This window comes from Spea bombifrons, chromosome 1 (assembly GCF_027358695.1).
Source record: "Spea bombifrons isolate aSpeBom1 chromosome 1, aSpeBom1.2.pri, whole genome shotgun sequence".
Classification (NCBI taxonomy): domain Eukaryota; kingdom Metazoa; phylum Chordata; class Amphibia; order Anura; family Pelobatidae; genus Spea; species Spea bombifrons.
The window spans coordinates 105,438,422-105,510,510 of NC_071087.1; the positions used below are offsets into that span (position 1 = coordinate 105,438,422).

General features: G+C 38.5%; 2 protein-coding genes across 2 annotated transcripts; both read right to left on the bottom strand.

The window, feature by feature from the left end:
• Positions 1 to 11,970: 11,970 nt before the first annotated feature.
• HSD17B3 (hydroxysteroid 17-beta dehydrogenase 3) lies at positions 11,971 to 36,136 on the bottom strand. Its single transcript, XM_053456730.1, has 11 exons — positions 35,958 to 36,136; positions 28,460 to 28,506; positions 24,219 to 24,294; positions 23,577 to 23,684; positions 22,769 to 22,836; positions 20,384 to 20,419; positions 16,876 to 16,910; positions 16,521 to 16,602; positions 13,589 to 13,654; positions 13,254 to 13,403; positions 11,971 to 12,105 (listed from the first exon to the last, which is right to left on the bottom strand). The coding sequence occupies exons 1-11, from the start codon at positions 36,109 to 36,111 to the stop codon at positions 12,013 to 12,015; spliced, it is 915 nt and encodes a 304-aa protein (XP_053312705.1). The 5' UTR covers positions 36,112 to 36,136; the 3' UTR covers positions 11,971 to 12,012.
• Positions 36,137 to 45,208: 9,072 nt separating this feature from the next.
• On the bottom strand, positions 45,209 to 67,770 carry SLC35D2 (solute carrier family 35 member D2). Its single transcript, XM_053467538.1, has 12 exons — positions 67,560 to 67,770; positions 62,278 to 62,311; positions 61,320 to 61,406; positions 60,405 to 60,472; positions 57,738 to 57,809; positions 56,983 to 57,051; positions 56,465 to 56,567; positions 55,620 to 55,712; positions 54,496 to 54,563; positions 50,980 to 51,058; positions 47,664 to 47,746; positions 45,209 to 45,390 (listed from the first exon to the last, which is right to left on the bottom strand). Exons 1-12 carry the CDS (start codon positions 67,676 to 67,678, stop codon positions 45,231 to 45,233), a joined length of 1,035 nt encoding a protein of 344 aa, XP_053323513.1. The 5' UTR covers positions 67,679 to 67,770; the 3' UTR covers positions 45,209 to 45,230.
• Positions 67,771 to 72,089: the final 4,319 nt, after the last annotated feature.

Here is a 72,089-nt window from a genome sequence, read left to right on the forward strand (position 1 = left end):
CTTTCTTTCATTTTCATCTGTTAAAATGGAAAAAAAATATTCATTGAGGCAGTCATCTAGACCTTTATCCTTATTGACGTACCTTCCTTCTTTTGTTTTTAATTTGACTAATCTTTGTCTTACTTTCCTTTTCTCATTTACTTTTTTTACTGACTGTTCTAGTTTCTCTTCTGCGTGTGCTTTGGTAGCTCTCAAATGTTTTGGCTCTTTATGTCTAATCTTATATCCATACCTGGGAACATCTGGGCTCTGGCTACCCGGAGCCTTCCCTTGCGGGACGCGACCAGGACTGCCCACTGACATCAGGGGGCGGTCCCGTGTCCCCGGTGGGAGTTCCCGGGGCGTTCTTGCTGAAGGTAGCGGGAAACAATTTAAAGGGAAAATGGGCGGGGAGTAAGGCGTGTCAAGACCCCGCTCCCGTGACCCCGGAGGATTCAGGTCTTGACCCGGAGAAACAGTGCTTCACCCGGCAATCTCCGGGTCAAACTCGAAGAGTTCACAAGTATGCTTATAGATTTATATATTTTTTTTTATTTACTAAATGCTAACTTTTAGTTGTTTTTTTTACTATTCTGCCCACTTCTGCGGGGTACCACAGTGGTTTCAATTTTTTGCTTTTACTGGCCAGCCTAATACAAGTTTCTGTTGCTTTCAATAATTCTATTTTTTAAATAATCCCAATTCTCCTGCACTCCATTTAAGTGGCCCAGGTCTGATAGTGACTCCTTTACACATATTGGAAAAGTTTTTTTTTTCTATAATCTAAAACTTTTGTTTTTGTGTGGTATGACTCACTAAAATTAGAATAAAAACATATATGGACAACTACAGTACCGCATGCTCTGTATTGAAGTGTCAATGTTTTATGTCCTCCCAAGTGCTAAAATATAAAAACATAGGAAGTCAATGCACAATTTAAAATCGTTATTTCATTCAGCAAAGTCTTAATAACATAAACAGAGTGAGAAACTATAATGAAGCCAAAAAATGTTTCCCATGATGTAATTTTGAGGTAATAAAGCATGTCATAATGAGATTTTGCTGGTGATTCAGCCTTTGCTGCTGACAAGAGATGCCAAAAAGGTTATTCCAAAAAACTGTGCGCAATAATAATTTTGAGGGAGCAAATAGTGTACAATGTCCAGAAAAGCTGACAACCCTTATCCTCCTTATCCTGACACAGGTCACGGTGTGTACATCTATGAAAAATGATCCTCATGTATAACCCTATTCACTAAAACATAGGATGCTCAGCTGAGTTAATGGCTAAATTCCAAATCGCAAAGCAATTCATATTCATTATTAGATACGTTTATGTGAATGCCTGCTACTTTAAATTAAAGTTGACTTCCAACTCTCTTGGTGGCAACCCGTAAAAGCCCATCAAAACAATACATTAAAAGTAAATAAATACATAATCCTAGAAAACCGACCCATTCCTATTCTATGAAGAATGGGGGTTAAACATAACTTTAAAAACATAGGTGAAGCGTCGAAACCTCCTATGCCTCTTCCTCACTCCTATCCCAAACCCAATGCTCAAAATGTAAGTTAATGACACCCAACCACATGAAATATGACCATATCTTGCATACGTGGCTAATTGGAGGAGAATCGCCTTTGAATCAATATAGACAAAATGGAGTAAATTCGCTGAGTTGCCCAGCTTCTCATCAGTGATGACTTTAGATCTGTCAGCTGCATAAACGAAGCCAGCGTTCAGGAAATATGAAACAAGCCAATGATTTAGCACCTGCTACAGTTTGGTAAAAACATCACCTGAGTGTTTGTGAAACACATACTAAAAAAAAGTGAAAAAGCTGTTCAACTAACACTGGAAAAAAAAACACTCCTCCCGATGTATAATAAATTCCACACATGCTACAGGGCAAGCTGTGCTGTATAAAACAGTCAAGAGTTCTTCAAGAATAAAAGGGTATGATGTTTTAATGCATTTGTGCTGCAGGCAAACACTGAAAAAGGCATGGAGATGACAGGAAAGGTCTCTTAAAATGACAGGGGTGTGAAGGACACCCAATGGGCAGTGACAGTCATGTAGTCCTAAATCTGGCCACTGCTCCACATATGTTTTGCCAAATGAATCTTCCACCCAAAGGATTTTGTGAACGGTGTGTCGATAGCATCAACCACCTGGTTATAAAATCTTGACATTATGCGTGCTCATACACATCAACACTTTGTGGTCTTATTGGACTCATGTCCAAACTTGCAAAGCATCACCAGTGGAAGGTCTCTATTGCTTTCTCCATCATCCTATAAGACCACCTTCCTTTCCCTGTAGCCTCCACCATTCACACTTTTTATGAACTTCATGTAAATTATGTGTTCACTTGTGTTTTAGAAATTGAGTTTATATAAAATGTTTCATTGTGGTAAAAGAAGCAGGCACTGGTGGTTGTGATAGTGATGGCAGCAGTACTGGTAACGATGACAGTGATTGTGATGATGATGATGAGGAGGAGGTAGCAGCTATCACAGCAGATACATTTTCTGGATTCTTCTTAGATTTTCTTCTCTGAAAACTAAACAAAACTCATGATGTTAAATGTAAAGTTATTGTTGCAACTTTGAAGCAGACATAGCATTTTCTCCACTGCTTAAATGTTGATGTAATAATAGCTTGGGAGTGGGGGCACACATTGTTTTCTCCTTGTAACAATGCACATGACTTTCCATACATGTGGGGTCCACTATTTTTGCTTCAGCAAGTTACGATTGCCAGTTTAAAAGGTGTACACATATGGTGGGCTTTTAATACATATACATATTGCTTTTTTTAATATGCACACACAATTTCATACGATCAGTTACTGTTACTAACTATAAAACGCTACATTCCTATATCAACTGGCTAAACTACTTCAGTGTGCAGTTGACAAGGTCCATTTGCTTGCCACTCACTAAAGTGCCCAATTGGTGCTTATGGTGTCCAAAGGCCAGTCTGGGTCTTCAGGGAAACTGTACGGGATCAGCCAAAGGTAAAGTGCAAGAATGAATAAGCAAACTATGGAGAACTGTCACAGCAGTCAGATCTCCGTCTTGAATTTAAAAAATAACCCAATGACTAAGTAGACGTGGGTCACACAAAAACGTATTGTCCATCAGTCACGCTTTAACACTTTTGTTAACCTAAAGAAAGCTTGGCATTTAACTATATGCTGTTTGCATTGAGGCAAAATTAATATAAAAGAAAAAATAATAGCAATAGCTTATAATAATTATATATCTTGACTCATTAGGTATCTTCAGATTATTCTTTATAAATGATTCTTATATTTCCTCGTATTTATCTTGTGCTACAGCCATCATCTTACAAATGCTTATTTATTATACTATGTTGTAAAACCATTTAATATTGGAGTTTTTAAATGATGTGTGTTTTCATATATGCTTTACTTTTAAAGGGTAGTAGAAGTATTATTAAACACTCATCCACAGACACCAGACAAGCCAGAAGGCTTGTTTTTCCCTCAGAAATCTCATGGTGTTTCCACAACCACAAGGGATTCTGGGTAGGCGCATGCAGATAAGGTTATCAATTATCACCTTTGCCTCTATATCCATTTTATACATGGATCCCTTGAAAGTTATTGCCCGCTGTACAAGACAGCCTTTAGACAAAACTCGGGAAGAGGTGCAGTGGCCAGATCACCACGGAGAGCAGTTTCATGCTTCATGGGACTCATCAGCATGAGGTTGCGATACTAGCTTAGTAGTTGAGGCTTGGGGTAGCTAAGAAATACCATTACATAAGTTATGGTGGGTAACAGGTGATGGAAACCCTTCCACTTAAATTTAAGGGGTAGTAGAAGTATTATTAAACACTCATCTACAGACACCAGACAAGCCAGAAGGCTTGTTTTTCCCTCAGAAATCTCATGGTGTTTCCACAACCACAAGGGATTCTGGGTAGGCGCATGCAGATAAGTATTACTTTTAAAGCAATCACACGTCTTCAGTAGGAATGTAGTATCCATAGGAACTCTACATTTTAATTCAAGAGACCATTTTTAAATTTAATGAACGCATGTCCTTGCAATTTTTATAGGATTGTAAATGACTCATTAATGATCGCTTCTGTCCGACAATATTTTAGTTTTTTTGACTGTGGTAGTAAAGAATGTCTCCCTTACTCCCCATTGAGATTCCTAATTGTTACACAAAGTGCCTGGGGGACAAAAAAGATATTGAAACAATCTTTTAAAGAAAAGCGAATGCTGTTTTTTCAAGTAGCTTGGAAAAAAAGGAGGCAAGAAGTGGGAATGTTCTAAAAGGGAATAGGAAAAGGTTATATGATCTAGCTCAGAGGAGGACTATTGATCGAAGAGTCCTTTTGTTTGATAAACACTTTATGGCTGCACAGCTTTCAACAAGTGGAATTTTAACAAGCAGCATTTCTTTGCAGAGTAGGAGAGTTGAGTTACCAGATTTCAATACAAATTAAACCTTATCTTAGACACTCTCTCTCGCTCTCTCTAATGGGTGGTATTGCAAATTAAATATCACACTGCCAACAGTCCTGACCCATCAAATTCGGGTCTGTCTTGGCCTATGCACTGTGCCTAAGACACACAGCCCAAACGCTTTTAAATGAGCTCCAAACTATCCAGTATCTGTACTCAGTAGCCTAAGAGCTCAATGCTGCCCCTTTGTCCTAGGCCCAGGAAGGAAATGTTTGTTTGCAAGGTAGATCATTAAGGGTTGGTTGTAACAACTACCGGTATATTGTTTACATTTACATATTTACTCAAACATGCTTATTGAAATTCTGAGGGAGTGTGAGTCTCTTTGCAGCAGGGGGTGCACAGTAGGCACCAGCATTAATGAGTTTGGTCATTACATGAACAAGATGTGTAATTTGTGCAAAATTTGCAAAGGGCATTTACCTGATGCCGTGGGCTGATATTTTAGCAAGATAACTCCAGGTGGACAATCTGGTTTCTTTTCGTAGCAACTGTGCATGAATTGCATGCTGAGCATCAAACCTTGGTATGATTGGGATATCACTGGAGAAGCTAGACCTGCACACTTATGAGTGACCATGTTAAGTCATGTAACCTGGTACATTTAGTTTTAGAAAATCCCCCTGTATGTTATTTGTGACTTCAAAGAACTATCTATACATTCTGAAAGCAAAGTGATATAACTTATAAACGTGCCAAAATAAAACACTTAGGCAATATTCGTTGTTGGAGCTAGAAGTGAACCCTTAAGGGGCAAATGAGCTCTGTAACCTTTGTAGCCCTCATTTCTTGAGTGCATAATTAAGGGAGCAGGAAGACTTCTCATCCCCCATTGCCCAATCTTTGTGCTATAGAAGTAGAAATTGCTTGCATACATTGCCTTAATTCATTTGTTTCTCTCAATTTAAAACACCAGGGATTGCATCCCTTTGCAATTGCATGCAGTGGGATCAGGGCAAGCGCTCTCTATAGGCAAGGTAGGTGCCAGCCTAGAGTGATTTCTTTAATACAGTGGCCTCTAGGTATTTTCAATTAATCAGCAAACATATCTGTGCTGGTTCAGTTTATTATTAAAAAAAGCTAGAGTCTAGTATTTTTGTAAATTATGCTACTAACCCTTCTACTGTTAGCTCCACACACACAGAGGCGTATATAGGGTATGGCAGCCATGGCACGTGCCATGGGCGCCATCTCAAGGGGGGCGCCAGTGAGCGGCTTTTAAATGCCGCTCATCGGTATTTTATTTTTTTGATGCGGAGGAGAGAGAGGGGCGCCTAGCAACCGCTCGGCGCCCCTCATTCTCCTCCACGAGCCCTCTACCCCCTTCCCGGCATTTCATGCAGAGCGCCGCAATATGCCGGCATATTGCGGCGCTCTGCATGAAATGCCGGCACCAGCGAGCGGCTTTTAAACACTGATGCGGAGGAGAGAGAGGGGCGCCTAGCAACCGCCCGGCGCCCCTCGTTCTCCCCCGCATCAAAAAAAGAAGACAACGTTTAAAAGCCGCTCGCTGGTGCCCGCTGCTTCACTGCTGGGCGCCAAAATATGACGTCATATTACGGCGCTCAGCAGTGAAGCAGCGGGCACCAGCGAGCGGTGCAGGAAGACAGAAGCATTGTCCTCCCGTCGCTGGACTTCAAGATGAGAGGGGGGAGGGGTTAGAAAGTGATGAGGAAGGGAGGGAGGGAGTTAAAAAGTGATGAGGGAGGAAGGGAGGGGGTTAAAAAGTGATGAGGGAGGGAGGGGGTTAAAAAGTGATGAAGGGGGGAGAGGGGGTAGATATAAGTAAAGAGTGTGCATTAATGTGTGGATGCATTGAGTGAATGAGGGAAAGCATGAGTTAATGTGTGGATGAATTGTCTGAATGAGGGAGAGCATGAGTTAATGTGTGGATGAATTGTCTGAATGAGGGAGAGCATGAGTTAATGTGTGGATGAATTGTCTGAATGAGGGAGAGCATGAGTTAATGTGTGGATGCATTGAGTGAATGAGGGAGAGCATGAGTTAATGTGTGGATGAATTGTCTGAATGAGGGAGAGCATGAGTTAATGTGTGGATGAGTTGTCTGAATTAAAGTGTGAATTAGTGAGTGACTGTAAAAGTGTTTGTGTATCATAGATGTATAATTGTGGAAGGGCAAAGATGGCACTAGCAGGAGGTTTGAGCCTTGGGGACCAAGATGGCACAGGCAGGGTGTATATGGGACAAAGATGGCACTGGCCGGACTGTTTGGGGACAAAGTTGACTTGTGCTGGGCTATTTGGGGACAAAGATTGCACATTTTATGTGTGTAATCTGGGTGCTGGTCAGGTTCTATGTGGGCAGTGTGGACGCCAGGGCTGGCTTTGGGGGGTGCAACCTGTGATCTATGCCTGTAATTTAGGGGGTTTTAAATATACCTTTAATGCCGTGTTTTTATGTGAATTCCAATTGATCTTTACCTGCAAAGCTGGGTTTTTGTGTTATTCTGTAGATCCATATCTGCTATGCTATGTTTCCATACATTATTTATGTGTACCTGCAAATACAGGGTTAATATGTCTTATTCAGTTGATCTATACCTGCGATGCTACGTTTCATATATTATTATTGTATACCTGCAAATACAGGACTTGTATGTCTGATTCTGTTTATTTGATATATACCTTCAGTGCTGAGATCACAAGTGAATTTCAAGTGATCTAGGTTTGTGTGTTGATCTATACCTGCTATCGGCAGCAGGGACTAATATTTATATATTTATATATATATATATATATATATATATATATATAGGCAGCAGGGGCTAGTAAATGGGTTTTAGATATTTGGACAGGGGCGCAATTTCAGTGCTTGCCATAGGCGCTATTTTCAGTAGATACGCCTCTGCACACACATATTAGCAATTATAAAGGCAAACAAACTTCTGGGTCCCTCAACATACATCAGATACTAGTCTGTACAGCATAGCAGCGTTAAGAACAACACAATTTAGACCAGGGCGCGTGGGAAGAACAAGCACAAAAAATGTTTATTACACTTCCTCCCTTGCATACCTGTCGCCAAAGCGTTGATGATCTGCTGAAAATCACATTTCAGTGGGAAAACACCAGAAATCATTACAGCTGCTCTTCCTTCAGTAAATATTTATGTTGGAGAATGTGATACACTTACTTATATCCCATGCTCCTGTGATGCTGTTCTCCATGATCTGATCTGCTTCTCTGTCCTTCTGACTAAAATCATTTATAGTTCTACCTGTACTTTTGTTGTTTTCATCCCTAGTGTATGATCTTGGCTTTGGCGTTTGTGGACCTGCTCATTTGATGTATTGGCTGCCACTATTGTGTATGGCCTTGGCTGTCTTTGACTATGACTATTCTTGAACCCTATGCTGCGTTCACAGTGCTCAGGGACCCATCTGTATGAATAAGTATGCATGAATGAGTGAAGGAATGAGTATTTGTGTATGAGTGCGTTTTGTGAATGAGTGAATTAATTATATGTGGGATAGCATGGATGTGTAAGAGGGGGGGGAATGGCACAGACTGGCTGTTTGGGCAAAGATGGCACAGGATGGCTGTTTGGGGGCAAATATGGCACAGGGATAATGTATGGGGACAATGAGGGCAAGTCATACAAATCTCATCCGCTTTGTGGTGTGTGACCTGTGATCTATGTCTGCAATTTAGGGTTTCCATGCATTATTTGATCTATTTAGTTGCTCTGCGCATGCAATGCTCTGTTTCATGTGTTATTTAGTAATACCTCCCAATACAGTGATTGTATGTCTTATTCAGCTGATCTATACCTGAAATGCTGTATTTCCGTCAAGTCACTCACCTGGCCCACACCATTCATTTGCTATTTCCCAGCATTCTAAAATGAAAATACACATTTCATCTTTCCCTTCTACGTGTCTCTGAATACCTCAGCAATAATGTGATACTGGTAACAATGCAAATCTAAAAAATAAAGACACTAGCTGCCAGTTCTGTAACTAAAAACTATACTAACAATAGTGCAATACCTAAAACATACGTTTTTACTTATTCTATCAGCTCTGTAAGCAGCTCATGGAAAGAAGCCATGTAAGTGCAACTCTATTTCATACTTAGATAAGCTAGTATTGGCTCACATTCAGTAGACTGGATAATATGCAAAACAATTCAACAAGTTAATCTTGGTATTAAGTTCAGTGGCTGGCCTTTAGTGCCCAGGTCTACTACTCAAGAATCTTATACATCTTGATGAAGGCAGGAATCTTTCCAACCTAAATATGACCAGCCGTTCAAGAGATTCTTCATCTTGGGAGTCCCAAAAATCTAAGGTGGCTTTCATATTATAAAAAGTGCAGCTACTAACCATAAAATGAGTTAAGCCCCCGTGGAGTCTCAAAAAATCTGCATCTAATTTAATGTTCAGAAATATGTCTTCTACTGCACTCGGATGGAATTAGGAAAGTGGGAAGCGTGTGTGTTTACATGAGTAACTGAAGACTACTGTTTCATATCTCAAAATCCACTTTATCCATGTATTATACTAAAAACTAGCCAATGCTCCCAGAATTTTTTTTATGAAAAATTATATTTCTTCAATGAGAACTAAAAGGTAGCATTGTAGCTAATTCAACCTTGAGACTTTTAATCTATTAATGTTGTCTCCAATAGTCTCGGAGGACTGCCTTGTCACAATTAACTTTATAATACATGATAGCTATTCAACCTAAAAACCCAACCGAGAACCCAAAAATTATACGTTCATCATGTTGCTTTTTATCCTAGTGCATTGTTTGTTAGGGTCATAGGGTGAAATCCAAGCAAATTGATTATCAACCTGAGGGGCTATTATACACATGCTTATGGAACTGTGTGTTTTAAATCCCCTTCGGACATATTATATCGCAAAAAGTGTTTATGCGTATCCTTCTGTAAACTAGAAAGTATAAATAGGCGATCAATTATGCTTTACAAAAAAAATAGCACCTCCACCCGGTTTGGAGATGGAGGCACACAACTCGCTAGATTTGTAGACAAGAGGTTAACATTCTTTTAGTGGTGTTGGCTGTTGCATACTAGCCTGGTAATATAAATTTGTGAAATAACATCATGTGAGAGGAAATATCACCAGTGACACCTATGTAATGATGTATTGGTCTAGGACGTTAACACACTATGCCAGAGACATGATATTACCATAAGGGAGTGGTCCAGCAGACCAATTAACTCTACAGATCAAGTCTCATTTTATTCTTCTATGTTACAGTGCTAACAAATGCTACAAACCACTCTGAAAATCTATTTCTGTTCAATATATATATATATGTACAAGCAATAATATTTTACAATGGGAAAATGATATATTTTGTTTAGACGAAGAAAATCAGAACCTTTTACTAGTAAATATTAACAGAATTTGCTGAATATTCAAATAGTATGATCAGAGGTATACGACAAGTTTTGAGAGCTTCTAGCGCAACTAACACATTTTTCCTAAAAGTAGATATATGATATAAGTAACAAATAAATAACAAATAAATAACACATTTCTGAGATTATTAAGTACTTAACTATGGCCTAAAAATGTAAAATGTGTAGAGCATTAATGTTACTAATAAAAGTAGGGACACATTTAGATAGCATGAGAGAGAGAGAGAGAGAGAGAGAGAGAGAGAGAGTTTTTTGCTTTGTTTTCCTCTGATTTCACTGGGGGGGGCAAGAATAAGGAAGACAGATTCACCAATAAATCTTTTCTGCACCTCTCTTTCTCTGTGAACCTATCTGCATTATTCTGGCCTCTCAGTGCACTTCCATGAAAGGGCGAAGCCACAAGGACAGCCTCTCCCACGTTCGACCAATCAAGGAAGGCCAGGTTTACAGACAAAGAAGACATGGGGAGTAGTGGACGAAGAAAGAAGACAGAAGAAAAAAAAGAGTCAAGAGGGGAGTAGTGGACGAAGAAAGAAGACAGAATAATCATGAGAAGAAGCAGAGCTGTTTGAAAGGAAACAGACATGGAAATGGTCATCTGAGAAAGTAGGGAGACATTGAGAGCATAAGAGAGCATGAGTAAGAGTGAAAACATTAATAAAAATCAGAACTCTTTGCTTTCCGTTTGTTTTGCTTGGGGTCTCTCCTTGTTTTCGGACATTCGTACAAATTGATGAAATGGGCAAGTTAAATTGAATTTAAAATGTTTATGAATCTGAATGCTCAAGTCTAATATATCTATATATCTATATATATATATATATATATATATATATATATATATATATATACACATATATATATATATATATATATATATATATATATATACACATATATGTCAGTGAATATGGTGTGTTATTGCCACCATGTGGTTAAACACATGATCTACAATGAAGTAGTTCTGTGTTCTATTTTTTAACCTATTTTAGGATACAGTGATATGCTTTCATTACATTATTTCAATAAATTAATTTTCCTGTGTGTGAGTGAGTATGATTTACTTTATATTTTAATAACCTAAACAAAGTATCTTTATGTTTGGGCACAATCCCCATGAACAGAAATCAATTTGGTGTAAGTCATCCTATTTAAGCCTATGCCACTGAGTTCATCAAAACCGTCATAAATATATGTCTACAGTATGCATAGTATAGTATGTCAATTTGGGTGTTTATGAGAAAAATAAATTGCATTAATGTGCTTTGGTGTTTTCATTGTTTAATAATAATTAAAAAAAACTAATTAGTCAGGTCTATCATATGATCACAAATCACAAGATAAATTAAAGGCATAATGATTTCATCTTTACAAAGTTTGCATATTAACAAAGTTCAAGTAGTTAAAAAAAAAAGACTTTGGTTCCAATTACCACTTGCTTAATGCCTTTCTTTATGCAACCAGACCCCAGTGGATTTCCACAAGGAATATCCCATAATGTTACAATCCAAGACACATCAGTAAATGCTAAACATACAGAACACATATAATTTTATATTAATAATGAATAGTATTTATTGATAAGTCTTTTGAATTTGCAGTGTGTGGGTACATGTACAGAACATATAATGTACACAGAAGTTTACAGATAGATGTTGATTTGCAAAGCTTTCATTATCCATGGTTTCCTAACAGTATTACTTTTAGAGTAATGCCACAGTATAATTTCACTGCACCGCGCACACAAGGTGTGACACTGAGCAAAAAAATATTGCTGAATATATTGGAAATAACCCGACACCAATAAAATGACATGCGCAATGTGCATGATCTCATGTAAATGTAAAGATATGTTAAAAAAAATGCTGAGTAGAAATAGAGCACACAAATTCACAGGATTCCCTGTTGTGTCTTCAGATTTCGTATGAATCTTTACATTACAGCTGCACACATCACAGACAGGATGTAACATATAGTTTTTTGGTGTGTTATCTCCCTTTAAAAAGTATTCAGAACCACTGTAAATAAATCCCATTCTACATTCTTGCATGGTTTCTCTCAAAATTTGACTTGATGCGTCTTTCATGATGTAAAAATATCCCCGTATGCTCCAGGCTCTTCTATTTGTGTGCATTACTAAATATTTTCAGGAACTGCTCTTGTACGGCAGTGCTATGGATGACACGCAATGGAATGCAATTGATGATGCACCCCTAGGAAAAAATAGAATGGATAATAAAGTAAATAACAAAATTATAGGTGTAGAAAGTACCAATATATATATATATATTGTACCATTAATAGAAATTCTCAATGTGTATTTTTTATAACCCGCCATAACACCTAGCAAGCGCTTGGAAACAGGGCCCTCATCAGATTTTTGTCCTGTGTACTTTAAATTATTTGCATCTATACTGTTTAGACCCCCCCCCCTGGAACTCACGAGCACTGCAGCACTGCAGCTGGCTGGCAGTGAGCATGCATGCAGTAGTGGATGACAGGCCCACTTTAGAAGAGCAGTCAATGCCAAACATTTTATGTATTGAGAAATCCAAGCAAATAAACATGAATTTTCCATGATTCTGCTTACTTTATATTGAAGCTCACGGAGGACAGAATGGGCTGAAGTTTTTTGGGTGGAATTTTTGGAGGTTATTTAAGGGCAGGTGTCATTAGGTTAGGAGCCATCTTGTGTGTCACCCTGCCTTGTGTAGTTTGTCCCACCTCCCTCCCTATTTTTTGTGGGTGGTTAATTTTGTCACAGTCAGAGGCAGAAGCTTACCAGGCATCTAGGTGGTGAATGCTCTGGGGCAGAGCATTTAGTAGCATTTCCCAGCTGGTTCGTAGCTGGTGGTGCTCAGGGCCTCGAGTCTGGGGTTGGGCATCTGGTTATGTCCTTCCCTTGTGTTGGTGGTACCTGGATAGCCTGGTAAGCTTAGGGGTACTTTCTGTTTTTGTTATTTATTCATGTTAATTATTTATGTTATTTATCGATGTTCGGTTTGGTTTTGGTCTAGGTTGAGTGGCAATGGCTTGGTTAAGTAAATCAGCTGTGGCCTTTTCAACCCCACTCTTGGTGTCATGTTAATTATTGAGTAGTTAAATTAGTTGGGTGGGCCTAGCCCGATCATCAAGGGGTCATCATTATTTATGTGATAATTGACATATTCACTCCAAGACATCATGTGACTCTGTTTTGTAGGCTTACATGATGCCTGCATGAGTACAATTCCTAAACTCAACCACAAAGACAAATGTATTGGGTACATATGTAGTACAGAGGTTTCATTTTCTTTTTAGAACTTACCCATGGGTAACAATTTATATCTGCAAAAAAAGACCCATTAGAAAGCAAATTTACCAAAACTTCATGTGCAAGGCAGCCAAAGGTCTCATCTCCAAATTTAACATAATTTAGGGACTGGCGTACAAAGTCAATGGGGGATTTGGTTACAATATCTGTGCTTGGGTTCTTTGTCATTGGAGTGGAAACACCATATGGGGTAATGGCCTGTACAGTGGAAATAAAAAAAATAAACAGATCACACGGCTTTGTATGGTACGAAACCATGATGTTTAAATTAAGAAGAATTAATTTTCAGATATTACATAACGATAAATGACTATACACTTTTGGTAACTAAAAAAACATTAGTGACACTACAAACATGGGCAAAATTTGTAAGATTGCCTTACCTGTATGATTATTCCTTTTGATTTATATTCGGCCTGAAGGGCTCTAGAAAATGTAGTAACAAATGCCTGAAATAATAAATAAAGGTAGGATATTAAAAATAGCCATGGCCAGCAACAAAAAGTTAATAATGGTGCCAGAATAAACATGGTTGATCCATAATACTAGAAAGTGAGCATGTGTTTTCCTCTTGTACTTTATCAGGCTCTTGAGGTCTTGAGATACCAAACTATAGCCTTGAGACATGTATGATCAGAAAAAGCCACATCCTAGCCTTGTGACAAGCATTTGACTTAGGCTCTATATAGGCTTCTATAGGCTATAGTGGTTTCAGAAGGTTCATGGACACCGGCACCTACATACTGCTCGAATGTCAAACATTGTTTTTGCTCTTGTATATTTTCCTTACAAAAGGGGACATCTTTCGTTATTGCTTGCTTAGCAAGCACAAGACCAAATTTAAACAGCTGCTCATAGGTTCTTTTCTTTAAAAGGGCAGTCAATGAACAGTGATGTGTTTATGGTCTCTGCCCTATTGCAGCTCCCCAGACTTACTGAGCAGAGGAGTACCTATTCTTCTGCTGCCAGTCTTTTTGTGTAGAACACAAAACGTGCTCTGCCTTAGTTCACTTGGAAAAAAACACATCAGAGATCTGCAAATGCCTCCATATTAGAACTCTGCTGGTTTCAATGGACAGACTGACCAGGAACAAGCTTAGGACAGAATGCCTCAGGCCTTTTATTCTTAACAAGGTGTGTGAGACCCCTAATATTGACGTTACTATTGCCCAATATATAGGAAAGGCTGGTAGAGATCTAAACATAATTGCCAGGGCATACTCCTGGATATCAGTGATCCTCTGGCAAAAACTGCCAAACTTAATAAGAGCACAGTTGACTCTGTGTTGTGAGAATGAACTAGAAGGGCAATTTGTCTTTTTGCTAATGCTAACACAGCTTTGGCCACTGAATCGTCCTGAGATCCTCAATTGACAAAGATGACTAGATAAGAGCCTGGTCCCTCTGCTCAGGGTGCTCTAGTTGTAGAATATTTTGTTAAAGACTTAGGCAAGTATGGTAACACAATCATGTCTCTTGACAAAGCAAAAACCTCTATGAAAAAGTCCCCCCTCTGGATTTTTCCAAAGGCCAGGAAAGGGAGGAGCTGCTTTTACAGCCATTCAGCCCATCAGACTTGTTGTTGTTGTTGTTGTTGTTGGCTTCTGATTTTTGCCACTTCTGTCTGGACAGTGGAATCACTATGCAGGCGGAATATATTCTATGTCTTTCCAACACAGTAGCTGACTGGAACTCCAGATACTTAGTGGACAACAGCAATTGTAATCTTAATGAAATTCAAATAGACATGTTTGTGTCCTGTATGAGATGTCAACTACCGAGGTTTCTCAGTTGGAAACCAGATCCGGAAGCATTAGTAGTAGATGCTTTCTTCCAAGATTGGACTTGGATGACAAATTACTCTTTTCCTATGTTTGCTATGATTCATTGGGTTCTATTGATAATTAGACTTCAAAGGGCAACAATTGTTTTGATGTCACCAATTTGCCCCCCCCCAGCCACGGTTCCTAAATCTTTTAGAGCTTTCCATAGATTATCCTTAATTATTTCTATCTTTTTCCAGAGATATTAATAAACCCAGTGGGAGAGATTTACCTGCTAATTGCCTCAAAGAATCTTCCTCTGATGGCTTAACTGTTATCAGTACCAACATCTTTCTTGAAAGATTTTCGAGGTCGGCTATGAACATCATCCAAAACATCTGAGCTCCAGGAATCGTTTCCAATTACAGCCTGGAAATTATGGTCTGGCTGGTGCACGGAACCGAATTTGGATCCCATAAACTCACCAGTCATTTTTTGGGGCCATTCCATCAATGAGGGTAACTCTTACTGATACATCAATATATATTGTTCTGCGATCTTCGCTTCTCATGCTTTTGTTGATGCCCTTCCGGTAGGCAAAACAATCTTTGATTTGTAGACTCATGGAAGAGATTCATCTAAAGAAACCCCCCCATTCCTGGATATTCTTTTACTTAGGATGTTAATAAAGTTCTTGATTTCCTTACCCTATGGCCTCATAACAATTCATGGTCTCTAAAGTCTTTCTTTCTTGAAGCAGGTTACGTTATATCTTTAGAGCAGCTGACTGGTCCAGTGAATCAACTTTCAGAAAGGTTTACTTTAAACCAATAGCTTGTGTCTCTACTTCTTTGCTTCTATATTTTTTTTTATGTCCACTATTCCACAAATATTATCACTCCCATTTCTATTTTCTATCAACCCTCCCATACATGTGTCTCTATTTTTTCCTAGGTTAATCAAGTTACTTTCGATTCTCCAAAACCTGGATGATGTTTCCTTTATTTATAATCTGTTTTCCTATGTGATTTGATAGATGGCTCCACTATGTTCACTCAAAGAAGTTTATTCATAACTTTGCTCTTGTTCTTCATTGTTGCATTTTACGTTCCAATAGACTTGCGCACATTTGTTTCATTTTTGGTCCATTCTTTTCAGACAACGGATTTAATTTCTTGCCCTTTCAGGTAGCATTGTTTAGCTCTTTAATTACCATGCCATTTTTGCTGCTGTAGGATACAGTAAAGAAAGTTTTTGTATATTATTGGCCTCCTGTCTTTAATAAAATCTTGAATTTACATCAATCCACTAAAAAATCATCAAATTTCATTTAAATGGGACACTTGGGAGGTATTGAGTTTATCCTATTTTAGGACAGATACCTTGCTTGTTAAACTTACTCTTCCTGGTCACTTATTTTTATGCGTTGGCCTGTCATTGAATTATAAAAGCTGTGAAAAATATGTGATATAATAACGTATTCTTTTTAAAATGTAACAATATATTATTATTATTATTACTACTACTACTACTTAAATAAGACAACACTTACTTTAGAAGCAGAATATATAGCATAGAGCGGACATGGAAAACGGCCAAAAGCGGAAGATATGTTCAAAATAAGACCTTTCTTCCTGAAATAAAACAGGGTAATGTTTATCAGATCAGTCTTCCCCAGTAAATTCATTTTAGTGCCAGTTTAAGATTCTGTAGAACCACTAGGAGTGCAGACACATGCATACGCACAAATACATACACGCAAAACAAACACAAGTCTTTTTATCATTATAGCTTAGGAGGCTACCAGTGCCTGATGGATAAAATGGCACTGCTAACTTTCAAGATTCTTTAGCAGTTTCCTTTTTTAAGTACAATTACAGTAACAATTAGTGCATCAGACACCTTACCGTTCTTCCATTTGCTTTAAAATAATTCTTGTCATCTAAAGATAAAATAAAAAACAGAAATATGTAATTATTCCTACAATAATATACATACAGTATCTCACATAAGTGAGTGAGTACACCCCTAACATTTTTGTAAATATTTTATTATGTCTTTTCATGTGACAACACTGAAGAAATGACACCCTGCTACAATGTAAAGTAGTGAGTGTACACCCTGTATAACAATGTAAATTTGTTAAATTTGGTGTTATCACTCTCCCATACTGGTCACTGGAAGTTCAACATGGCACCTCATGGCAAAGAACTCTCTGAGGATCTGAAAAAAAGAATTGTTACTCTACATAAAGCTTTTATTTACACAAACGTGAGGGGTTTACTCACTTTTGTGAGATACTGTAAATATATATATATCTATATATATATTTATATATTTTTATATATATATATATATATATATATATATATATATATACATATATTAGACTTGTGCACTGCTTTTCGTACAAACTTTATTTCTAACGAAAATTGCAAAATTACAAATCAATTTTGAAGTTTTGAAGACAAACAGTGGTCACACCAAATACCGATTAAGGATTCTCTTCACTCATTGAAAGAGAGTGAGACAGACTGAGATCCTAAACTTCACATACCTTATAATGAGAAACATTATTAATCAATAATGTTTAACTTAACTAAAAGTTATGCCCATGTAACACACTAATAATAGTAAATGTGGTGTATTTTTATATAATTGTTCTACAACTTTATTATATACATATTTTATATACATTTTATACACATCTTCCCACAGGCCCTCTCATTAACATTAGCATAAACAATGATGAGAGATGGTGTTATTCGGATGGAACAACTAATTCCACAGCATATTGGGCATTTTTGCATTAAAATTGGTGCAAAATATTACCATACCATAATTGTAATATGCTAAACAGCATTACAATTTATGTGCTGCTATGGTGATAAGGCCATATTTATACTGCAATTAGAAATCACAATAACAGATGTTAAAACACACTGGTACAAAAGGACAAGAGAGTCCTGCTCTCATGAGCTTACAGTTTATTTGCTGGTTAAGAGGGAAGTGAGACAGGAGAAGAAGACTTCTTGGGAAAAGAAGAGTTGTTTGTAGTGGGGCAACTATGTCTTGAGCTTGCAGATGGCTTATTTAGGACGGTGGTTGAGGGTATTAGAAAGGAGGGCTGTATGTTTCTCTGAATAGGTTGGATTTTAGTAAGCACTTAAAATTAGAATAAGTAGGAGGAAGTCTGGCAGAACGGAGTAGGACATCCAGATATCAAAAAGGAATGAATTTTGGTTGTTTCTTGTGTACATAGATGCCCTAATCTCCCCCCAGTTGAAATTGCATACAAACCATTTTTAATTATTCAATGGCTCATGCTATAAGAGGTTTTAGTATCTTTTGATTTTGATAAATTCTGCTATTAATAATGATATATGCAATGTGTTCTGTCTAGTTTGCAACTTGTTATGTACTGAGATACCTTTTTCAAGTTTCAGTGTTTTTACTAGTCCATTTGAAGTGCAAGACATCAGGCTATCTATACAGATAAATTTGACACCTAGGATTTTATGTGTCTGTTAAATCCAAGTGTAGTTTTGTGCAGTATTCAAATATCAAACATCCATTTGCCAAAAAAATTGACAGGGGGGGAATTTACAACGTTCTGTCCCTGCATAGGCATTGGTAGTTACTATTTCTGTGATCACCATAAAGCCCATCTAGTATTACATTTGGTTTGTGTTCATTTGCAACAAATGCGAGCATAAAAATATCACAGTGACATTTAAAGCATTCGGAACTCATCTGAAGAAGAGACCTCTGGGGTTCAGAAAATATATGTGATGCTTTAGGATTTTCTGTTAGCCTAATAAAAAGTCTTGTCTTGGATTAATACAGCTGTATCCCCTGTTACTTACTTACTTTAAAACAAGGTAGTTACATTAATTAGGCATCAACCAGAAGCATATTTGAATGTTGGCATTAATGTAACTGAACACATTCTGTGTATCTGGTAAAAAAGCCAACATATTTTTGTTCTAAATCAAACATCAATTCGAAAGAAATAATCTTGACTAGGAATGCTCTCTGGAGATGCCTATAATCTGTTCACGTTATGTCAGCATGACCTCACTATTTTTTTTGAAATGTAATCCCTGAAATGTAATTTGAAAAGGAAATCATTGTAATAAATTAAGTTAAAGTACATTTGCTTTCCATCATTAGAAAGATCTGTAAACACATCATTAACAATAGACTTGTGCATTCAGATGCACTCAATTTTAAAGAAATTTGTCAATTTCATTAACTCGTATGAAAACGAGGAGGGATCCCCCACGAATTAAGCCGAAGCTGAGAACTCAGAATTTTCATTTGAAATCCTTTGTTTCTTTAACGCTCTCTCACACTCTCATTAGCACTCGCTCTGATCCTACCTTCTCCACCAACCAATCCCTTGTTAGTGTCTCCTTGCCCTGTAGCTCAGCTTCTTTTCTTGCATCTTCTTGTTCTTCTTTCTTCGTCCGCTTCACTGTGGACATGGTCCTCCGGTGAACTTCGGCATAATGGCAGGAGGGCATAGAGAGGCCACAATAATGTAAACACTTTCACTGAGAAACAGAAGGATTTCTGCACCTCTCTTTCTCCAGGAATATATCTGCATTATTCTGGCCTCTCTGAAATGGCTTATGTGCTTGCACCAAGTGCCTAATCATATAATTAATCTCTTGGTACAAGCACAAAATGCATAAGGAATTTGTTGTACTGCTTTCTTGCTGTTGCCTTTATGAAATACATTTTCAAAGGAATATTGTTGCTGTTTATTTTTCATGAAAGGAATTGTCTGCCAAACCTATTTTATTGTGTTTCAAATGACAATTTGTATGCCCTAGTAATCTACTGGCTCAAAACATACTTGGCAGATAGCACACCCAATGTGCACCATCCATTGCTGTCCGACACACATTTACCAAAAGGGACTACACAGAAATCCCATAAACGGAGAACCAAAAAGTATCTGATGCACAAATGATCCCTAAAGCTCAAATGACTCTAGGCTACCTGGTGGCTTTATGTAATACTGCAGGTACAATGCATCTGCTGATGGCTATGGAGGCAGTTCACCTCCTGGGTGATCAGGCTCCCCAGTGTGCTGCTGCTGCTCAATGGGCCAGTTACAGAAGAAATATCTGATCTCCCCAGCTGGCCCATTTACACTATAGAGAATGCATTAAAAGACACTGCACGCCTTAAAGGCACAGAACATGGTGTCATACCCCGGTGCCCTGTATAAAGCTGACGGCTGGGACGCCGCCCTGGGTCAGAACTAGAGCAGCGCTACAGGTAAATAAACCACGGTGTTCAGCTAGACAGTCATCAAGGTTTAAAGTACAAATCAGTATATTAAATGATGCCAGTGTTCTATCTAATAGTTTCAAGCAGATAACCACAAAATTAACTATGGCATACCTTCACAGTTGACGTGATGTTGCAATTAATCAGATTCTGGAAGTAAAAGAAAAACAAATAAGGTTATCACTTGAAATTAACTTTGCAAAAGTTGATCTTTTAGCTGTTTGGTGGTCAAAAAGCATGCTCTATATGTTACTATGAGGATATGTAATTTCAGGATGGGTATTGCATGTGCTGTTTCAAACTATACAGATTTTTTTTCTGGCAAATCAGAAACTGCACTATTATATGAGAAGAAGAAGAAGAAAGATTATACAGAATGTTCTATGAGGAATTTTCACTTCAGTAAGTTCTGTGCATGACATCTAAATGTAATGGAAAATTACGCTCAAGCCATCATACATACCTTAATGCATATGAGCTCACCCCTCCGCCACTGGCATAACTACAGGGGTCTCTAGGAGGCCCAGTGTGACCCCTGCGACCCCTTCTTCCTGTCTCCCCGTGCCAGTTCAAAATATTTTTGAAAGGGCCTTTCCGACCTGGACCGCACCAATCCAGGTCGGATTTGAACTGGCACGGGGAGACAGGTGCATATTGGGGTCATGTAACATCACGTGACTCCGCAGTGAAACCGAGGCTGCTTGCACAGTGTGCGCCGAGCAGCCAGAGAGAAAGCTGTAGGAGCAGTGAGAGGTAAGCCGGGGCAGGAGAGATGTGTGTATATGTGTTTATATATATATATATATATATATATATATATGCATGTGTGTGATCATGGATGTGTACTTGTGTGTGTCAGCATGGATGTGCACTTGTGTGTGTTTGAGCATGGATGTGCACATGTGTGTGTGTGAGCATGGATGTGTACTTGTGTGTGTGTGTGATCATGGATCTGGACTTGCGTGTGTGTGAGATCATGGATGTGGACTTGTATGTGCGAGCATGCATGTGTACTTGTGTGTTTGTGTGAGCATGGATGTGTGATTGTGTAAGGGGGGCAATTTTTACCACCAGGGCCCAGTGGTTTCTTGTTATGCCCCTGCCCACTGCCCAGCTATTTCCTTTGCTGGCCAAACACATCTTCTGACACTTGATATACTTACCAACAGTCAGCTCCAGTGCTGGCTGGATGAGCATTCCAGAGAGATCTAATGAGACCCCCATGTTCATGCCCAGAAACTGCTCCCATTCAATTCAAGAGTTCAACTAACCAGTCAAGGGAGCAAACTGTTGAATGGAGGGGGAATTCTGCTGCAGCTCTGGAGTTGCTGCTTCTCACTAAAGTAAGTATTTTATTTTATATATTTTTGTTGCAGGTTAAATGGATGCTCATGAGAAAACATACATGTGGTTGTAATGGATAAACTAATAACTTGAAATAAAAACATGTAAAACCAATTTTGGATACAAATATATAATACGAGGCCTACCAAACAGGTGTAAGCAAATACAGTGTATTGGCTGTACAAAAAACAAGAACTGTCTGCGGCATGCTTACACCTGTTTGGTAGGCCTCATATTACACATTTGTATTATTTGAGCCTGAGACTAGCTTAGCGCACCGACATTTTTTCTTTTCCCAGTTTGCACATATTTGAGGTTGTTGGCTCCTCATCAGTCTGGTTGCAGCTTGCTGTCCAGGGGTTAATAGGGAGGAGGTTTAATTGCACCTCCCCCAACACATTAATAAGGTTTTGGTAGCAGTATAAACTGCTTTGTGTGCCCACTAAGCAGGAGGTGAGAGTCGGTTCTCACCCTATTGAGAGTGTGCCTTGACGTGGCGGGTGAGCTTAATTATGCTCAGACAGCGCAAACAATTTTTGTTTATATATATATATATATATATATATATATATATATATATATATACATACACACACACACACACACACACCTTTTTTATTATTGGGAGGGAGTGTGCGCCCTGTTCAACAGCTCCTCCATCATGCCATCGGCTCTCCTGCAAAGCTGTTGTTCACCAGACTCTAATAAGGTCAGTACAGACACCTGTTTGCCTAAGGCAATGCAAAGCACTGTTTTAATAACCTATTTATATAGTTGCTCAGCGAGAGCTAGTTGTGATACACAAGCGAGAAATTGCGCAAGAGCAACCAAAACTTTCTTGTTGCATAAGCTTTTTTATATATATAACATTTGCATTTATAAACCCTACCTAATACAACATTGGTGACCTTCACCTGACCTCTTCCTATCCCCACCACATGTCGCCCTGTACAGTTGGTATCAGGGCTTTCCAAAGTACATATAGACAGTACATATGCATTCACTGTTCGAGAGGCTGCCTGTGACACTGGAGTTTTCCTGTAATTGTTACATTAAAAGTACAAAGATGAGGATCCCATTTTACATAGCTTGTAAAATATGTATTATCTAAAGTATATTTAAAACTATAGACTGATATATCTCTGAATCGCCTACCTTGTCATTGTCTGGTCCACTAAGAAAACGGCATGGGTCAGGGTTATGAAGCATTCCAACATTGTTAACTGAATGAAAGGTAACAAACTCATATTTAAGTATACCACAGAATTATTTTGCCTTTACAAACCTATAGCTAACAAATTATACAATTAACGTTATATAAAAGTAACATTTGGAAATGATCATAAAAGAGGAGGGAGTGAGTATTGCCCTGTTACTCGCATAGTGCCTGCCTCCTGACAGCTGGTGTGGGTATTAACATTCCACCAGTGATTTTCCCACTTGTGGCAGTGGTCCTTTATGAAACCATTGGTATCCCATCCACGCCATCGAAGCTTATGAACGCGCTCCCCATTTTTGTATGGTGCCCTCTGTCTGACCCAAAATATATTTCCTGGAGATGCTACTGATCACATCTTCATAACTATCATACTGGTTTTAATAATGACATTCGGGACTGATCAACTAAACACTTCCTAAGAAAAGAGAATATGATCTCACACAAAAACTGCATTAAAAGACCTGTTTCGATCTAAGGATACACTACGGCTTAAGTCAAGAGTGGCAGACTCAGGTATTCTATGACATACTGCCTTATTAACCATTCTCCTGGATGTAGACTATTTTGTCCTAGGGCATTTTGAGATTTCCTTTTAAAATATATTTACTATTTGGAGGGCGGTGCATCAATACAATGACTCAGAATTGCATTATGAGAATTCTCACAATCTTTTTTTTACAAGTAAATATTGGTTATAATGTAGCATATGTTTTGGTGGCAAAAGTTCCCAAAATCACACCTTACCCAGAACTCCAACCTCCAGACCTTTTAGATTTTCATTAATGTGTTCATAAATGTTATTGTTTGTGAAGTCAGCTTGTATGATCTTGACATGTCTTCCTGTAGACTGTTCTGTTCAATATATAAATAAAATCACAAAGCATCTCATGATCATAAAGACATTAGATTTAGATTACAACACCACATAATTCAACTGAAAGTGACCAGGTGCCACCAAATATAGACAGCAAGGCCAATTGTGGACATCAGATTTCCGACCACCCCATGTCTGCTGAGTCTGGACACCAGGCTATGATGTCGTTGCACGTAGCTGAGGAAGCATTCTGTGCAGAGGCAACTACCAAAACTTGACTAAATCACCAGGGGTAAAATATAATAAAAATGGAAAGTATGTTTTACTGTGTGTTATTATATACAAAAGTGCAGTTATAAGAAAGATAGGGCTAAATACTAATGGTCAGCAGATATCAGAGACCCTTGGCTCCCCCATGACTAACTGCATGGCAAATCCATTAACATAAATTGATGGTTGTGATTGTTTCAATAAAATGCATATCTTTCATCTTACTTATAACATATCCACAAAGTAATATGTGAGGAACCACTAATAAGACAAGAGATTCACTAATGGCTTTAAAATCTTACCAATTTCCTTGGCAACTCTTTGCATTTTTTCAAGAGTTCGGCTGATCATCACAATATTCATGCCACGATTGGCAAGCTAGAAAAATAAATTGTACACAAGTATTTCTGCTTTAATATTCTTGAGATAAGACATTATTGGTCAGAATAATAAATGCATTTTAATTAACATGCATAAAAACATAGACTTTGAAGGCAGATAAAAACTATTCAGCACATCTAGCCTGCCCTATTTTTTCCTGCTGTAATTACTACTGTTTCTATTATTAATTATGATTTGTCAGCCTAAGCATAGTTTAGCCTTATTGGGGCCATACCTTATGTGTGTTCAATTGAATTCCCAATCACTTCTGTAGCAAACACAGGGGAAATATATTTAGCAGCAGTGTGTTCTTTTCCACATTGGCTACTTGAAACAAAGTAGGAATGGGCCCAGGAAGGAGGTATCAACAATATGTGGGGGGTGAGGGTGCCAGGCTTCCCCCTGTGACACTCATCAGGGGGGTGGTACCAGAGCCAGCCCCTTCAGAGACAGATTATACTGTCCACCAATAGAGGCTCAGGGATCTCCCTCTAACCGGCCCAATATCAAAGGATCGGGACCTCTGTATCCTGCTTTCTTGTGATATTCGCCGGCTTTTGATGATGTTATATCCCTTCCATTCGGCACTGAAGCCATGCACACTGCGGTTATTCAGAAAACAAAGATAGAAGAGGAGGAAGAAGAAGGAGAGCTGCAGAAAAGGAGACACAGGAAAGGTAGGGAGGCATTGTCAGACTGTGAGAAAGCCTGAGTTAGAGTGTGATGGGGTTATGCTGTACCATTTTCTGTGTCTGGCTCCAGTATATAGTAATAGGAGTGTTTGCTGTACCATGTCAATGTCTTGCTTCATATGTTTTGATGGGAGTTATACTGTATCACCATCAACGTCTGGCTTTGTATATAGCAATGGGAGTTATGCTGTATCACCATTAATGTCCGGCTTCATAGTTAGTGATGGGAGTTATACTGTACCACTGTCAATGCCTAGCTCAGTATATAGTGATGGGAGTTATGCTGTACCACTGTTTGTGTTCTTTGTTATTATAAAAAGCCATTTTATCTGTTCAGTGTTATTTATTTAAACTTCTTTAATATGTTTTATTTTTTGTATTTCTAGTTTTTTCCAGTTTTCCATCAGTCATACAGTTAAAAAATTTTTGCAATCAATATTCTTGCAAACATTACATTTTTTGTAGGTGTTATTACATTTTAAAGTGTGGGTACTACGTATATGATCCGCCCAGGGTGCCAAATATATAGGTACACCCCTGCCAACTATACAGATGTTTGGTAAACAATGTTATTGCCATTTAATTAAAAAAAGCATTTTATTATCCAATATATGTTGTATATGTGTGTACAATATTTACCTAATTTTATACATAACAACATAATGTTACATAGGTAACCCAAACAATCACTCAGAACATGTATTTTTAATTTGTGCCTTAGGGCCTTTTTACGATCGTGTACTTTAGCTGAGTGCATCAGTACATTTATGTAAGCAAAGAAATATTTGACCTAGACCTAAAACACATGCCAATAAAGAAGCCCCAGGTTTGCCAAGTGAGCTCAGACTGAGAAGACAGCCTTTACACCATGTAAGGCTCCTACCCACTAATCTGTTCCTGTAAGACTGCTTAAGAAGTATGAAAGGAATGATAACAAGTGAATCACTGTGAAGAGTTTGAACTTGGCTAATGGCAAATAAAACACTTTTTATAAGTCATATTATATTCCGTTTAACCTTTTTGGTACCAGGGAATGTGCTATACATTGGACTATTTGCAGGTGGACGTGAATCTTTGTTCAACTTTTAGAGGCACAAGCCTCAGATGCTTACATTTCACCTCCATGGGGTGAGTTTATTTACTGATTCAGGGCAGCTCTTTGGTAGGGGCCAGCAGGTCTTCCTCTTCAGGCCCTAAACATTGGGGGGAGTACAATGCCACTGCTTACTGCTCTCCCTCATGTGCATTTTTTTTCCAGGGATGAGGTAATTTTCCAGCAATAAACTTATCTCAGATCTGCAGAGACCATTAATGTGATCCCCACGCATCCCTTCCTAAGGGTTTGTTTCTTGCCTCAGGCCAGGCAAATCATTAAGGTAGCAATGCACTAAACCATCAATTTGCAGTGGTGTTGAAAATGGTGTAGGAAAATGATAGGTGGGCCACAGGGTCTGATTAACAATGGGTCGAAAATATCAGACAGATTCCATTTCTGGAGTATGGTCAGTAATTGCAGAGGAAGCTTCCTTTCTGTCATATGAGTATTAACCAGTAATAAGCTGCTTTTTAGTGACATGCTGCAGTCATTAAAAGTGAAAGCTACATGGCTCTCTGCTTGTGAAGAAAACAAGGATTAGAGTTATGTCAGGATTCCCCCTCAACAGCAGCGGCCATAGGCATCAGAGAAGCAGAGATACAGCATTTCATCCCCAGTCTGTTTCTGTGTGTTATGGAGAACCAGTCAAGGTGAATTTCTCCTGGACAATAAAAGATCACACTTTAAACGGTATAGTTAACTTGCTTGTTATTTCCAGCCAACATTGGCTAATCCAACCCTATCGACTGATTCTACTTCCACTGGCCAGGTTTTTCCTCCTCTTACTATCAGTATGGAAATGGGAGATCCATGGACCAGAATACATAGGCTGTCCCAACTACCGTGTTTCCCCGATAGTAAGACACCCCCGATAGTAAGACGTATCGGGGGTTTCAGAGGGGTCGGCTAATATAAGCCGTACCCCGAAAGTAAGACATATGTCTTACTTTCGGGGAAACACGGGGGATTTGCCGGGTCCGCCACTCTAAGGGGCCGGGAAGTCCCCACCAAGGCCGGCCTTACGTGTCTGCGGCCGCACAGGATTTAAATTAAAACATCGGGGGGTTTTTTTAACTTTATTTAACATCCTCCATGTTAAATAAAGTTTTTTTAACTTTATTTAACATGGAGGATGTTAAATAAAGTTGAAAAAAACCCCCGATGTTTTTATTTAAACCCTGTGCGGCCGCAGACCCCTAAGGCCGGCCCCTTAGAGCAGGGCCGACCTTTGGGGTGTGCGACCGCACAGGGCGCCACACTCCAGGGGGTGCCAACCTGCGGCACCCGGCACCCCTCCAGAGACGGACAGTAATGTCCGCCGCTGGAGGAGCAGGCTCGCAAGGGAGCGGTATCGGAGGTCTTTAACAGACCTCCGGCTCCCTTGAGTGATTTTAAGCCGGGTTCAACCCGGCTTAAAATCACTCAAGGGAGCCGGAGGTCTGTTAATGACCTCCGATACCGCTCCCTTGTGATCTGCGCGGCAACAGCTGTTGTGCGCCGGGGTTTCTTGTCAGATCCCCGCGCCCACCGCTGTCCGTGCCCTCTGAACCAGGAAGAAGACAGAACTGAAGAAGAGGAGCGAAGAGGAGGAAAAGAAGCTGAAAGAAGAAAGGAAAGGTAGGAAAGAATTAAGTGAGAGTGGATTGGTGTATATGTGTGTGGATTAGTGTATATGTGTGTGGATTTGTGTATACGTGTGGATTTGTGTATATGTGTATGGATTGGTATACGTGTGGATTGGTAGGTGTGTTGATTGGTAAGTGTGTGAGAGTGATGGGTGTTATGCTGTACCATTTCCAATGTCTTTTTCATGATCTAATTATGCTCTAAAAGTACATCATAACTCCCATCACTCTCAATTTTTTCCCAATATAAGACATACCCCGAAAGTAAGACATAGTGGGGCTTTTAGGGATAAAAAGAAAGTAAGACACTGTCTTACTTTCGGGGAAACACGGTACAATGTGTAATCTGACATCAAGATATGATAAAAATAAGACATGATAAGAATATGCCCTCCTGCTACAGAGCTACATTACAAAGTGTAACATATAATAAACCATAATGCCTGAATACAAATAGAAATCAATAACATCATAATGGAAGCTATACTAAATGTTGTGCAACCACACAATAATTATGCTAATCAGCTTTCATTGACTTTGAAGAGCAAATCTTATTGGCTCCTTTAAATTGTGTGATTATTATTTCAAAAACAAAGTCCATCCAAAGTAATTAAAAGAAACATGAGTATTATCAAAAAATTACATAACTGAATTTTTGGAAGAAAATTACTCATCAAGGGTGATAAAGGGTAGCAGCACAAATGATTTTTTTGGAAAGACAAAATTATGTTCGCTTATATTTTCCTTACCTCGACTGCATATGCTTTACCAATGCCATCTCCAGCTCCAGTCACAACTGAAAAACCAAAATATATTGTTTTTTTATTATAATATAATCATAACCACATTATGTAGTGTGGAATACATGGATATATGTACTCATTTACAGGCAAAAGTTTCTAATCCAGTGTTACATTAGGATCATTAAATTATCATGGCACGTAATCAATCATAACATATTCATATTTTTATTTCACTATGCATTACATGAGTGTAAAGAACTTGGTGCAATCTTCATTGTTCGGCAGCTGTCCATAGTTCTGAAGCAATCACAACTTCCATTACCGTATTTAAGCAACATATCTACTGGAAATAATGAAATATATAGAATGATATTCTTTTATTTGCATGTTGTATTATGTCACATGTACTAGGTTTTTGTTAAAACAAATTTGGTTTAAAACATTTATGAATGTATAATACCATCTTGGTTGCGAACAGGTTTCCAAAAATATCTGCTTTGTTTAGAATTGTCTAAAACACAAGTGAATATATTATAGTTGAAATGTCCCAGAAGGCAATATTAATTATAGTTTTCAAATTCTGCAGAATCCTCCCATATGCATTTGCCGTGCAGGATATGTGTGTGTTTGCCCAAACACATTGTGTGAAACAGGACGTACTTACCGCCAGTCAGCTCTAGGAGGGTCTAACAAGACCCTTGTATGAATGTGTGGAAAACATTCCAATTGATTTCAATCGGATAACTTTCCTGCCTCTGATTGGTTTTAAGCAGCCAATAAGTGTCATGAGATGTTGGACCATGAAGAGAAAGGGGAGCTGCAGCTTCTCTCTGTGGTAGGAAGTTTTTCCTGAGTTTAATAAAGGAATGAATATCCCATCCAACTATAAAGACACTGCCAATGTGATTAATTAGCAAGTAAATAGATGAGCACATTGCAAGTAAAACACACACAACATTTACATAAATAAACATTCATGACATTCATGATTCGCATTCTTTATACCAGTACCGGAACACGCTCAAAATCGTTTGAGCGTTTTGCCTATCGTTCAAGATGTTGAGTAACATGTGCATTCGTTAAAACATGATGTTCTTATTTGTGGAAAATGGTAAAATCTCTGAATTCCTCTCACAAAATAATTGGCACAAACCACATTTAAGAATGATGCAAAACAGCTTAAGAATAAACTAAATCAATAGAGAAATTGGCATAGCATGCAAGCCTTTTGTCTCCCATTACTGAAAAGAAAGTCATCCTGGGAAAAGGTCCAGGAGAAGACCAAATTTTAAGTAGACTCTTAAGCCACAGATCTAAGGAAGTTAAAGAATTTTTTATGAACAATACTTTTTTACTGAATATAAAAAAAGTATATTTTGGGGCATATCAAAGGGTTACTTTTGATACCTAACCAGATATCCCACCTACCTCTCTTAAGATTGGAAACATAATCAAAACGTGAAGTGTATGGATGAATATTTTCCAAGTTCCAAAAATTCTGTAAGAACCAGACCGTCTAGTCTGACACCAGGGAGCCATCTGATTGAAAATATTTTGATTCTAAGGATATTTTATAAAAATAACGTCAACCTGGTCCAATACAGAATGATCATCCCCTTAATACTAATGTCTATATATATATCGTAGATGTCTAGTGTCTCCAAATATATATATATATATTACTATATGTTAATGATTTATAAAGGTACCTAAAACATTATTTTCTGGAAAATAATCCTGTAATGTTACGTTTCACGTGTATTCATCAGACCAAAATAAAAATACCAAAAGTTAAAGAATGACACTTTAGAATAATCCATATTTTCACTGACACAAAGGGTTGAAAAAACAGAGCAAGATGTAGAAGAGATGCATAATAGGAACCGTTAGGGGTTGATCCTGAATCCATTTCTTTTTTTCTCATCAGCTTCAGTCCAATGAGCAGATTCCAAGGGTCTTATAGCCTGGAACCAACTGTAATATGATTTAATGACTGCTGATCATCCTGATTTTTCTCTCTCAAAGATTTAACTTGTAACTATATTCACAGTCTAATTCTAAAGGACTATTATTAGAAACATTTGGAAGCTCTTACCAGGACACTACAATAGTTTGCGGTAGATTATTCTTAACAGATGGGGACTTAAAGGTAAGAAGATCAGGAGAGAAAAAAAAAACTTGTAATTGGGTAAAATTAGGAAGAGTGGAAAAAAAGAACAACACTTCCAGGATACCATTCACTTACAGAAAATGGCTATATGAAGTGGAATTAAAGACAAAAGTAACAAATGACATACAGGGAGTACACGTGAATCCATATAAGGACATATATGTCCTTAAATAAAGTCAGGCTAACAGTTTTACCATAGAAAAGCGTATTGTCCTGTTTTTCTGCTTCTACTGTCCTGGTCACTGTGACATGTTTTACTCCATTTATTTGCACTGCTTATTTGTTTTTTGAGCAATGGGGATTTTTGTACTTTTCCTATAGTTAAACCTTTTTTTATTATCCCACATATTAACACTCTGTGATCTGCTGTTAAGCAATTGCAGTTATGCTGTCTGACGTTTAGCAACCTGAGTGATAATACCACCCAAATAGCATGTTATATTTACACAGAGCTTATTAGGGCCACAATCACAAGAGAACACACATTCATAAATCCATACTTCACACCATGTGGGGGACAGAGGTTCCTACTACCTGACTGCATAGTATGAACGAGCATATATTCACCTCCCAAGTTGATAGCTGTCATGTTCAGTTTCGTGGGACAAATAGATCTGATTCCATATGCTCTCTATTTCGGTCTGTGTTTTTTTTTTTTAATTCTTCTCATTCACAGGAAGAATCAGTAAGAAAAATCTACTATCATTTCACCGACTGAAGAGCAATACTTATTTCCCATTCATTTCTTAATTTCCTATACTTCTTCCTGCTACTAAAATCTTGTTGCTAGATAATATCCAGAAGCAAAACTGAAGGGAAGTTCTGTACTAACGGCACAAAACAATCTTTATAAATTAAAATGTAGCTTAAACTTAAAGGGAAACAACTCATAGATCATATATTACAATGCAAGGTACATTTAAAAGAACATTGAAACTATTTGTTTTTGTGGCCTAAAATGTGTAAATTGACAGCCGTAACTCAAAAAATAGCATAGGACTTGGTGCTAAGGGTTGCAGAAGAAGGCTATACATAGCTTCACTTGTGTTGTTGAGATTAATTTGTGTTAACTTAGTTTGCATGGGATATCAGTGATCAAGTGGGAAACCTACACAAAGCCTTTTCTACACAAGTGACAGCAAGATAGGGTGACTTGGTTCCTTCGATAATCCCTCCAAGTGGTCATAGCCTGTAGCAGTCCAACTGTACATGCAGACATACCTCTGGTTGTCAGATAATTTGATGAAGCTATTGAATGTACAAAGTGTATAAATCCTTTTCATTTCAGAATATTATTTTTCAGGATGCCATTAGGGGGTAAAACCATGAGTTGCATGGGACCCAGGCTCTGAAGGGGCTCCCACAGTCCCACACAAGTGTATGCTCCCTGTATCCATATATTAAATACCCATACACTGTACTTCTTTACCATGGGGACTTTGGGCATATTTTAACAGGGTGGCGGTCTGGTTCCTAAGTTGATATTGAGCCTGAACATTTTTTGATGGTGGTCCAGACTGTTTTTCTTTTTTTTATTTATTTTTTATTTTTTTCAGTTAATTTTTATTGAAAGGTTTTCCAGATAACAGATAAGTATAACTATTAAGATAGGAATACAGAAAAAGAGAAAAAAAAGGGAGGGGTTCAGCTACTTACAATAGTTAATGTAAATTTTTCATATATACTGTAGTACATCCACATGAGAGTATAATGAGATGTACAATCACAAGGTACAATCTTAATATATCACAGTTGAACTTAGAAAATGACACAATACACTTCTCTTTTTCCTTTTTTTCCTAAGTAGAGTCCCAGTCTGACCTAAATTTGTTACGAAGCTTCCTATCAAATTCATCCAGACTGTTTTTCAAGAGTAAAAATAACGGAAGAGATTTCTGTGTCCTCCTAGCCATGCTATACCCCATGACAATGACAAAGACATGACAACACCTACTCTAGTCCCAGTACTCATAAACATCACCTAAGTGTGGAAGATTTTCTCATAGATGCGTGCTCTGTGTTTCTTTAATTGTGTAACGTTCAGTTCTTTCCGTCTTAAGGAAAACACACACACTTTTACAAAGAGAATAATTAAGAAAAAATCCTGCATCGCATACAAAACAGACTTCTTTTTACTGCCTGTCAACAGCTGGAGTGACGGTTTTAAGAAAAAAAAAGAGTGACAGTATGAATACATGAAAGAAAGAAGAGAAATTATAATTATTGCCATATGAGAAGAAATGCCAATCTCACATTGGAATTACATCACATTTGTATTATTTTGGTGACAAAATATTTCTGGATGGATAAGCTCATTTAATAGTGTTTTCTGGGGAACATCTGCTAGTTGAGTCACAAACCCATATGTTTTAGCTCAGTAGATAACTTGATTGGTCACAGCAAGAATCCTTAACTGAAGCAATGTCAGGTTCAACCATGTTGGCTCTATGATTTAACAGAGGACTTGTCTCCATCGATGGCCTCATTGTAAAGTGCTTATGAGATCTCTGTTGCTGACAATGCACTGAAATTTTCGGGATTCCAAATTGAGAAATCAAAGGCCATCGCAACTTCACTTTAATAGGATTTCTGAATTATTATTATTATCTTTTATTTATATAGCGCCAACAGTTTACGCAGCGCTTAATACAATACATATATTCAAGGGGTATGACAAGACAAGAATTGACAGACTAAGACAAACCGATACATTTGGTGGAGAGAGCCCTGCTCGCAATCTTACAATCTAGAAGGAAATGGGGTGACAAACATAAGGCATAGAGAAAGGGTGAGGGGTAGTGTGGTGGTTGTATCGATGACAAGGAAGTTCTAGCAGCTAAAATGGTGCGGCTTCTCTGAAGAAGTGGGTTTTTAGATGTTTCTTGAATGTCGGGAGGGAGGGTGAATGCTGAAGGTTCCTTGGGAGTAGATTCTAAATAAATGTAACTGTGATTATTAAATCCTGTGCTTAATATTTACATGGTGTTAATTACATACTGAATTGTATAGTTTAAGAGCTTAAAAAATTAAAACTACCCCCCCTTGGGAAATTCACAACATGCCTATAACTAGCATCATCAATCACAAAGCTTTGGTGCCCTGTAAAGCTTAGCACATAGTAATATTCTCTTTAAACGCCTTAATGGAAGATTAAAAAGTAATAACGATGTGAGGCATACTATCGAATACACATGTATACATGTTAGCCATTTTTTATATTTCCTGCCTCTGTTCCATCTACAACACTTGTGATTTTAGGGAAAAATCGAAGACATAGGGATCGATGCAGCCGTCTTTATTTCTATCTGGAATGTAAAACAGCCCACAATTAAATATTTATGTTGATTAAAATAGATTGAACTTTAATACTTGTAACAGATGCAATTTTCATAGAGGTACCAACTCCCCTTGTGACCTGCTGAGGCAAACTAGAAGTTGAGAAGTTGAGCTGTGCCAAGATCAAGTTCTTATTCTAAACAGAAGTCTTATCTAACCACTATTTTAAGTGGCTTTCCAGGGAAGGGCTGGTAAGGAGAGCAACTGCTCCACATGCTGTTTTACAGATTCTAGGCCACTATCTTTAGTGTAATGCAAATATAGCCACCAGTACGTCTAAAATAACAAGGGCTTTATGTAGCATTTACACCCTGACTGGATCCTTATTATACTAACCTTATGGGTTTACAATACAGTTGCCTTTGGTAAAAGGCAATTTTAAAATCCATTGCCTTCCACTTTTTTTTTAGATCCTCTCCTCTCAATTGTCCTTTTTTTAATCTTTGGTTTACATTTTTTTCTTGGATTGTTTTTTTTTCCAGATCTTCCAGTGATTTTGTGCCACATAAAACAAATTATTGTAAAACTACCATAATGACTTCTTTATCTTCTCATTGTCTACATGGAAGAATTTCCATTCTTGCAGTCGCCTATTCCACTTTATTGTGGTATACCCAGGGCTCCAAAACTTAGTTTACAATTATAGCAATGCAACAAGACTTGTATATAGTACTATGGTAGGAATGTATTGAAGGACTATCATACAGAATACACCAGTTACATTATAAAAAGCAATTGGTTTTATCAATCTACCAGGTATAATGTAATATTATCATATAAGAATAATAATAATAATAATAATAATCTGGGTTTTATAATTTACAAAGCAAAATACACTGCATTATACATTTCCAATAACCAATTCAGGGTTTTATGGTGTTGTTTATACATGTCTAAAATAAAACTTCTTATAAGGAATACAATTTAATAAAATAATTAATAGATTTTTCGGAGCTGTTGAAGCAATCCCTTGTGTTTTGTCTGTGTTTCTTTCTTTCCCTTTACAAACCTGGAGGCAGTAACACACTAGCATGTGCTCAAAGGTATCCTACTATATCAATCGCATTTGAATGTAAACTTTATATGACAATGGTATTGGAACATATCTGCTCACTAAGTCACAATCATTAAAGATGGATAAAGTATTATATCTGTAATACAACATCATTTGTAACACAAGGTAGGATGCTGGTACTATAAGACTGTACCCATAGAGAAACATTACATCCTCACCATAGTTATTCACAGAACCCGTGAAGTTGTTAAAGCCCCTGTTCATATGTTGTATTGTATATAATGTCCACTGATTTAGAAAGTTATCAAACACTTATATTTCCCACAATTTTTGAAATGTAAATATTTTGCTTGATTGCACTAGCCCTTGCGTTACATGGGACAGGTTCCCATACTGACTTGTATCATTTCAACACAATAATTCTCAGATTCACTACATTAAAAATCTTTTAGCAAACTACTGCTATATTATTGGGATTATTATAAAAGTGCTTAGAATTTATTTTATATTTTGTTCCCTTAACAGTTTGCTACACCCATTCTGAAGAATACACTCACCCCTCACAACTTGTATCTGAACCAAAAAAATAATACCAAATACTGTTTTAAATGCTTTTTAAGTTTTTTTTTGTTTTTTTTTTTAACCAAAATAGCTACGAATTACCTTTCAAAATACCTTTTGAAAGTTCTATTTTAAAATACAAGCACATTCAAGGTTAATATGAGGTTATGATAACTTGCATCTTCAATACTTTTAGAGAAAAGAACTGATTTAAATTGCATCAGAGATGAAAGGGAATATTATACATTATATATATATGAATATTGCTTCCATTTTAATAAATACTGGAAGGTGAAATGTTAGATTAGTTATCATAAAGTACAAAAAATTATTATTTGGGAAATAAAACAAATATCTACATTTACTGATTTGTTTTTGGTTTTTTTTTACAAATGACAGATTATAATGATTTATCACATTACCTGCCCATTCTCCCATTGAACGAAAAAAACAGAGAGGTAAGGATCCCCACAGATGTGGAAACAGGTACTTTATAAATCCCAAAAACTGCAGGGCAAGTTTAATGCAAAAGAGGAGTCCCAGGACAGAGAAGAACTGCTGTGTGATCAGCTCCATGACAGCAGATGCAGGGATGAGTAGTCCTCCGTCTTGCCCTCTCTATGCCTCTGCTCAGCTATTGTTGATGAGTTTATGCTTCACTACAGCTAGAGAGAGATGAGTAATCACATGTATTCGTGGAGAACATGTCACGGATTAACCCCTTGGGTGCCGGGGTGATGTAACACCTACAGGATAAGAAGGGTAAAAACTTAACTTCTTCAATCTAAATAACTAACATTTTCACTGTTTGTGCCATCTATTGCTTTAAATATTGGGACTGGTTCAATAAATTAACATTCTCTTGCTTATTATTATTACATATATGCTGGGATCATAAGATCAGTACTTAAATAATACGCTAGCTAGCTTTTAATCAGACATTTTTTGTACACCTACCTTCCTAGTTTTGGAATCTAGTTTTGTGAGCAATTTTATATTTTATTTCTAATGCAGCCTAGGAAATCAGGCAGGTGAGCGGGGTATCTGACAGATGCAAGCAGAAAATAAAGAATATGGAATAAATAGTGTGTATATTTGTCATGGTATTTTATAAAAATGATACATGCAGTAAGTTGTAAAAGCAGAGATGGCTTACATATTTTCTCATAATATCCAATTATATATGGTACAGTGAAATGTATATTTGTAAATCAAATTTTATTCTCATTTTCAATATCCAGAATATATGAGCGAAGGAAAAACAAGCATAAGGACATTAGGATAAGCATTAACAATACCATAATTAAATTATATAGAGACATTTCTGCCATTACAGAACAAAATACAAAGGACTGAATGTGTGCTTTCACCCCTATGGATACCCATTAAGGGAAACTCCCTTGATTTTCTTATTTTTATATTATGTTCAGATGAAAAATACGTTTAAGAAATATTGTGAATGTTTTCATTCAGCTGTGTATTATTCTTTAGCATGTGTTCTAGCTCTGTTACTTTAGGCCAATCTACTAAACAAAAACTTCTGCCTGTGGTAATCAATAGAATGGCTCAGTCTGAGCAACCCAGATGGACACTTTGACTAATGAAACCCTATGGAGGAACCACAAAAACCAAAAGACTTGCCATAAAGAATTAGCTAAGTGTGCCATTTAAGCAGGCAAAGTCGCTCAAAATATCAGAATACCTAGCCTACATTGGCATAATTTATTTTGAAGGAGAAAACATTTTTTCCATGAGATTTCACCTTTAATAGATTTAAACAATCATGTTTAAAGTCTCATTAACCCCTTACTAATATTGTAAGAGACAAACTGATGAGACAAACATTATAAATTTGCAAAAAATATAAAATTAAATATAAGTAGAATGTATCAGTTCATCAAAACAGAGTCAAAAGACCTGTTCAACACTTCCCAGGATACCAAGATGATAACGGGTCAAGAGGGCAGATGTCCCAGCCAAACCAGCACAGGAGGGCTTGAACATTGTCCAAACATGCTCATAAAATGTTTCATCAGATAGAGGACACGAAGTCTGCATTTTGCTGTTTTGACTGCACATCAGGCACTTGGTATTCAATACTCATTCTTCCTTTTGCACACATTGTGGTCAATAGTTGGGTTGTAGCTCTCCATGTCAAACCACAATCCATAATTGTATGTACAGACTTTGGTAAGATCATTACTAATATACCGCTAATACCTGGTTTGGATTTTATCAATACAAGTGTTGTGGCGTAAAGATTGTGGGTCTTACTTTTAGGACTAATCCCTACTATTGTAGATTGTAGACTTATGGAACTATTTTTTATTATGAATACTTCTGGGGTAAGTGGAAATGTTAAGAGTACTGTGGGTTTTTTTTTTATTATGTCTTCTATTAGTGAGGAATATGGGCCGGTGAAGTTTTTTGACTTTACAAGACAATAACAAATTCTGCTGCTAATAAATATATTTGGAGACAGCAATCCTTGAATTCTTCTTTTATTTTAGTGCAGTCTATGCTGATTGCTTTTGTTTTGATTTTTATGACAGGATCTGGCCGAGCATGTACCTATATAACATATTTCCTTGTACTTTAGGCAGAGTGCCAAGCAAGGTTGTTTTTAAAACATGCATCTTAACTACATTCAATCTGTAATGGCAGCGGGTATGGTGGTAGCCATAGGAACACTTTCCTAATATTAATTTTAAGCAACATCCCCAGATAGTTTAACTAATCTGGGCACCACACACTTTGTCCCTAGGAAAAGAAATATTTACCTATGTTTTTTTCCGAGATGATTTTAAAGTTTTAATTTTGTAGTTCCTTTCAAGATGTTTGGTAGGGACATCACTGTCTGGGAAACGTACCAAGAACAGGTCATCCGCATGTGCCAAGATTTTATATTGAGTTTGCTGATGCTTAAGGGCATGGATTTTAGGATTGCTTCTGATGGCCTGAAGTAGTTTTTCGGAAGGTTGCATAATATACAAATGAGAAACCTTCCAGGTTGGGTGTTTTGCCTGCCTGCATAGATTTCAGTTTTTATTATTGTATTATTATTCTAATTCACCAGTCTATGTACAGAAATTTTTAACACATTTTTGTAAGATGAAACATGTTTTTATTTTGGTATAATTTTATCTTTACATAAGAAATTTAACTTGAATATTAATTTAGAAAAAAAAGAAAAAGCCTGAATATAAGACCGAAAAAAGTTTTATTAGTAAATATTAATTTACATGTAAACTATTTTTTCATATTTGATAAAAATTATGATTGAGAAAAATGCATTTTAGTTTTATTTCCTTTAATTTGCCAACCTTCCCCCCAGTTATGCACATCTGCCCCACGATTTGCTACTCTGCCCCCCAGACATGCCTTACACCCCCTATATGCCACTCTGCCTCCCTGATATGCTTTATACCCCCGATTTACCACTCTGCCCCCAGATATGCCTTATTCCCCCTATTTGCTAATCTGCCCCCAGATATGCGTTTCCCCCTATATGCTCCCTGGTGTCAAGTGGGGGCAGCCGGTGGACACTCCGCTGCTACCTAACACTTCCACCGGGGCTTCTATGACTGAGCACCGGAAGGTCACGTCACACTCGTGCTCCGTCATAGAAGCCCCGGCAGAAGATTCGGGTAGGTTGTCTGTGCGTGTCGCACAGACGTTCACCGGCTGCCAGAGAGGAGGATCCCCCGCAGCGCTGCAGGGGACCGGGATTCTCCTCTCTGGCAGCCGGTGAACATCTGTGCAATGCGCGTAGACAACCTCTGCTGCTGCTGGCCAGTACATCCAAGTGGATGTCCTGTGAACACAATTTGACCAATAACCAGGATTTGGAGCTGCATCACAACATTCACTGTCAAGAAAAAGCTTTAAAACATAGAGATCTCTAATATAAGCCACAGAGAGGAGTTGGAGAGTTCAGTTGCTAGGAGTAGAGTAATGGTGTACCAATCAACCATGTGTATTACAGCTGTGTATAACACTGGCCTATGTGGGAGGGCAGCAAGAAAGAAGTAGTTACTCAAAAAGTACCATCTGGCAGAGCATCTGGAGTTTACCAGAAGGTATTTGAGAGTCCCAGCTGGTCAGATGAGACAGAGATTGAACGTTTTGGTTAAAATGCACAGTGTTTTTTGTGGCAAAAACACAAACCTCAAAACACACCCTCCCTACAGTGAATTATAGTTGTGGCAACATTATATTTTTCATGAACAGAGCCTGGGCATCTTATTAAAATGAGGAATACTGCCTCAGTCCACAAAAACTCTGCTTCACTCTACTAAAAATGAACCTTGGTAGGAAATTTGTTTTTCTTCAAGGATTGCGTGAATGTCCTAGAGTGACCCAATAAAAATCCTGATCTTAATCCCACAGAGAATCAGTGGTTCTATTTGAAAATTTTCTACAAGTAACATTCAATCAACCTGAAAACCTGGAGAAAATCTGGCAAAAAGAATGGTTAAAAACTCACTCTGATAATGGGTGTCAAATCAGTACATACTTACCATAAAATACTTACACCTACTTGCAACAAAATGTGACTCAAATAATAATGTTGAACGCTTTGCAACATATTTAATTTTTTTTACCATAGCAAACATTTACTAAAGTAAAAGCAATGTCACAAAATGAAACCATATGGATAATATATCTTAATCGATTTCTAGGCCTACTGCTCAATTAAACTTTAATGTTATTTTACTGACTTGCTTGCTACAGAAGTAATAATTTAGTTGTGTATTTTACCAGTTTGATACATTCCTGGCGGAAGGCTCAGACATGTAAAATGGTTTATATTTTCAATGATGGTCTAAATTAATTTAATCTGACATCGAGATTGCTAAATTGACCAGGTTAAACTTTCTTTTGACACCTCCATGCATGTGCCCGATAAATTTAGATCAGTCAGAAATTCTGATTAAAATGTATCAATTTAAAATGCAATAATACTCATGATTTATATTGATCTCTACATACCCTTTTGTTTTTTAGCCGCCTATTACAACCACAAACCACTTAGTTGAAACTCATTTTTTTTTCACCACTGTGAAAATCACGTATCAATAACCTGTGCAAAATGGAGATGTATCAGACAAAGTGCAAGATACAGCACAGCTTAATCCCACGGATGCTTACATTTCCACATTATTGTAACCTCTATTTGTTTGCAACATAGCACCTTACTGGCCAATAAGCAGGCAGCCATAAATACGAACTACCCAGGCTGTCGGAACATGGCCCCACCTAGTGGCTAGCCGCTAGTGAAGTTCAATGGGATGAGAAACCATACCCCAGAATTTCTTTTCTTGTCATTTTCCAGTAGCATGAAGAGGAGAATATATCTCAACCTATCAAGGTAGGGCAAGAAATTAATAAAATCCACAGAACCCCCCTTTACCCTGGTCCACAACACAAAAAGTAGGAAGTGGCAAGGAAAATACATTCTCGGGTAAGACTTTTCTGTTTGCATATGATTAGGTTTTCATATAACCAAAGCTATAGAGAGTATACATTTCTAAATTGTTGAATTACAAACCTGTTCTGTTGAGACACCAGCTGCCTCAGCCCAAGGTGCCGAGACAGCCCAAGTAGAGTGCATTTGGAATCCAGGTGTGTTTCCAGCTACTGTGTAGGCTTCCTTAATTACTAATATGATCCATCAAGCAATCATAGATCTGGACACTTTTTTCAATTTTGAAGGCCTGCAATGGCAACAACCAGATTAGATGACCTTCTCCAGAATGTTGTTCTCACCAAGTAGATCTTCGGACACCTAGAGAGTGAAGGCAGACTTTCTTTTCATTCCCAGGTTATGACAGGATAATGGCAGAATGATCTCCTGATTTAAGTGGAAAGTTAAATATGCCTTAGGCACAAATTCTGGTAAACTAGAGATCATGGTTCCTAATAGACAGTACTTGTAGATCTCTTACTCTTCTAGCTGAAGTGAGGGCTACCAGCAAAAAGTCTTTACTGTGCGGAATTCAACAGGCACCTGTTGCAGTTGTTCAAATGGCACTGTGGTTAAATGAAAAAAAGTCAGATCCCAGGATGCTAAGACTCTTCTTTTAGGTTAGATCTTGCATATCTCGCTCTAAAACACACTTAACCCATGGATGTAATGCTAGTTGATGATTAAGGAAGGCACCACATGCACCATTAAGGTAGATGGAGACTGACGGGAATACTTGGATTTAAACCAGTGACTATGAGCGTGAGAGGTTACTCACCTACCCATGTGACCACCAGGAGGCCTCCTGATTAGTTCTCCCAGACTGAAACTTCGTGTTCATCTTTAGTTGTTCAGGTTAAAAAGAACCTTCAATACTGACGGGAGCTCTATGAGATTCATAGGCACTGTTCTCTCTTGAGTTGATTATGTCCCTTGAACAAAGTTCTTTTCCATAGGAGTTCCCCAGCCCATGTGATTACCGTCCATACAGGGCATGCTCTGATGCAGTCTCCTATCTCAGATGGTAGTTACAAAAGAAGAGACTTTGCCAGGACATTGGTCATCATCACTGTCCATACAGGTTCCACTCAGGACATGCCTGACGCAGCCTCATCTTCTGTAACCATGAGAGAGAAATTTTCCAGATCATTTTTTGTCTGGGGGGAAAAAGATGACAAACCCCAAACCTTCTACATGAATGCTTGTATTTCTTATGTGAAAAAGAGTCCATTAGCCCCAGTAGCTTCATCATTTGTCTAAGACTGCACCTTCATTGTAGTCAGATATATAAGGTTATGTATCTTGTTGTCTGGAAGAGAGTAGTTGTGTAATGTGGTGTCTACTCTTAAGCCCAGAAACATTGCTGTTCTGGATGGTGGTAGATGGGACTTTTCCAGATTTCAAAACCACCCCAGGTCTTGAAGCAGTATTATAGTTCTCTGAACCACAGAAGATCTTTGAAGGTTCTGCCAATCGACCAGAAAGGTTTTGTAAAGACACGTGAAGCTAATGCAAGGCCAAAAAGGACTACCTAAAAGCAACTGCCACCCACAAGGAATTTTGGCATTTGTTTCTGATGGTCACATGAAGGTATGCATTGAGCATGGCTTTCTCCTAAAGAAAAGGATCTATAGAGTGGATTTTATTGACTCCATCTTGAACTTGTGGTAACAGGTAAAACAATTTAGGAATCTCAGATCCACAATGAGCCTGAAACCTCCCAAGGTCTTTGGCATCACAAAAACCGGAGAATAAATGTCTCTCTTTCTCTGACCAGGCAGAACCAGAATCAAAACCACTTTATGAACATAGCATAGAGGCCCAATCTTCTCAATGTTACTGCTGGCACTCTTGAAACGACATAATGATTTGGGGGAGAACCAGTGGGCTCCAGACTGTATTCCTTGGGCATGACCTCCAGAGCCCATCCACCTGAGTTCACTATTGCCCAAACATACAGGAAGCATCCTAGCTTTTATCCCTTAGTAATACACTTGGTGGCAGGCTTTCCAGGCAAAAGGAATTATCATGGCCCTAGGGCACAATATTGCCTCTTCCCAATGAGGGGTGAAATCTTAAGGAATAAACTTTATCCGGCTGTATCTTGAGCTTCTTGGGGCTTTGAATGGATTAGATTGAAAACAAGGAAGCGGTTTTCTTCTAGGTAGATGGTTTATTTCCTGTGGCTTTTTCAATAAAAGATTCTAGTTTTTTGCCAAATAGATCTTTACCTGCAGAAAGGAGTACCACACGCAGATTATAGAAGCTCTATCTGAAGACCAAGCTTTTACTCAAAGTTCTTCTGGACACTACTGATAAAACTGAAGCTCTGGCAACTACAATGGCCACATTGCATATTAAATCCACTGCTCCTTTGATATCCACAATGCTTTCATGGATATCCACTTCATTGGCTCCAACAGCCACATTGTCTTCCAACTGCTGGAGCCAAATTCTGACTGACTGAGCAAATAAAGCTGTGAAATTTTGAGTCTCTTCTGTGGTGTATTCTATTACATAAGAAGAAAACAAATAGTTCCATGCACTGGAAAAGTCCTGCATTTTATCAAAGAACCCTGGAAAAAAACATCTGCTTTCATTGCCGCATTGTCTTCCTCTGTTTCTTGAGCAGATCTAATGGCCCCAATCTACTGGTTTACTTCTTCCACAAGGAAGCATCTTCATAAACAAAAATTCGCTGGAGAGCAAGGTTCTTCATAATTTTAACAGTTCAAAATACCTGTAATTCTGCTTGCATCCATTTTTTTTAAAAAAAATCTGCAGGGAATTGCTTCCCTTCCCTTGCTCTTACAGACACAGAACATGGCTTTCTACTGGAGTCAGGTAAGGTTGCTTTTTAAATGGCAAGCTAGGGACATCCTATAAAACATTAATAAATGTAGTACTCCAAAATTTAGAAATACATATTCAGATATATCCAGACATAGTCTGCACCTTGCGTCCTGTCTGGTGCTTAGTGCCTCCTCTTGTGCTGCCAGTATCAGTGTGTCAGTGCTTTGGGTCCTGCTCAGCCCATTGAGTCCAGCCCTGTCCAGCCATTGGTCGGATTTCCCAATGTCATCCACTTTAGCAATTTGATGAGATTAAGAGTGTGAGTCCCCATATTTTGGATGACAATTCTGAGCTTTTTGCTTCATTTGCATCCAATGCGTGGGGTCGTAAGAATTCCCTAATTTACCAAATTTCTGTAAACTTGCAACATTTTCTTTTATTGTGATCAAATTTTATTGTTTCAGCAATATGTTTAATCACATAATTTAAGAACCTTTTTCCATTCATCTGATTATATGCTTGCTTACAAGGCAAATATATCCTGAGGATGCAATCAATGACTTTGTTTCAACAAACTCAAAGAACCTTAGCTTTTAGGTCTTATTTTCTGAATAGTGGAATGCATCATTTGATGTGGTATTTTGTGTTGCAGTAAAAAAAATTGTTTTAGTTGAAATAATATTGAAAAATTGTTGGCTGTAAAAGAAGAGGAACCCTTCCCCTTTCCTGTTTAATTGCACCTGGGCCCAAAAGCTTCTTAACCTGCACTTGGATGCAACATAAGCCTGAGTGCTGAGCTTCGGTACAAAGCTCTCCCCCAGACCCTACAGAAAACAATAAACTGGGGATGACTCCTTAACACTGTGGTTAAGGGGGAGGTCCCAGGGGTTTTAAAATGTCTTCTGTACCTGGATAAGCAGAGCTAAAGCACAACTTTTAGGCATTGTTTGTTTTTGCAAGATACATAAAAATATATTTAAGAACATTATTAAAAATCTAGCCGTCAAATTCAACATTATAAAAGTGTGCTTTACCTAAAAGTTTTCTTTTTCCAAAAGATTTGAAATCATTTGGAGCCCTCGTTTAAACAGTTAACCGCTGCTACTTGTTATCCTAGGCGAAAGCTATAGCCTGAGAAGGATGATAAAGACTGAGTGACACATACCAACAAGGCTGTCTAGTCTGAATCTAAAAAGTTGAAGCAGATGCCTGAGGTGAAGAGGCTTACAGTCATATTTTAACTCTCATCTCCGTTATATTCAACTCTATAAAGTGCATTTAGTCTCTTCTTCATAACCATTTTAGGACAGACATTTCTACCAATCTCAATTTCTCTGGCTGTATAACATTGGTTACCATTCTAGAAACTTCCTTCTTACATACAGACTATAACAACCTGGTGAATAATGAAGATTAATATAAAAATACTTTTTAATTAATAACCTATAACATCATATTTCCCATTTGGAGGGGTTAGTATTCTTGACTCCATATTGTTTGTTTTATAATTCTTCTTTTCTTCAAGTTCTCCTCTGTTCGTAGATTGTTTATTTCCCCATACTGTGAAAAATGAGTATGCCACACCGCCAGCCATGCTGTAATAAAAGATAAAATCATTAGACTTAATTCAAATGAAGACTTTATATGGCCCTGTCATTCCACATTTTTCACAAAACGTCTACCTGCTATTCAATTAACTTTTGTGGTCTAAAGAAAGGTCACTAGATATACTATAAACATAGTGCTTGTAAGATCTGAAACATGTTAGTGAATCATATTTATATATTTTTTGTTTTTTTAGCCAGACCCAGCATTATAAAGCTGAACAAAATAAATTAGCCTTAACAATCATTATAAAACAACAAAAAATGGCTTATGCTCCACTTTTTCCTGGTCACAGTATGAGCCAACCTTGTAACCTTTAACTTTGAACCATGTAATGTACATCATCTATATAGCCAACAATTCTACATCTTTCTTTCAAGGAAAAAAAGCTTTCTAAAAATAATTCTACATAGAAATCTATGCAGCTGTTCTACAATAACATTTCTGTAATTATTTTGGTCATTCATTACAAAGACCGAGAAGTGAAATTATAACCAAATGTAAAAAAATAAAGGAAATTAAATCAGTTAAGTAAAAATCCTTGGATATGTGATCTACCATGAGCTGCCAGCCATAGCGGTTTCACGGATAATATTTGTCTTGGACAACAGAACCGAGTAAATGTTTAATGTCTGTGCTTCAAAGAGATCACTCAGTATTTGTTAACGTATTTATGTATTTCATGCAAATGGACGGAATAACATTTCCAAAGCCACAAGCCTTGATCTACCACAGTGACATATTTATAAAAATATGGTTATTGTCATGTAGTAAAATACCGCTCAGGGTAAAATAATTCATCTAAATGTAATTTTCAATATGCTTTTCAATGTTTTTGTATTAATATTCATTACCTGGTCTTTCAACTGGCAAATTAAACATGCACAAAAAAAACTGAATCAAAACCAGGTAAGTGTAAAGGTGCAATTTTTTGTCCCATTAATTAGTGTAAAACATTGTTACATATCAAGTCCATCGCTGAATAATAATCTTTTTTCTGACCAATTTGCATGACGTTCTTTGCGTATTAAAAATAGAATTACGGCAACAAGCTGTTCCAAAAAAAGTCCCATTGTACTGGCATGCATGAAAATACGCATCTGTACATAAAAAATCCAACCTGGAAATGATTTATTGCAGGCCTTGCTATGAGGTTATTTACAGCTGCCTCAAAGGACAAATAAAAAGTATTATACAGCATCTGGAGAGCTATTTATTCCTAACCGATTAGAGCAGTCATGACAGTGATGTCCTTGGGAGAAAATCTTTTTTTTTATTTTACTGATACCTAGTAATTTGTGTTCCCTCGCCCTTCTCTCTCTCATTGCCTTCTTTCTATGAATCATACTTTTTTTCAGATTTAAATGCCAAAGGCAGAAAAAGTGGCTCTGGTAGTGGTTCATGATGATGAAAGACATGAAGTGCATGCTAGTACAAAAAACAGATGTTCATGGCCCTTGCATGTACCACAGCGATTATGGAATGACAAGTGCACTGTGGGCAGTGTTGACAACTTTCTGGTTTTCCTTGGGGCTAAAAGTTTGCGTCTTCAATCTCTGGGCTGGGGAGCAGCATTTTTCTACCCCTTCAAAGTCTTACTGTGGCTAGCCATATCCCTTGTCACCACCACATCCCCTTCCTGCCTTCTATAAGGAGCAGGGGGGCTCTGGGCAGCCAGCCCTGGGAAGTTCACCAGTATGATTGCAATTTTATGTACGCCACTCACACAAACAGAACTAATGAAGCATTTATCCAACATATCTACTGTTCCATAGTTGCTAGTAATCGCTACGCCAAGCTTGGTTTAGTGCACTGAACAGTAGCAAACTACATACCTCTCGGTTTTATCAATGGGTTTTATGAAGATTTAATATTGTTCTATATGGCATACAAAAACATGTTGATTAAGAACACCCCACAATAGGATAAAAATGCTCAATTGTTGCTTTAAATGTAATCTATGGTTTCTCCCAATGTAGGAACGCTGTGTGCAGATCAACAGTGTTGTTTCCTAGAAGAGTGTAGTGGATTCCACACAGGGACTGAACTTACATATTTACAATTTAACTGTGATTACTGCCCATTTATTAGGTTTCTTTATTAACTTGCCTTAAAAAAGGGATGAATTGAATTCTTTATTTTTAGTTACATATACACACACACACACACACACACACACACACATTTACAATTGGACAGATCAATATATGAGAACACATTCTACAAAATAAAGATAGTAAAAAAGAGGAATTGGAATACTTACCAAACATTTAATCCTAAAAAGTTCAACCACGAAAAACTGTAGTCCCCACCAATAATTATTCCAATATAGGCAACAGATATATTCTGGGTGGGGAAAAAGGAGGACACTAGATTAGTCATAGTAAATTCAGCTTATTAACTGATTCGTGTGTATATGAACTCAAGCATTAGATGTTGTCTAGACAATTCTTCAAAATGACCTTGAGACAAGAAGCCAGACAAGTAAAAATCTGTGATATCAAAATGATCTTCAAAAATTAAAAACCGTCGGGGCCGAACTCTTAAACATTGTGTTAATGTTGGAGGAACTCAATGTATATTTTATATGTATTTTAAAATAACTGTAACTATCACAATGTCTTAGTACCAAGTTGTAAGCTCTTTACATCATCACATGCACAGTTCATATGATTTATGTGAATTCTACATTAACATAATAGAGCAGACTAGTTTTACATGTTTCTTTTGTTTGTCAATGAGCACAATTGCTTTGGAAATGCTAAGCTTAAAAATAAGTGACTTGAGGCTGATATAAAATGGTACAATTAATTGGCATAAGTAATTTCAGTTCCTGTGTTATGTCCCATTGTACTCCACCATGCTTAAAAAGGTGGCCTAAATGAGCTGCCGTCAAAGAGACAGTAACTTAAGAGGAAAGAAACATTGACTGCTCTCAATATGTGCATAGAACTGCTTTCTTTTATCTGTAAACACAATTGCATGGGTTAAATAAGGTTAAAAATGACGATAAAGCAATTTCTCAGAAAGAAGCTGCAGCTTGAAGAATTCTGCTCATGTTTGTGCCAAGCCAGCGCTTGAGCTGACACACAGTAAGTCAACCTTGCATTCAAGGAAATTCTGCAGGACCCCCCTATGCATTTGCAATTGGGACCATGCAAAAATGTAAAGGGACCACTCAACTATCATATGCCTTAAAGTGCATATGATGGCTGGAGTATGCTTTACTGAACGGTAAATTGTAGGATTTGGGAAAAGTGGCAGACCATTCAATAGTTTTAGACCATACAATATAATCATTGTTCCTATGATTTTAATAAAGGGCGGTGCCCGAGAAACAGAAAAAAAGGAAGTCTCTGCAGGAAAAACAATAATAAAGTCCTAATAAAATCAGTTTATTAAACAATTACATGTACTCACAAACAGACGCTAATCTCATTATAATCCATTTTCTTTCCATCAGCAATTACCACATACGTTTTTTTTTGGATACAATTAGACAGACCACAAGAAAACATGTCAGAAGGCAGATCTAATGAGAAGAGGCATTGAGCAATCCTTTAGGACAAAGGAATATTTCCAGACATTTTTTTAGCTGCTGACAATCAGACTGAGTTTGTTCCTTAACGTGTTTAGTTGTTACATGAGAGGAGAGATCCCGTTAAATTTGACATTTCATCCATGCTCAACCAATTTCCTAATTTCATTGTTTTTATTTTTAAAGGGGGGTCCAATGGAAAATATTTTGTTCTCAGTAATTAAATTAAAATAAATGCTGTACACAGTAACTTAGGTTAGTATTCACAAAGACCTAATGGTATCTCATTTCCTTCCTCCCTTGTTGTTATTGCTTGTTTTTTGTACGCATACACACACAGTGTGGCAGCATGTGTGCCTGCCTGGGTATGAATGTGTGTGTCAGGCTATGTATGTGTATATTAGTGTGTGTGTGGTTAAGTGTGTTAACATATATATATTTGGTGATGTTAGTATGTGTGTGTCTGGGTATACTAGTGGGGGAACACGTGTCTTTGGGCATGTTAGTATGTGTGTGCCTGGTTGTGTTTTTAGTTTGAGTATCTGGGTATGTTTGTGTGGGTGTCTGGGTGTGTATGTTAGTGGTAAGTGTCTCTGTATGTATTAGTGTGAATGCCCCTCTCGAGGTCAAGCTTTGGACCTGCCTTTGCAACAGCCAGAAACATGAGCTACATTTTAACAAAGGAAGGCTGGCAGGCACATAGGAAAAACAACAAGGGAGAACAGGGACAAAAGTGGAAACAGTCACAAACTTAAAAAAGAGAGATTTGGAAATACAAGACATGGAGAGAAAAAAGGAGGATATTGGGCATCACAAATTCTGTTGATTTCCATGTATAAGGTTTAGCTTATACAGTACTCGTTTCCCTGTCTTCCTCATACACATTGGTTTAAAATGTTTAGATCTACAAGACACTCAACAAGACACTGAAAACAACAGAAGGAAAGTTAACACAATGATGGTGCAAAGTTTCAATGGAGTGACATGACCTTCCAATGCTCAGTCATAGAAGCCCCGGTGGAAAAACCGGGCAGAAGCGGAGGTTGTCTACACGCATCGCGCAGACGTTCACCGGCTGCCCTTAAGAGACACCCGGGAGTCTGGAGCATGGGGGACACGTCTGGGGTGCTTTGGTAAGTCTGGTAGAGTGGCATATAGGGGAGGTATAAGGCATATCGGCGGGGGCAGAGTAGCATATTAGGGAGGTAGAGTAATAATTTTGGGGGCTCGTCTTATAATCAGGGTCATCTTATAATCAAGCAAATACGGTATGTCTCACACCTTGTTAGACATTTCATTCCAAAACTACTGGCATTAATATGGCGTTGGACACTCTTTATGGTTATAACAGCCTACACTCCTGTGGGCAGGCTTGGCCGCTCACACACTGATGATGGACGAGAAGGCCTGCCTCACATATGGGGATCTAGTGCATCCGAAAGGTGTTCAGAGGGGGTTAAGGTCAGGGCTCTGAGCAGATCACTTGAGATCCTCCACATCAAACTCATCCAACCATGCCTTTATGGACATTGCTTTGTGTAGTGGGGCACGGTCATGCTCGTACAGGAAAGGCCTTCGCCAAACTATTCTCACAAAGTTGAAAGCATAAAATTGTCTAAAATGTCTATGCATGCTGAATCATTAATATTAACCTTCATTGGAATTAAGGGGCCTGGCCCAAACCCCGAGAAACAGCCCCAGACCATTATCCCTCCTCCTCCACCAACCCAGATCCAGCTATCAGTCTAATAGCAGGTTGCTTTACACCCCTCCAGCCGACACTTGGCATCGCACATAGTGATTTTTACAAACTACAAGCTTCATCACTCATCAGTGATTTTATAGACCAGTTAAGAATGGGTGTGGTTGAAACATCAAAGCTCGATAATTAGGAGGAGTGTTCACATTATTTTATGTGTACCTGGTTATTATTTCATATACATTGCAAGTATTGTTGCTAAATATCATCAGTAGAATGTGAAAAATACTTTGCAAAATCCTTGGAGCATACACATCTTGTGTCTGTGCATTGCATACTCACCTTAAGGGATCCAACAACGGTAGTTGTAAGGGCTGAATTATAGTGACTGCATAGCACGATGGAGTATAGCAGGATAAATCTGTAAGGAAGTGTATAATAAGTGAACATTCAAGAATTAAGACTAAAACTGCTAAATCTGATACAGACTCTCCAGATAATGAATACCAGTAACATTATACTAATGTTCATAGTCACACATTAAAAAATGATCAGCAATATGGCTATATTCTGTAATTATAAATGTAATGTAATGTACTCATTAGTCATGGCCGGTCCTAGTAGTAGGTGGCCAAGGTAGTGTCTTGGGGGGCTTATGCAGAAGGGCGCACACCACTGGAGGAGCTGCTTGAGTACTCCTTTGCACTCTGTGCGGGATGCGATAAGGAGAAAGGGGAGAGATGATAGTAAGAAAAAGAGATGGGGAGAAAGGGGGAGATGGGGAGAAACAAGTAGACATAAAGAGGAGGAGAGGTAAGGAGGTAGAAGAGATGTATAAAAAAGGGGAAGGGGAAGGATAAGGAAAAAAGGAGAGCATAGTGTATTTTTAAAGTATTTGTATGTTAGGGCAAGTGTGTTTAAAGGTGAGTGTAAGCCAGGATGTTTATGTGTATGACAGTATTCTTTTAGATTAAAAAAAAAGTGAAAGTGTCCTTCACCGAGTCCAGCAACTTTGAAAATATCCATACCTATCCCTAGTTAAAATTAGTGTGTCTGGGGGTTGATAGTGTACTAGTTAAACTGTGTCAGTGTATGTTGTTTAAGTGCTAGAGGAGGGTGTCAGTGATACAAATATTGTATGTGTGTAGGTATACAATGCTATGTGGGGTGTCAATGTAGTATGTGCGTGTCCGTGTAGAGTTTTTTAGGGCAACGCCAGTCAACCACTTTTGCTTTGATATTATACTTTGCATATAATCTATTTGTTAGATGTAATGAATGATACTGTAACTATTAAACGTCGCCTTAGATTCTTTTCATTTTTCTTTCAATAAGATCCCAAGCTTGGGGTTAGTCTCATAATCATACAGTAGTTGCTCTGCACCCCACTTGGTGTAGCTTCTTCACTGCTTCATCCTGCTAAATTTTTAAAATATCGCCCTCTATGTCAAAGAATGGGGGAGAGGTGCAAGAGAATATTTTTGCCACTTGGTCTAGGACTGGGCCGGATTGCAGCAGGGGCGGGCTGGGCCGGGGGGCAGGGGGGCAATTGCCCCCCAGGCCGCCCTGAATCTACGTTAAACGGCCGCGCGGCCGCCCATTTGAGTGGCTGATCCGGCTACACCAGGGCCGTCTTTAACGACCGCAGCATCCGCGGTAGGCCGGTGGAACTGGCCGGCACACCGAAATGCCATTGCAGCCGATGTGGCTGTGACTCTTAAAGCGGCCAGCGTGTCTTACGGACGCTTTAAGAGTCACAGCCACATCGGCTGCAATGGTTAATCATTAAGCGGCCGTAAGACACGCTGGCCGCTTTAAAATCATCAAGCGGCCAGCGTGCCTGCGCAGTGCCGCCCAGTGTCCTGTGTGACTCCGCCCCCTTGAACAGCTCCTCGTGACAGCTAGAAGAGCACGTTGGAGCACAGCAGCAGTGAAGGATGCGGCAAAAAACGTAAGTATTAAAAAAATACACTTTTGCTGCTGCAGCTAATGAAAAAAGTAAGGATACTTAACCATATCATTTCTGCCAATTAAAAAAAAATAAAAAAAAAATAGTTGGGGTAATAGCCAATATTCAAAGGGGGGGGCTGCATTGGGACAACAATTAAAATGCAAAATGGGGTGGCTAGGGGGTATAAGCACACAAAAGGGTGGTTGGGGCACCACATAAATCAATCCACAAAGGTGGGGGGTGGGGGGCTGGGTTCAAATTACATAGGTCAGTCATTAACAATGCAAAGGGGGGCATCAATACACAAGGGAGGGGGCTGGCTGGGGACATCACATAAATCAATACACAAGGGTGTTGGGGCATAATGTACAAAGGGGGCTGGCTATGGGCACAAATCCACATGGGGCAATACACAAGGGGCATAATGTACAAAGGGTTCTGGCTGGGGGCACAAATCCACATGGGGCAATACAGAAGGGTGTGGGGGGAAATACATTAAAACCAAAGGGGGGGCTGGCTGGGCATCAATACACAAGGGGGAAAAACAAACAACACACTGGTTACATTTTGGATGTGGGTGTCAGTGTCGCAGAGCCTGTCCTGGTGTGTGTGTGTTTGGATATCGGTGTGGCAGAGCCTGTCCTGGTGTCTGTGTGTTTGGCTGTCTGTGTGGCAGAGCCTGTCCTGGTGTGTGTGTGTGTGTGTGTGTTTGGGTGTCGGTGTGGCAGAGCCTGTCCTGGTGTGTGTTCGGATGTTGATGTGGCAGAGCCTGTCCTGGTGTCTGTGTGTTTGGCTGTCTGTGTGGCAGGGCCTGTCATGGTGTGTGTGTGTGTGTGTGTGTGTGTGTGTTTGGGTGTCGGTGTGGCAGAGCCTGTCCTGGTGTGTGTTTGGATGTTGATGTGGCAGAGCCTGTCTTGGTGTCTGTGTTTGGCTGTCTGTGTGGCAGGGCCTGTCATGGTGTGTGTGTGTTTGGGTGTCAGTGTGGCAGAGCCTGTCCTGGTGTGTGTGCCTGGGTGTCGGTGTGGCAGAGCCTGCCCTGGTGTGTGTCTGGGTGTCGATGTTGCAGAGCTTGTACTGGTGTGTGTGTTTGGGTGTCGGTGTTGCAGAGCTTCTACTGGTGTCAGGGCAGGCTGTTTGGGGACAAAATTGGCTCACCCTGGGCTGTTTGGGGATAAAGTTGGCTCACTCTGGACTGTAATTTGTTAATGTTATCTTGGTGCTGGTCGAGTTCTATGTGGGCAGTGTGGACACCAGGGCTGGCTTTGGGGGTGTGCATCCTGTGATCTATGCCTGTAATTTAAGGGTTTTTATCTATACCTTTAATGCTTAGTTGTTATGTGATTTCCAGTTGATCTTTACCTGCAAAGCTGGATTTGTGTGTTATTCTACTATGCTATGTTTGCATACATTGTTTATGTATACCTGCAAATACAGAGTTTGTATTTCTTATTCAGTTGATCTATACATGCACGTGCTGTTTACATGTGTTGTTTATTTGATCTATACCTGAACTACCGGGAGTAAGTAAAACAGAGGTGTGGCTTAGTGAACGAGGGACAAAGGGACTCTGGGGATAATTACAGGCAGGGGCCCAAGGAAATGCCTAGGGTCCAATTCTTCCATATTTAAATGTTATTTTGTTACAAAGATTAGCTGTTTTTAAATGTATTAAACATATTTTTTTTTACTCCCAGTCCCATCACATTACATCAATATGCGTTAGAAAATCAGGAAAAGATGGGCTGTCTGTGTGGCAGAGCCTGTCTATATAGTATATAGTATAGTGGGCTGATTCGGTGGCGCAACGGGCCACTTGACTAGACTTGCCCCCCAGGCCTTAAGCTGCCAGCCCTCCCCTGGATTACAGTAATTATACATGTATCTTTTGTGTGAAAACACATACTTACCCCATCAAGCAGGAAAGGATGAATTGTAAAGCAAAATAAATATTTGTCCACTCACTAAAGTGAATAGCCTAAAGTGCAAAAACAAAGCAATTAAGCAACGTACAAAAATGTACACCACACCACAATATAAAAACGCCATTAATCATGAGCAATTTTTGAAATATATTGAAGAGTTGCTCCTTAATATTCAATATTACAATCCTGAGAATTTAATTCAAGGGACAATAAATCATTACTGTAAAAAAAAGCTTAAATTCAAACATGCTTCAAAATATCCATGGGGTGGCCCACACATTAAAGTAAAATAAAAAAAGACAAAAAAAAGGAAGATTCCATAGTATTGATAACTTTCTACAAAAAGCAATTCCTGTATACAAAAAAATAGCTGAGCATGATGTGCTTAACTACTAATGAGTAGGACTCACTAGATCCAGTCCCTTGTACATAGTCACTCCTATAACTCGTATAGTTTAGCATATAAATAAAAATGTAATGCATCCAGCACAGTCAAATAACAAATAGATTGATCACAACTTTTCTATTCCTACCCCTGTCAAACAACAGCTTGATCTCCCATGTAGCGGAAGGGATGTGTCCCTGCCGCTGCAAGAAGGTATGTCCATAGGGGATTCTTGGGATGCGTTTTTTGGACTGAAGGGGTTAAACATCGTGTCCACACAATATTGCACCATTATTGTTTTATTTTTTCTCCCATGTACATGCGCCCCAAGTTGTGCTGATATATATATTCACACACATACATACATAAACATAAAAGAAACTGACCACATTTAAATAACATTTTAGTCATAGTGATACAGAAAAAACCTGATTTTCCTGTCCCTCCTGATAAAAAATGGTTGGATGATGTACCCAGGTATATTTTGAAAGGAAGTTGTGTGCAGGGTTTATTTGTGTGAGCGTGTGTGTGTGTGTGTGTGGATATAGAGGCAAAACGGTGATCATTATTAACCTTGTTTGCATATGCCTACATGGAATCCCTTGCAATGGCTACAAGTCTTCTGGCTTGTCTGGCGGGTGTAGATGAGTGTTTAATAATGCCTGTCATTACCCAATTCAAATTCTAATTTAATATGTATATAATCTTTGAACTGACTATTTACCTGCTCAAGTTCCCCAATCCATGCAGTAAAAATCAAGGTAGGGAAAAGCATAAAACCGGCATTGTAGAAAAGGACACCATATTTACCCAGTTCCTGTAACCAAAAAAAATTATAAATACATTTAAAAAAACCGGCAATGGGGTGAACAACAAATAGTTTGGTAGGATACAATTGCACATGGCTGTAAAGACATCTGGAAAGTAAAGAGGGAATTCGCATTTAAGAATAGCCAAAAACCAGAAATGCTTTAAAATGGGTGGATCGTCCAAATGAAGTGCCAAGAGAATGGAAGAATAGAATGTATGAGCATTCAATCTGTTTTATTGGTTACATTTTGTGACTTGTCCGATGTCCAAGAAGTGGTCCTAAGATTTTAACCTAGAGACAAACTGTATGAATTAATGTTGCTCCTACCTTATCTCCACATGTAAGTATTGAAGAGTTAAATTCTAATTAGAATACAGGAACTCCACAAAACAGATTTTTTACTTGGCACTAGTTCCAATGAACAGAACTATTTAATTGTGTCTGTGGGGATAGGTAGTATTGAAGGAGAGAGGTTATGCACCGCAGCTCCATTTAGAAAGGGCGTTTAAAATGTATATATACCCAGTACAGTAGTGATATACACCAAAAGCTTTAGTAAAAATTAATGGACGTATCCAATGCAAAATACTAGTTTCTAACTATAAAACCAGCTTGCTTAGTTACACACAGGAGCTAGGTTTGGTGCAACAGCGACAATTAAAAAGCTCTACAGTCACCATCTCCGCAATTATTTTTATGCACAGAAATCTAGCTACTTCTAGCGTTTTGGTACAGTAACCTCGATGAAAAATAATTACCTTCGGGTCAATTTTCTCCTTTGTATAAACTCCATATGAAGCTGTGAACAAGTCATTCAACAACACTAGGATGTAGCCTTCCAAATTAAAAGAAAGATCAAAACTGAAAGAAAAGCATTAATATACTGACTGTTTTTTTCTATCAAACGGGTGAAAGTTGTAAGTAGAAGGTGGTGGAAAGTAAAGCATGAGGGGCAACCACACATTAATTCCACCAGGCTGGGGGAAAACCTTCGCGACACAATGGCATGCTCCAATTCCACATCGGTTACAATTGGCTTGTATAGTTAGATCAGGTAAACCCACTGAAGTACAGAATTTAGTAAATCCATTCAATTTCATTTTATTTTTCTAAAAAAAAAAAAAGACTGAAAACTGAAAATGTTGCATTTAGAGTCTCCAGACAGCACAAGTGTTTTGTGAACCATAATAGAAAAACGTTAGAATAGGTACAAGACAGGCAAAAGAAAATAGCCTTTTTTTGAAAGTTAGACAGAAAATCATTGCTAGAAACATACCTTGCTGCTATCAAAGCTCCAACGATGATCAGGGTGACGCTGAGGACAACAGAAAAAGAATACCGCTTCCTGTAGAAGAAGGGGAGAAGAAAATGGGATGTGGTGGATCTGGTGGCAACTAAATAATACTAAAGCAATAGGAACATTAATGCATTTTTTTTCTAAATATTTTCCGAAATAATGCTATTCAATCAAAAATCCAAAAAAAACCCTCACCAATGCAAAGTATAAACAATATTAATACTGCCTGCTTACTACTGACTTGCAATACGTATAACTAGCCAGCAGGTGCCGCTATTTTCCTTCCATAACAAGTAGGCTACCGCTGCAGACAGCTCTAGGCAAAAGGAATGACAAATGTTTGAGAAATCATATTCAAAAATGTTCAGTTCTCACACAGACACATATGTTCATTTATTACACAGGAGATTATGTATAATATCTGTGACAGGAAAAGTCAACAGAATACCATCCGGGGCTGGACTGGGGACACATATCAACCCTGACACTTTAAGGCCACGGTTGATAAATCACGTACGTCGCAGCCGCACGCTACATTCTAACGCTTCGGCTGCATCCGACTGTGTGAGTTATACAAAAACTATTATTTATCACAAGATACGTATACAGCATTAGAAGTTCAGATTCATTCATTTCTGGTCTAAATTGTAAGAGATAACTTATTTTACTAACTTCAATTGCAAAAAGCCAAACACAAAAAAAAAAAAAGAGAAGGAAATGTATTTATCGATTACCTCAGGACAATCATTTCAAGGATGAGAGTTAACGGAATAGAAAATTTGCGGAGGACTGTAAACATTGGCAAGCTGTGAAGACAAAACCAATATTACCGCTGTTTTCAAGGTAATGTTATAAGTGCTACTAACGAAACCAACAAAATGTACCTGACTTTGCTAAGGGTTAGCGTAAAAGCCTCACCTGCGTATTTTTTTTTCCTTCAGCAACTCAGAAAATGTCAGGCAATACACTATACTAGCAAATATGAGGATTATAAGGCGAAAGGTGTTGATTTCACCTTTTTGTTAAGAATATTCACCTGTTCACAATGGCGTTGCTAACATATCTGTGGCCAGACATACATACCTAAGGGCCATTCTTTTGCTTTTAGAATAAAACAAAGTTTTGTGTTTTTTTCTTTAATCCTGATTAGGCAACATGTATTATGGAAAAATATTCTTGAAAGAAGAAACATTCTACGGTGTCTGAGAGACAAGTTATACGATTTTCTTCAACTAAAACATATTAGAGTGAACTTGAGTGAAGAAATAGAAAATAATAAAATTGATAATTAAGAAGTTCATGCAACACCCTTTGCAAACATTTGAAAAAGGACCACCTTGAACTCAAAACCTTGCTACGCTATGTTTTGCAGCAACTTTGTACACTTGCACATTTATGAAAAATCTCCACAGAATTCAAAGCATTTGAAGGTTCCATTTTCTCTCCATTAAATCAGACATTGTAATTGTGCCATAGCTACCAATAGTCCTAAGGCTCACCTCCATATTTGTATGTGTAAAAGTTTAATTCTGCATATCCTTACTGCTTTGACCCATCAGATGGCTAACACCTTTGGACCCTGGCATGGACCCACCTGGGAGGACCACATATTGTACTGAAGGACTTGGCTCTGTTGTGGCAATAGCGTACAGTGTTCTAGGATAAGTATGGATTTTATTTTATCTTTTCTTGTGAGTACATTTTTTAAAAAAAAATACTTTTCAGTAAAGTTACTTTGTTGCTGCACTATTGCCATATTTTTCAGCAGTGTGGAGGCTGGTATTTAAAGAAAACCTTTTTTAAAATATCCCTTTTGAATGCATAGCACAGTGGTCTCCCATATTATCTTCACTGATCAACCATAACATTATGACCACCTGCCTAATATTGTGTCCCCCATTTCCCGCCAGAACAGCCCTGACTTGTGGAGGCATGGATTCCACTAGACCCCTGAAGGTGTGCTGTGGTATCTGAAACCAAGACGTTAGCAGCAGATCCTTTAAGTCCTGTAAGTTGCGAGATGGGGCTTCCATGGATGCATCCTGGTGCCATGTGTTCTTAGGTAAGTGACACACCCGGCCATCCATGTGATGTAAAAGAAAATGTGAATAATCAGACCAGGCCACTTTCTTCAATCACTCCTTGGTCCATTTCTTATGCTCACATGCCAATTGTAGGTGCTTTCAGCAGTGGACAGGGGTCAGCATGGGCACCCTGACTGGTCTGTGGCTACGTAGCCCCATACACAACAAAACGCGATGCACTGTGTGTTCCGACACCATTTTATAAGAACCAGCATTAACTTTTTCAGCAATTTGAGCTACAGTAGCTTGTCTGTTGGATCTGACCACATGGGCCAGCCATGACCATGTCGCCGGTTCACCGCTTTTCTTTTCTTGGTACTGACCACTGTAGACCGGGAATAGTCCACAAGAGCTGCAGTTTTGAAGATGCTCTGACCCAGCCATCTAACCATCACAATTTGGCCCTTGCTCATCCTTTCCTGCTTCTAACATATCAACTTTAAGAAAAACAAAATGTTTACTTGCTGCCTAATATATCCAACCCACTCATAATGATATTGCTGATCAGTGTATATAGAACAGGCGTGAATAACTGATATAAAGTAAGAATGCTTTTATAAAAATAGACATTTTAATAGTTTATTTTTATCATTTAATAAAATGCAAAGTGAGTGAACAAGAGAAATGTTTTAATCAAATCAATATTTGGTTTGAGCACCCCTTTACCTTCAAAACAGCATCAATTCATCTAAGTACACTTGCATAAACTCAGGGATTTTGTAGACAGCTAGTTATGTGTATGATTAAACAATTATACAAAACAGGTGCTAATGATCATCAATTTAATATGTACGTTGAAACTCAATCATTAACTGAAACAAAAACAGCTGTGAAGCAGGAATAAAACTGGGTGGGGAAGAGCCAAACTGACTAACAAGGTGAGGTTGCTGAAGATAGTTTAACGTCAAGTCATACACCATGGCAAGACTGAGAACAGCAACAAGACATGGGGTAGTTATACTGCATTAGCAAGGTCTCTCCCAGGCAGAAACTTTACGGCAGACACAGGTTTCCAGATGTTCAATGTTTGAAGAAGCAAAAAGAAGCGGGCAATATTGAGGAGCGTAGACAGTGGTCAGTCAAGGAAACTTGAAAGATACATCATGCTTCCTTCCCTTCGATGATGTTGAGATCGGGGAGGCTTCTGACTGGCTCTAAATTAATTCTGCAGAATGACAACTGATGGTACTGAACCCACAGATCCCTGATCTCAACATCATTGAGCCTGTCTGAGTAACACAAGGAAAGAGAAGCAACTGAGGATGCCTAAATCCACTGTGGTTAGTTTTCCCAAAAAAAAAAAAAAAAAATACTTACCTAAGTTTCTGGGTACTTGATAAGCCTGTCAAATGATTCCCAATGTATAGTAGGGGCAGAGGAAACAACTGCAACAGAAACAAAAACATCAGAGGTTCTCAAATATAAATGGAGGACCAGACTGATCACATCAGCCATTTTTTTTTTCAACAGGACACATATACATTTTAGATGTTGCCGATCAGCACCATGCTATCCTGATTGTGGGATATGGAATCAGTCAGTTACTGATATACAGCCCATATTCTGCAGGGTAATACTTTACATGCGCATGCGGGAACAGAACACAAAAGTGTTCATTGATGTTAAAGTGTTTCACAATTTCTCCCACTCATTCCACTAAACAAAATACACGGAAAGCGTTACAAAATATTCAAGCCCCCCTAAGATCAAACACAGAAATTATGAAGGATGTTATTTTTTCCAAGGTAGAAATGATTCTTATCGCGTGCCTCGGAATTAAAGGTGCTGTTCCAGTTAAAAAAATAAAAACATTTTTAAAAAAAGATATAAATTACACTTTTTTGTATCCTAAGCAAATAAACCTTTTATTTTTCCTTTAACCCACCATAAAACTCACAGATGTTTAAAAAGCTTCTTTCAGTTTCTATGGCAACAATCTACCAGTGCTTGCTTTCGTGTTACATGACAACTAAGTGTTCCAGGAAAAAAATATAAACGAGGCAAAATCTATCAGAATTAAACAAGTATTTCCGGGAAAAGGTGTGGGATGAGGTAGGTAGAAATGAGGTGTCTAGTGTTTCATTTAGTAGGTAGGTAAGGGTATAATTCAGCAGAGTAGGCATTTAAATGTAAAATATCAATTTCTTTTTATTCACATTATTCACTACAAGAAGTAGTGCATTTAAATGATATTAGACCATATAATAAATAAGTAAACATATACACGCATACCTTCCTTGGAATCTGTTTGTCAAAATCTGGAAATGTGATCATATTATTCAGTTTTGCTATGTACAATACAAGTATTGTGAAACCCATCTATGAAAAGAGAACACAAACATTGTGAGGGAATGTACAATTTATATACACAAGAACCAGAAAAAGCAATCAAAGCTTCATATTTGTATGCATATATGTGTTTTAATTCAGTGCTTCATTCCCTTTTTGCTTAGGGACAGCCAGAACCAGCTGAAGGCAAACTCCCACAGACACACGCAAATGGGGGGCAAACTCCATAGTAACGCCCTTGGTTTTGGAATAGGATGTCCAACAAGCTCATATATGTGGTCAGGGGTTCACGAATTTTCGGTCATATAGTGTATATTTAAATTATTATTTTTTGTTCTGATCTTGTTTTCCGTAGAGGAATATTCTGATCACAGCAACAGATTTAAATTGGTTTCTTAAGCGATTAACTCTCATTACTAGCCGGGGCGGTCTCATTCTGAGCTTCAGGGACTTAGCGGAAATATGAAGTACAAACAATTGTAGACAGGAGTGTTTGGTGTCTTGAAAACTCTTACTCTGCCAACATGTCCAACCTGCCACTCATCAGCTGTTTTTGCATGACACGACCCATAAGAGTTTTATAGTATAGCAACAGCTGGTATCTACTAAAACAACAGCGGTGCTGAATCTGATAGCACTATATAAAACAATAAATAATAAAAATAACTAAAACAAATGCTGGGGAAAATAAATTGCCAGGACTGCAACCATGAAAAGTATTTAGATGACACAAGAGCAAGTAGAGTTAGAAGAACTACATGCGATGGGGAGTGGGTGAACTCTTTAGGATGGGCTATCTCACCTGTGTTAGATAAAAGACTTCAAAACAAGTACACAGGCAGAATATTACTTCCCGACAGACAGAGTTCTATACAAATTTACATCTAAGTGTAACACATACCTGTCCAGTTGCAAGGAATGATGATGATGGGAACCTTAATTAAAAGGAAACAAATAAATGTACGCATTTTATACACTTGAAATAATATTACTAATTTTACCATATGTAAACAACAGTGTAACAAAAAAGTAATTAGCTAATTTTAGCTGGCATACAGCGATTACTCCCTATGGTACTTATTATAAAAACGACTAATTACTTACTAGACTACTTAAATAATAATTATAGGAAGGGCATACTGTATACGAGTTCCTTGGATGCCTGTAATAACTATAATCCGGCAGGCTTTTATTAAAAAAGTACACTTCACCCATAATATGTTGTCACCTTGTAATGTTTTACGTCCAAATGCATAGAGAGATTCGTTAGGATCCTCTGTATGCATTTCGGATGAAACCCTGCCCATAGCTCCTCGCCCTGCAAAAATACATCTTAACACACCACGTTTATATGATATATAGCTGATTGAAGCAGTAGATTGTTCTTTTTTGGGATGTATTGCTACTTACATTCTTTTGGGAACTAAGCTGAATTTACCCCCTTCTTTAAGAAGCGCCTGTAGTTTCCAAAGTCATAATCAGAAAACATTTTCTGGAGGAATTGGCAGCGTGGGTGCTACACCCTGTCAGTGCTCCTTAACTCTTGCTTTATGAAGTTGTGTTCATACATAAAGTTAAATAAGCTATGTATATAATAATATGAAATATTTTGCCTCTGAAAAACGGGCTAAAACCAATGCATGGTCCCTTGATAATGCAGTATAATAACCCAAGGCAGCATAATATACACTAGCCTGCAACTGCAGATATGAATTTATATTAATATTGTTTAAAAGTCAAAAAAAAGTTTAGGAAACATTGCATAACATGGAATCCATGAATATAACCTCAACTGTATATTGCTCAGAACAAGTTAGGCTATTTATAGATACATAGTTTATGGCGAATGGTGCACCCCATCACATGATATAATGGTAGGAATACACGTGTAGCCCATGTAGGTGACAGTATGGCAGTAGGGATCAGGGTTTTTTTTACCAGCATGCTAGCCAGCTAATCTCACAATTAGTACCATGTAGTACCAAGAAGGAATGTTTCCACTTTTAGTTTTGTGTTTGTTTGAGAAGCTACTTGTAACGGGTTCACCAAGAGAGCTGTAGTCACTCCCAGAGATCACCCACATGTATCCTCCTCTTGTCCCCAGAAATCACTTCCAGCCCCAGTCAGCATGCGCACCTTGGAACCCTGCTATGTGTACCCAATAAGTAGACACAACTACCTTGAATTGGGTACAGCAAGATTTAACATGTTATTGTTGTACAACATAGCCTCATATATCTACAGAACTGCATTAACATAGATAAACAGATACACGTATACAACCCAACCTTTAATTCCCATGGCAGCAAATCTATTGATGGGATAAGTTAAACAATGGAGTTCCTACCTGTGCTATCTTTGTTTGGCAGCCAGGCTGGAGCCATCTCGGAGTACCCTGGGGGCCATTCTGTCACACTACTCATTGGTCATTTTACAATTAAATGTGTGGCTTCAACACAGGACTCAATTAAGTCACTTAAATTATGTAACACCCCTTGTGACCCAGGATACATACCTTGTTAGGCATTTTAGTATGTGTAATGGAGTAGCATGCGTTGTTTCGAAAAATAACAGGATTTCAGAGGGCAACTTTTTCAAAATGTTCAAAAAGAAGGCTGAAGTTGACATGACGGAGGGTAAGGAATGGGAAGGCTTTCAATATTCAGTCCAGTGCTAAGTGGTCCGGGAATAAAGTTGCCCAAAACACATATGGCAGAAAACATTCTCCATGTGTACCATCAATCTAGTCATTAGCAGAGAGAATAATATACAGAGATGTCACCTAAAAGTGACCTAAAATCTTTAAAATCAGACCAGCCCAGTGGCCAATTGTCCCACCTGGGATAGGGATGGTCTACAACTAGATAGCACCCAAAGAATGTAAGCCAAGGTAGATTGTAAGCTCACAAGAGCAGGTCCCTCTTCTCCATTTGTACCAGTTTGTTATCGGGCGTGAATTAAATTATCCCACTGGTTGTAACAGCAATAGGGAATATGTTGGCGCTATATAAATAACTGTAGTGTAATGTAAAGTATGTGGGGCCAGGCCTAATGAGGCCACTTTCCCCTGTTAAGAATGAGCTGAAATCACCTGCAATATCTGATCTGCCTTATAAGAGTCAGCGAGACCAGTCACACCCAACCCAACAGATCTCACCAGAAAACTTGTGATGAGTTAATATCTCACTGAAAGTTTTTCATTAGCTGCATGGCCTGGTAGTATGCAAAATAAATCTAAAATATTTGGGAGTGCCTCTATCCATCCAATCCGGTTAAAAGGTGTTTTTGGTCTTGATTTTTAACTCTCACTTAATGAAGTCCAAAACCTGATAAGATTAGCCTGAGGCAACTTCTATACGCAAATGATCAATGTATTCTGCTCTGTACGTGAAATGTAGCCATATTTTGTATCAGAAGACTGATAACAATGGCTAACAGCTCCAGAGCCAATAAATAGTAAAAAGGGAAAATAGCATAGCTTTGCCTCTCCTCTAGAGGTGCAAACACACACAAAAAAGCCATAGCCATGGGTCACTACTTGTTATTTATGGTTGTCAGCTATACTCATTTTACATTTACTTTTGGTTGCTATGGTGATGGAGTTAAGATAAGTTCAATGTATAGCTTCTTTGCAAGGGGTAACATGGGGCAGTTCCCCCACACTCCCACCCACCTCCACCTGGTAACCCAGTGGGGTCACATAACACACTCCATACAATGTAAGCACGAGGGAAAGCTGCAAGAGAGATAGAATGAGGGCTTGAGAGGGGGAGAGCTAACACAGAGTGAAAGGGAAAGCTGTGAGAGCAGGACAGAGAGGGAGGGGAAAAGCTGTGAGAGCTAGAACTGTGAGAGTGAATGAGTGTGTGCATGTGTTAGCATGAGTGTATGCTAGTGTATGTTGTTGGTATGAGTATGTGTGTCAGCATGTAGCGTTAAGAGTGTCAGCGGTAAGCCTCACCTTTTTAAAGCCTGGTAGAGGGGAAGAAAGGGAAAGTCTCTGTGTGTGTGTGTGTAAATGTGTGCTGCTAAGAGTCAGTGTATGTGTATTAGACGACTGTGCAACTGCACAGGACCCTGTAAAGACATGGAGACCTCCCCATGCGCACGCACACGTAGTACTTCCATTGATTTTCAGGAATCATCAGACTACAGAGGAAGCAGTGAGATGCAGCTTCTTCCTAAAGTTATTTTAACATTTTAAAGATTACATATTAATGTACTTTAATATATATTCCTCTTTGATCCTGCATTGACAGTACGACACAGCATTAGGACGCATACTCTATTCCGCAATTGCAACATTGGAGAAAATGTCAAAGTTCATATTATTTGCCAAATATTTGTCAAAGTCCCCTTGGCACTGGTTTGTCACCAGCACAATCAAAAACCAACACATATACAGCACAAAACATTGGGAATGGCTTTTTAGCTACACATTATTACGGGCATGGGCTAGAAAACTGCTAAAACCTGCTTTAAAAAAAACAAGTACTTCAAGTGAACCAACTGTGAGCTGTTTGGGTGGAGATCACATGTTTTCCAGACAGAAAAAAAGCATTTTCCTTGTTACTAAGAAACAAATTATATATATATATATATATATATATATATATATATATATACACACACACTAGTGATGGAGCATGTACAAAAGTTTAAGGACTTTCAAGTGATGCTATAATGATAGGAACTAAAAGAGAAATGTTTTAAGTGAGCAAACTGTGAGTTGTTTGGGTGGAGATAAAGTTTTCCAAAACAATATTTTCTTTAACGCCTAATATAGGAAGACGAAATGGAAAAACTGACCGGCATGAAGGCCAACGAACACACTTGAAAGTGCTACTGAGTATGCGCAAAAGTGTTGTACGAACTTCCAGGATATTATCATATTAAATAAATGATACTTCTCCCCCCACACACCCATTCACCTTGATTTTGGCTTCACCGGTAAAACCTGGTTTTGATTTTGGTCAGCCTCTGAGGGTATGTATGAAATCATCTATTTGTCAGTTATTATTATTAGTGTGAATATATTTGATCCTGGGACCCACTACCTAGACATCTTACTGGCACATATACTCAGATGGTACAGCGTATATAGATGGGTTCTAGTTCTTTTGAACCCAAATGATGGCTATTCTAAGGTTCTGCATCTCGATCTGTGTTTTTTGCTCCTTATTTCGCAGTAGTCAAAATCCCATGCTCCCCTATATGCAATCATCAGTATGGATTCTATAACCTGCTTACTATCCCAGCTAATCATTTTTCTCATTGCACCTTTCTGTTATTGACTTATTTATTAGTTATTATTATTAGGATTTTTTTAAAAAAATGTATCAATAATTTTGATCGATACCATTGATGAAGTTATTAATTTATATAGCGCCACTATAAACCGCAGTCCTGGACAATAGATGAGATAAAGTAACATCAGGGAATTATGGGGAAAAGGGGATGGTCCGGAAAGGGCTGACACATTTAGCCCGGGGCAAATCCAGCCAAGTGGCCCAGTAATAAAGCCGCTCTAAACATTTTTGCAGACAAGATATGCCATGTGCCCTATCCAGCCAGATTCAAAATACATTATCAGAAAAAAAGAACACATGGAAAAATATTAATGAAACACAGAAAGGATCCAGTCATCGTGGAATGCCTCTTAGAAGATCCTGGTGGCTATATGGTGAACTGCACTTCAAGAATTCTAAACATTTCAGATGGTGGCCCACAAACCACAAAAACCCCGAAACACACACCTTCCAGCCCTCCCCCGGGATAGCTAATCTTCCAGTTGTCTTTTTAATTGCAAAGTCCTGAGAAGGCATTTCTCATCCCTCGTTGACTCTTAACTGGTAAGACCTATTATTAAAGCTTTAGTTACTAATCTAGTAGCACCACCAGTTGCTTTTTTAGATCGAACAGGCACAAAGTACACACCTTAGACTCATTCTCCACTTTGAAGCCAAAAGCTATGGGTCTTCTTGGACTACAATTCCCATGATGCTCTGGGTGGATCCAAAAAGAATAGTGGCACATCTGACAACATGTGTATAAATAAAGCGCTACTAACGAGTAGTACAGAAGGGGCTGATCACTCTAACTATGAGGGCTCTCAAAGTTTAGCCTTTAATAAAGACAGCTATGCTTCTTTAACGCTCCTATACACCTGTCGTACTACCGTACCTGTATGTCGTGAGCACTACCTTGTTGACAAGAACAATAAGGAAGGAGCTGACCGCGTAGAAGAGCGCAGAGAGTATCCGTGCAGCGCGGGAAGGCGAAATCTCTGCGGAGGAGGACATGGCTGGCGTGCGGGAGGCTCGGGCTAGTCACTGACCGCGGGCATACTGTACCGAGCAGTCCCGGTCCTCCTGGCCCCTCCCCTCGGGACAGGTGGCTGGAGGCGGCTGCTGCCGAAAGGGGCTGGATCTTCTTTTTTTATTTTCTTACTACGTTATTAGTTAGGGAAATGCCCTGTCATTACTGGGAGGGAGACATTTCTTCCCAGAGCAACTTAAACAATTAACCCTAGGGCTCCTGCCTTGCAAATCATTCCACATCCTTCCAGTATGACAAAGAGTGAATATACCTGAGCAGTTTATGAAATAATGCACTTGATATGAGTTAACTTGTTATCTTTTGACAGTTAATGTGTTTAAACAGTTTAGTTCCTATATATATTGACTAATATCAGGCACCATCCAGATATTGCTTTAATCACTCCTGCCCCCTGCGACCTCCTTTGATGGTGTCTTACTGTAATGAATGTACCCTGTTTTGGATAGAAACATCAGTATCTCATTACATGTATGCATACCTGGGGAGACTGAGGTAAAGCGTCAGGTCGCGGCACGTCCCATTAAAAATAGGGGAACATCAGCGGGATCTCATATCTGCATCCCACACGGGGGGCTTCGGGTAGCCAGAGCCAGAAAATTTGCAGGTATGATTTTATGTCGTAAAGCATGTGCAGCATTGATAATCATGTGTTTTTACATTATGAAGCAAAAAGGTGAAGATTTCCCCAAAACAGCTGCGTGTTAACAAACACCTTGTGCGTGTGTGGTAATAAATAAAGAAGGCTTTTTTTCGCAGAGCAGTCCAGACTTTCTGCCAATATCCCACTGTCCCGTCGAGCTGCCCCATTCTTCCCTTGTTGGGTCCCGTTGGGGGGATCATGGGCCAGTTAGGGAGATCCTCTTATGTGCCCTGTCCAGCCCATGGAGCTGTAGGATGTGTTACAGCCCAGACCTTCATCGCTGCTCCCATGAGACCAACTGGATGGGCGGTTCATAGGATATGGCCGACGCATACTATTAGCAAACCTACAGTCCTCCGTAGTAAGACAGAATGTGTATATTGTTTTACAGACTTAATAATGGTTATTAATTTCTTGGTCAGTCCAAATCTATTTGCTTCTACGTCACCAAGAATGGGGTCTGCTGCTCTACAGGCTCTTTCATCAACTCCTACAATCGGCTAACAAAGGGAATATTAAAACACTAAATGCAAATAGAGTATACAGCATTTTCGTTGATTCACAGGTTCTTAGGGTATAACAAAAGAGTAAGTAGCCCCCCCCAACAATGCCATCTGTCGTGCCACAATGGCTCCTTTAACAGCTATATTTATTGCAGAACATGCAAAGATTTCAGAATTGCAAGTTCAGTTCCACTATAACTCTCGTGCTTTCCCTTCCAATAAGAACGTTGGCAGAATGTCAAGTCGCCTGCCTTGGGTTAGGATAACACTTTGTGTGGGGGGGGGAAAGTGGTCATCTTATAAATCGACGCCCAGTGCGGGAATATTCTGTTCATGATAAATTTAAGTATATATTGGGAATATCTTTACTGGTTTAAGTAGGAGTGGGTGTGAGATTATTATTAAAACCTTGTTAGGCAGGTGGGGGCTAAAAATAACCAGGGGAACATTCTGACTACTCAGATTATCTTTTAAAGGTATCTCAGAAAACCATTTAATGCATTACTCATAGGAATGTTGCAAAGGAAACAACTGTAGAATAGGTGCAGCTTTGAGCTTTTTCTTGGATACCCTAACTGGTTTTGCAACTTGTGATGTCATTTTCTAAAGTATAGGATATCGGCATTAAAGGGGATGTTGCGCCTGAGTTTTAGAACACAGAAAAGACCACAACGTGACATCTACAGTTTCCAGACAATGCACAAAATAGGACGGATATCCTTTAGAAAAATCTTTGTTATGCATAACACTGCTAATCACAGAATTATTAAAGGGACAGTTAACAGACTCATCAAACATGAATGGATTTATTTAGAAAATATTTTAACACGCATCCTTTCATTTGTGAGAAAAATTACAATTCCAATGCTGCTCCTGACAGTTCAACTGGCATGAAAGTGCACCACATTGTTTAACTGTAACTTGTAAACTTACGACTTAATGGGAATACTTAATGGGAAGAGCTATCTTTGTCCGCATCTCTGCAGACATAACCGTGGGGGGGGGGCATTTTTGCCCTCACTTGGACTTGGGGCAATATAGGGGAGCTTGATGTGACATCATCTGCCCAATCCTCCAATCGGTGAGAGGACATCACCAAAAGTACCGCCATGTTGATGGTGGGCAAAACAACGGCTCTTTAGGTGACGTCCTGACGTCCTGTCCCTTGATTGATAGGATCAGGGAGATGACGTCACATCAAGTGCCGCCGTATTGCACCAAGTTCAAGTGAGGGCAAAATGACAGCGGGTTATGTCCACCAAGACAGAAAATGCGGAAGAACATGTGGAAGTGGTCGGCAGAGAAGGTAGGGAAATATTTAGAGAGCGAGAGAGTGAACCAGTAAATGAGTGTGAGAGTGTGAATGTGGGCTCTGAAATATTTTTGACCTATTTGTACACGTCTAATGCATACCTCAATCTTTGAGGTGCTTTTACAGAAATCTCACTGATTTAAACATGCCTTCTATGCCATTTTTGGTACAGAAGCTCACTGGGATTGGCCAAGATAAAGTCACTGAGATGACAATCTATATATATGAACAACCACATATGTGGAAAGGGTTAAGGATTGTTGGCCAGTAATACATCCTTATCAAGGCCACAGTAAGAGACTAGATATGCTCCTATATATTTTCAAATATTTTATTGTGTTTATGCTGGCTCACTAGAAATTAAAATATTTTTATTGACTATTAGTGTACCTTTTGGGTGCTTTTGAGCCCTGGCTCACTACTGATGGTGACCAGCACCTAATCCGCATTCCTTTTAATATGCGTTATTCTAGTTTGTTCTGGGGGATAAGTACCGTATTTGGGGTGACTTTTTGAGGCAATTAGCCTCAAGAAATAGCAACAGCAGTTTGGCTGTAGGTCCAGGCTGCTCACCACCAATATGGAAATGGTAAATGTAAGCAATTACCTGAGTGAGAAACAAAATAACCTACATAACCTAACAAACCAAAGAATAATATCAGGATAGCCAAATTTAAAGGCACACTCCAGTTATATCCACTTACATTTTCTCTGTGTCCCCTTTGCAAACCCTACAGAATCCCCAATACACGTTTGCCCCTTCCACCACCCCCAGCTGTTTTCCAATAGGAGATGTGATTGACCAAACGTGATATATTTACCGCCGATCACCTCCAGGGATGGGCAAGGGCATGTTCATGTTCATGTCCCTAGTACACATGCACAGAAAGCACTACAATTGATTTTAATGGGAGCGCCTTCCTGCAACTGAATGGCTAATTCAAGGAGAAGGACAGCAGCTACAAAGCTGTAGTTTCTACCACAACAAAGTATTTTTCTTCTTCTTCTACTTCTTCTTCTTTAATGTGACTGTCAGGGACAGTAAACTGATTATAAGCACTGATCGTAATATACATGTACACTATAAAAAAGGAAGATTTAAGTGTACATGTAAAATTTGTTTAGAAACATTTTCTGGATTTTTGGAGTTACTCCATACTACTGCTAGCTAAATGAGCATCCAAATATGTATACTTAAATCTTCCTTTTTTTACAGTGTAAAATTAGATGCGTAACTAGATGGCGCTGCGCAGTACTAACAATTTTCAAGTTTTTACGTTTTTTCAGCTCATTGTGCGTAAAATGCTAAGATGATTGTTGGACAAAGGGTATTCAAGTACTTCCTTGTGTAACCTATGTAGCCTGTTCTTTTTAATCCATTTGTTCCCTGATGACCACTGCTTACCTTGTCAAAATGCAAATTGGCTTATGATGCCCTTTCATGTAATTGTGTAATGTTAATATTTGATTTTATTTATATATCAGGATTCTCCTCTACTGGTTATTTATTGTTAATAGGTATGTTTTTTTTTTGCATTTCATTTTGGTTTTGCAATCTTACACTGAAACAGTAAGTCATAATTCTGGTTGGGGGAAAATGTGATATCCTGGGACAATATCCATATAGTTTCATTTTGCCTTTGGTAGCTCCTCTGCTGCCACCCTGTGGCTATATCAGTCCATGCTACAGATATTGCAAGGTGCAGAATTCATTCACATTATACATATTATAGTTTTTTTCTATAAATATAGTGTAAGAAATCATTTTTTATACTTTTATTTTGTTCTGCACATTTTAGGCCTGAATGCAACTTGAGTGCTAGGAACATATGGTATCAATTAAGTGACGTAGCTTAGAGGGTCTTGGAATGCCAGTGTATCATATGACTGTTCCAATAGGATTCCTTTACGTATACCCT

Excerpts from the sequence above, each read along its gene's own strand:
- HSD17B3 (XM_053456730.1), bottom strand. The coding sequence starts at position 36,111 with ATGGAGCTGATCACACAGCAGTTCTTCTCTGTCCTGGGACTCCTCTTT. Across the intron at positions 22,837-23,576 it reads TCTGGAGGTTGGAGTTCTGG|TTAACAATGTTGGAATGCTT; the intron begins GTAAGGTGTGAT and ends CCTTTCATTCAG. Across the intron at positions 12,106-13,253 it reads GCCTTGCACATGAAGTTTTG|GGGTGCATCATCAATTGCAT; the intron begins GTAAATTTGCTT and ends ATTTTTTCCTAG.
- SLC35D2 (XM_053467538.1), bottom strand. The coding sequence starts at position 67,678 with ATGTCCTCCTCCGCAGAGATTTCGCCTTCCCGCGCTGCACGGATACTC. Across the intron at positions 57,810-60,404 it reads TCAAGTACCCAGAAACTTAG|CTTGCCAATGTTTACAGTCC; the intron begins GTAAGTATTTTT and ends TTGTCTTCACAG. Across the intron at positions 47,747-50,979 it reads CCGTTGTTGGATCCCTTAAG|AATATATCTGTTGCCTATAT; the intron begins GTGAGTATGCAA and ends TTCCCCACCCAG.